The following is a 72,089-nucleotide window of genomic DNA, read 5'->3' as shown; positions in this document are numbered from 1 at the left end:
AATATGAGCAACCAGCACCATCCCTGAGACAAATGCAAAAAGCAACCTAACTGCTATCATGAATTATATTTCAGACACATGGATATGAGGATCATGTTTGTAGACTACACGGCAGAGTTATCCTGAAAAGTCAAATCCATTCTCGGGTAATTTGAACAGCAATTTGGGCCAACATTTCCTCAATCTGGAGCTGCAGCTGAAATAAATCATTTGTTCGCTTTTATCAAGAAATTCAAGTACAGCAGGTTACAGGGGGACGAGACTGCTTTAGCCAGGTCTGAAATAGCAAGTTGTTTCATATGTCACCCAACAAAAGAAGTGAATTGATGCACCTTGTTCTGATTTAGTCTGAGGGTATCAGTTGCTGCCCCTAAGGTGAGAACTGAGCTCTCTCTGGTGGATGGACCTGTTCCTGGGTCAAGATTCTCCAACTGCTTACAGGTGTAATTTAAAACTCCTTCGGAATGAGGGTTAATTATTTTCAAAGGCACCTTCTTAAAATCAAAGGTCAGAAGTGAAGATGTTCACCAATCTGATGGTTACACACAGTTTAGCAACATTTGTGACTCCTCAGATACCGAAGCAGACCATATCCAAATGCAACAATATCCAGGCTTGGCCTGAAAAGTGGCAAGTAACATTTGCATTTCACACATGTCAGACAATGACCATCTTCAATAACCACAACACCTTTGACATTCATGGGTATTACCATCACTGAATCCCCCACCATCAATATCCTCGGGGTTACCCTTGGCAGAATCTAAACTAGATTCACCATATAAATACAGTAGGTCAGACCCTAGAAATACTGCAGTGAGTAACTGACCTCCTGACTCCCCAAAGCCTGTCCACCATCTACGAGGCACATGTGAGGAGTTTGATGGAATACTCTCACTTGCCTCCAAGAAACCTGATACCATCCATGACAATGCAGTCCCCTTCAGTGATATCACATCCACAAGCATCCACTCCCTCCACTACTGATGTTCCATAGCAGCAGTATGTACTAGCGACAAGATGCACTGTAGAAATTCACCAATGAGCCTTAGGTAGAATGTTCCAATCCTACAGCCGGTACCATAGAGAAGAACAAGGGCAGCTGATATAAGGGAACAATGCCACCTGCGAGTGACCTTCCAAGCCACTCACCATCCTGACTTAAAAATATATCACCACTCCATCGATGTCACTGCATTAGAATCCCTTCCTAGCAGCATGATGGGTCTACAGCAGTTCAAGAGGGCAGCTCACCACCATCTTCTCAAGAGCAACTAGGCATGGGCAATAAATACTGGCCAGTCATAAGTGAATAAAAAAACAAAATTCTATTCTCACTATGATCAACTCTGATTAATTTTCTCTACCTTCCTCTCCTGACAGCTCACCGAAGCTGAAACATTCTCACTGCACTCTTCTGCCTGGTAAAAGGCTCCTTAAAATTTACCTCTTTGATGGAGACTTCTGTTACCACTCCTCAACTCTTGTTCTGTCACCGTTTGTTGCCAAATTCTGTTTGTTTCTATGAAGCACTTTGAGACGTTTTACTAGTTTACAGTGCAAGTTGTTCTCCTCCACTGAGAATCACACAGCAGTGCCAATTCACGAGCTCAGCGTGGCTTCGTGAAACCTTTTCCCAAGTAGATAACAAATGTCTAGCAGTAGCAGAACCACCAGCATGCACAAATGTCAGTATATAGTCATAGTCCATGAGATTCAAACTGCACCTACTGTCACAAAACAAAACATACATGATGTGATTGAATCAGTCAATGACCTGCAAGGACATGACTTTGAAGTGAGACATAAGCCAGGAACCAAGACAATTATATCGACATTCTGAGCAGCTTACCCAACACACACAAAGATCAAGATATTCCTCTCAATCTATGCAATGTTGCTTGAGGCCACGGAGTCGAAGATATTCAAGGTCGATCAAAGACAGAGGAGAACGAAAGAGAATACACAGCAACCAGCAAGCAGAGTATGGCCAAACTGCACAGTGGGCAGAGAGTGTGAGTTCGAAGGTCAAATGCTTGGATATCAGCAAAAGTTTCTCAAATATGCAAATAATCCACACCGTATGAAGTCATTCCTAATCACAGTGGCACATTGTGAAGGAACAGCCCAGTATAATACACACTGATCATGATTGGACAGCAATGTTGAGTGACAGCAACCAACAGCAAGACAAGCAAATGCCAAACACTTGGAACAGAGAACAATGTGTATTACCCCATAGAAATATGTGCCTTAGAAATATAATGTCTGTACATAATAATTGGAATGGAAACATTAATTGTAATAAATGTCTGTTGGATTTTTCATATCCCAATATGCACACCAAGTTTCTTAAATTATAGGAGTTAACATAAGCATTCCCACATGAGATAGAACAATCTATCGAAGGCAACTTGCATTAGTGATTGTATTTATAGCCTGAGGAAAACTCTTCATTTGTACCCAGAGAATCATTCTGATACATTCAGGAAAGTTCTTTGCAATGCAAGTGCTCAAAGCTACAGAATCCAGAGAGTCACATTCTTGGATAAACATCAATTATTAGCCCATATCAGTGTCAGTGAAAATATCATTCTCTTGTGATTGTTGATATTATGTCACTGCAGGGAAGGTAGAGACATCCTAAATTGAAGTGGTACTGAGAGTTTGCAAGCGTTCCCCAGAAACAGAAATTAAAAAAATTATACTTCTAGAAAGTAACAAAAGCAGTCATTTGGAATATGCAGGCAAACTCTCCTGGAACAGAAAAGACAACATCCCTGGGGCCATTGGTGACTGTTATCAGAGAGTGGGAATGGTGAATAGGGCTTGACAGGTGGTGCATACAGGAAGGGCATTGGAGTGAGGAGCAAGTGATTTTGAAAGCTGGTCTCATTATAAGATGACAGGCTGGGGCTGGCTGGCTGATTGGGTAAGCAGCAGGCCATACAATCACTTCTTTCAGACAAGAGTGATGCACCTTTTATAGAGAGATTGCAGTCACTGAATATAATCCCTGTTTTAATTTCTGGTTGTTGCTGGACATTGGAAATAGTTTAAAGGGGGAAAACAGTTGAACACAATTTTCAGAATCCCCTGTTTAACACTATTATTCTTTGTTCTGGACCCACTCTAAAGAGGAAATAGTAAGTCTCTTTCTGCTTTATCAAATCCTTATATAATTTTAGACATTGCAACTAGATCACCTTGATGTTAAGAAATAAAAAATGATTTACAACTTTCACAATCATAGGAAGCAGTCAATGGAGTCCACTGCGTTCTGTGGCACTGTAGGATATACAACAACCAATCTATACAAAATAAGCTCTCTTATAGCTTTCATGTAGTGACCAGATAATCTGTTTTGTTGTGAACGTTGGCTGTGGAGTAAAATCAACCAGGACATCAGGGATAACTCCACAGCTCTTTTTTGGCAAATCACAATGGGATCTTTATGTCCACTTGAGAAAGCAGCAGGAACTCAAGTTCACCTTTTATCCAAAAGACAGCAGCTCTGTCATCTTGACTTTGGTGTTCAAGCTCACAGCTTCTGACTCAAAGCAAAGTGTTACCAATTGAACAACCCATCTAAGCCTGCAATATTAAAGGAAAACAGTCCACATCCAGTCTATGCAACAGTTGTTCATAACTTAACCATTTTAATTTTGGTTATTTTGATGATTACCGTACTCCCTCCAAGGTTAATATGTCGTTCCCATGTGTGATGTCCAGAGCACATAACTTCAACCTATTCCAGATGTCTTGAGATGAAGGCTACACACACATTGGCTGTTTGTTGATTCACTGATTCTAATTATGATATGCTCTTCTCACCAGTAATCCACTGTTAAACATATCAGCGTGCTTCCCTTCTCATGACTCTTTCCTCAATTCACATTCAAGCCACTTACCTCTTATTCAAAACAGAAAGCCTGAGATCAGAACAATACTGTAGGTCAGATGGGTAGTCACAGCATGAGGTTCAGCAGTCACTCTTTTACAGTGTATAACCTTCCATCGTGCTGCTTTCAGATTCCTGGGCATCTGCCAAAGAGCAAACACAATTGAGAAATATTACAAGTGTGACTGTTAAACAGAAGGCAAACCATATGAAACAGATGCTGCAGGGGAGTAGGATGTGACAAGGATATAAACTCTTGGAAGAATTTCAAGGAACAAGGAGGGTTGTGGCAGCCAAAGTTAATGGGAATGCATCAAAGCAGATTTTGTTTGAAAAATATGGAAGTTCAACAGACAACAAGAAGTTCAGAACAATTTACTTACCTCGAGAAAGTCATTTTGACATAAAGTGTTTTCACAATTAAAGTTTGTTTTTGAATGTAATTTTATGGTAGCTACCAATACTCTAATGCTCATTTAATTCAGTTTCTGTGCAGCTTGCAGTAATCATCTTAGAAAAATGAAAGAAAATATAATTTACAGGATTTGCAATTAATAACATTTCAGTAAGGTTCAATGCTCAAGCTCAATATGAGTGTATTTTTGTCAGTATTCAAATTTGCATTCCCTTCTTTTAAAAATAAGTGTTTCTCTTCATAATTAACACAATTTCCTTGCTGCCTTTTTACAACCGAGAGTCACCAACATATCACAAAGTCTCTACCAGTTTTTTGGATGACTGTCAGGACATGTGCAAGAGTTGTAATGGATATTGCATGATCTCTCTTCCCAAGGGAACGTTTAATTGATACTTCTGAGGATCTGGAGTGCCATTCACATGTTAAAAGAATGACAATTGTGTTTGATAGGTACCTCCATTCTGACACTAAATACAGCTGGACTAATCAATGAGAACATCCTAGGCTTACATATATTGCTTTCAAAACTGAAGATGCAATGTGCACTCATGCCCCTGAGAGAACCTCTGCTCCATGGTTCTCAGTGATTCTCTTATTTTGGTGCACACCTTTGCCATGAATCCCTATTGAGCAGCTGGATATTCACTCACACTTTGTTCTGAAGAACTGTGACAATTCTGCACCCAAAGGTTGATATCCTCCATTTAGAGTCATAGAGTCATAGTTGAGGACATCTGTCCTGAGCTCTCCATGCCAACAGAGGAATAGCAGCAAACAGTACAGGCGCTCACAAACAACCTGTTTCTCTCTTGTGCCTGACCTGGGTGCAACCAAAGCTTTGTGCTACTTCAGTAAAACCAGTTGAAGGACGGTGTTATATGGGGTGCTTGCATTGCTTCATGAATGGAGCTGGGACCATCACCTTCTCTAGGGCAGTTGGGGATGGGAAATTATTGCTGGTCTTGAGGCAATGCTCCACCCCTTGCATGAATTAAAAAGAAGATATATGTATTTGTGAATGCATGAGGATCTTCTATTCCAGCCCACTATTGTGCACAGAGGTTATTCTTTGGGCATATGATTCCATTTTCATCACCGCTCCATAGGCTTCCTGTCACAGTGGCAATTAGCAGATGGGTGATCTGCATCAGGAGTCACAGGAAACAGATGCGGACAATGATGTTTTCTTTGTATGAAAAAAACGTTTAATTTGGCACAGTTGGAACAGCATCAAATGGCATTCTATACAGTCTGTCTGGCTGAGTAGTCAGATTCGATGTCAACTTTATCTTATGTTACTTATCTGCAACAGAAAATATGTGTCCATGGTAGTGTGAGGACCCTCAGGGTACCTCCTTTAGTGGATGCAGTAGCTGTTATTCTGGATGTTCTAATGGGGAAATTGGTATATTCTGTAAGGTGTGAAAAACTAGCTAGAAATACTTGGATGAAGGTAGAAGACTGAGGATGCTACGAGCGTGAATTATAAATGGATAATGCTGGACATTCTCAACAGGCTTCTGGCAGTAGTTGTGAAGAGAACACCAAATTAATGTTGCAGGTCTGTGACCTTTCACATTAGGCATTTGAATAAGGGAAGGCTGAGAAGAACAACAAAGGGTCTGTGATAAGGCAAGAGACTGGAAGCTGAAGGCCAGATTTACTCACTATGTTCAGTATCCAATATAGAGAAGATCCCAGTGTGAGCAGTGAAACAGTATATCAAATGGAAAGAAGTAAAATTAAATGTCTGTTTTACCTCGAAGGTGTGCTCGGATGATTAGAAAGTTGCATTTCCTATACTTTGCACAGAAAGGTGTTGCAGCTGAATGTGTTTTTCCTTCTATTAATGCAAACATTTCAGGACCATAGAAACTGCACGAAAAATTCTGGCATCTATTAACATAATGATCTTCCAAATACCCTGTAACCACTGTTAACTTACAGTTCAGGTTTGACAAAACGTTTAGATGGTTGCATATTAATGCTGTGACAAATAGCTTAACTCGTGAAAACGAACAAAAGATTCTGGAAAGCACACAGATCAAAATTGTTGAAAAGTCACGGGTACAAAAGAATTTTTTTTGCAAAAATATACTTTATTCATTGGAGGAAATCTTTACGTCCATAGACACAGCTAATGAAGCCATTCAGATCTATACTGTCTTTACTTACAGAGAAGAAAACAAACATTGGGGTTTGGCTTCTCTGCATTTACAATTAAACCCTTGGCATTTAGCTGAGGTATCGGGAAGGTCTGATTACTGAATTGACCACCGTTATTCTTTGGCAGAAGGACCTTACATGGTGGTCTTCCCCCACTGCGCTTTGGCAGTGGCTGCCCCAAGCTTTAGTGTGTCCCTTGGCACATAGTCCTGGACCTTGGAATGCGCCAGTCTGCAACACTTAGTCAGGGTCAACTCCTACAATTTAAAGACCAGCAGGTTTCAGGCAGACCATACAGCATCTTAGATCAAGTTGATGGTTCCCAAGATGCCGTCAATGTTTGTCTTGGTGTGCGTCCTGGGGAAAAGACCGTAGAGCACGGAGTCCGCATAATAGAATTGATGACCCTTGACAAAAACCATTGCATTCCTCTCCAGACGTCCTTGGGCATAGGCAAATTCCAGAAGGAGGTGTATGACAGTCTTGTCCCCTGCACAGCCGCTTCGAGGGCAGAGTGTGGTGCGGCAGAGAGTCCGGGAATGCATAAGGACCTCACAGACCCCTTCTCACCATCAGCCAAGCGATGTCCTGGTGCTTTTTTGAAAGTCCTGGTGTTGAAGCATTCTGCTAAATGACTTTGGGAGCCTGCCCAGGGAACTGGTCGACAGGATCCGCCCTCTCCTTTTCCCAAGGGATCTTGAGGGCGCTACGTACTGACCACTTCCTGATGGACTTGTGGTCAAAGGTGCTTTCGTTCACAAATTTTTTCCACGAAGGACAGGTGATATGGAACAGTCCAACTACTTGGAGCGTTCTGTGGCAGCGAATGTAGGCCCATCCTTCACAACACCGGCGATAGAGAGAACCTTAGTATGTAGTGACACTTAGTGCTTGCGTACTGAGGGTTCGTGCACAACTTGATGTAGCCACACACAAAGGTAAAGAATAATACTGAAGATGCTGAAAATAAGCTATGTTAGGAACACTCAGCATCTTTGAAGGGAAACAGAATTAATCTTTCAGGTTACGTGATCTTTTACCAGAGCAGAAATAAAAGAGATTTCAAGCCTGTGGGAGGGGGAGGGTGTGGAACAATGAAAGTGAAGCTCTATTGTGGGTTGGAGAACAGTAAAGATTAAATAATAAAAGATTTCATGATAAACAGCCAGAGAGAATGGGGATGGGAGAAGTAAAGTAACAAGGGTTTTGTCCAAATGAAGCCTGAATAGTAAAACAGTAATATAAAAACATCGAACTGAAAGATCAGACCAAAACATGAAAACATGACGAGAAAAATAAACACAGAACAAGATAGAGGTGACGATTACGATATCGATTTGTTGCACTTGATGTTAATTCCAGAAAGCTGGACAATGTCAAGTTGAAGGTTAAGGTGTTGTTCCACAAACATCACTGGAACAGTGCAGCAGGACATGCACAAAGGTCAGCATGGGAGCAAGGTGGCGAATTAAAATGAGCAGATGGAATGGTTAGAGTGGGCTCAAAGACTGAGTGGTATTCTACTCCTAATGTTTGCATGCCAAGAAGCTAAGAGTTATGCTTGCAGACTTAATGAAGGTGTTATGTAAGATGCTGGAAATGTGTTGCTGGAAAAGCGCAGCAGGTCAGGCAGCATCCAGGGAACAGGAGAATCGACGTTTTGGGCATAAGTTATGTAAGATGGCCACCCCCCATGTCTGCATTTGCTTTCCCCAGTGTAGAGGAGACCATATTGTGAGCGGCAAATACAATACATTAAATTCAAAGAAGTACAAGTAAAGGAGTATTTGGATCTTTGGACACTGAAAAGGAAAAATCACCACAGTCCTACCAGACCATAGGGCTGCTCTCTGTTTACAGAGAATCAACTGGTGGTAGCTTAACCTGAAGGTCACCACATCTCAGCAAGTGGAGAGGTTGAGAAGAAAAAGCCTTCATGGTGACCTCAGCCTTTGTGGTTTAGACACTGAGAAGGGAGGTGGGGGGTGAAAGAATGATTCTGCTTGACTCAATTACATATTTCCAAATTCTTTGCTCATACATGATTCATAATGAGTTCTAATATGTTCCCAATAACTGATGTTAATGTAACTAGCCAGATAGCTGCCCTCTAATGCTGCCGTATATTTTTGCTTTGTAAGTGAAGCAACTCCAAAATGGCCGATATCCCAACACCAAGCCAGCCCTTTATTTACATGTGGAGAATCCTTGACACTGATCATGCTCCCTCAGAGCCAGTTCGCAGAGTGAACAGAACCTCTGAGACTTCTGTTCATATCAGTCAGCCAGGGCTGACCTCATTACAATCACTATAGTAAGTCCACATTCTCCTCTCCCAAATCCTGCTTCCTCACAATTCGTTCATAGCTCTCTCTGCAGCTATAGTCATTTGATTTGGCTTCAGCTTGGTTCATGTGAGGCCCATTCTACCAGAACAACCCAAGTACTGATACCTGTGCCTAACGAACTGAAACCCATTCCATCAACACCAATCTTTGAGCCATGCACTTAACTCCTTGACTCTATTAACTCTCTGCCTGTTTGTCCATGGCTCAGGGTGTCATTGAGATTATTACCTTGGAGGTTCTACTTTCTAATTTATCTCTTAACTGTTTGACTTCTTTCTCAGCAGAGTGTCCTTTCAAGTCTTATCACTGTCGGTTGTGTAAATGTGTATAAACCAATTCAAATCAGAAGATTAAAGCCTGTGTCAGGAGTTATACCAGTAATAGCTCTGTAGAGATGCTGCATGGTTTGTTGTCACTAGATGGGGATGTTGCAATGCCTACAACTGCTGCTTTCAGTGTATGAAAACCAAAGTGACAGCACAGCTAATCTAATTCCATGTTTAAAGTATCTTATGACTAAATTGCAAAAGACTTTATATTGTGTTTTGTCAAAAGAAATATCATAATTATTTTAATACAGCAAACACAGATCCTTCCACAAACTAAAGAAAAACACAGGACAATGCCACCCATCTTGGTTTAATGGGTGTTGACATCATCATATGAAAAGAAATGAAAGTTCTGTATAGAGCAGCCACTGACTGCTAACAGGTAATAAGAACCTATGTCTGAAACTACAGAGATTCTCTACTGATGCCGTTATGATTGCCGTAGAGCCAGAATGTTTGAAAAAAAAGTTTAAACTTTGAGTGAAAAGCAGAAAGGGATGACATGACAAAAGATTTTCATTGTAACAAATAATTCAAAGCACTATTCTGGTGAGCAACTTATACTTCAACGACAGAAATTAATACTCCCCTTCTTAGATTTACTGAGAAATACATTTCACAGGTAAACTGTACATGATCCTTAATGTAGACATCGGCTTACATACTGGAGTCTGTGGCAGATTTTCTTCCCAACCAATGGCATGGTCATTTCTTCAGAGATCTTTCTGTAATCTGCGTGTAACAATGGTTTCTTTTGTGTTCTTCCTTGGCCATGTGAGTCACAGGTGTCACATGTGTATCTCAGTAGAAATGCTAATTAGCTATCCTTGAGAGTCCTCTCTCTTTCATTTAAAATTAAATCGACAGTTTGAGATATGACTGTTTACATTCATTCTCACACTTCTCTGAGGTGGTGGAGACTCATACTCTCCACTGTTCATTCACAGGCTACTGGCATTGTCTTGAAACACAAATATCTTCCTCTCAATAAATCATACTGAGCTTCCTTAATCTCCAACAATCAAACCACTCAAGTTTACTACCAGGCAGACTTCAGACTTAATCAAATGACCCCTTTGTTTTATTTCTTTTCAAAGTTAATCACAGTCTCAAAACAGAATTACATAAACCTCATAACTGTGACAATACCATTGATGAAAGGCTTTAGTTATGAGTTATCACTGGAGGAACTGCAGTGAAAATCTTATTACAGTTGGCCTGCACACTGTGGGGAAGTGTATAATAGGCCAGTTTATTTTAACTACTCGTTCTTTTGACCTCTACCTTTTTGCATCTCCCAGCCACTCCAGATAGTAGCTTTCTGGTAAGCAGCCTTTATGAGGAGCAAAGTGTGTGAATGCAATAGTTGGCTGATAGCTCGTTGACTGCTGGATTATATTGGGAGATAACCTCATGCACTCAGATCACATCCAGTGTGCCTGAATGAGTCTGTCATATATTCCTTGTATATATATGCCGATGCAGGCACCATGGCCATACCTGGCTCCTCCTCCACTTCCTCAATAAAGAATGCCAGTGGATCTGCACCTTTCCCTTGCTGTATTGCACTCCTCTCTATGACATGATGTTATGAAGGTCAGTGTTTTAGGGACCCCATGAGGTACAGAGAGGAGCACCTCAGGATTAGTTAAGGCACAGATTGAGGTGTTAAGGCACCTGAAGTATATCTGAAGGAATCTCATTGTTTGTTCTACTCCTTACCTTTTGATGATGTGCATCATATTGCAACTCTCCTTTCGATCACTACTTGGTTTCCTTACAAGAGTCATCAGCGTGACTCTCACAGGAGGCCATTTGTCCCATCAAGTCCATATGAGCTCTCTGTACAGCAATCCAATCACTTGTGCTCTCCCCTCTACCTCTTCAGGTTTATTTGTCTCAAGTAAGCCATAGCTCTTCCTGACAGTCAGCACAGGGAGTGCAATGGTCAAAAGGCTCCTTCTATGGTTTCTGATTCATTAAATTGATGATAAAGCAATAAAATAAATGCTTTTCTTTTAATCAAGCCTTCTTCCATATGACCAAAACTAAAGCAATAAAGAATGAATCAGTACCCCACCATGTTGAACACATTCTGGGTAAGGGTCTTGAGTGTACACCATCAAGAGTTAAAAATCACACAACACCAGGTTATAGTCCAACAGGTTTAATTGGAAGCACTAGCTTTCGGAACACCGCTCCTTCATCAGGTGGTTGTGGAGGACACAATTGTAAGACACAGAATTTATAGCAAAAGTTTACAGTGTGGTGTAACTAAAATTATACATTGAAAAATACCTTGTTTGTTTGTTGAGTCTTTCATCTGTTCGAATACCATGATAGTTTCACTTCTTTCGTGTTTTTAAAAGTTGCATTCTCAGGTTAACTGTAACAATTAGTGTTAGCTAGACAATATGTTGAAGATGTTAGCCCCCTGTGTTCTCTGTCTGTGCCATAATGTTTAGACTGATTCTAATGTGTTGCAGGTCACGAAGAACATGGCGCAGTTTTTCAGCTCCTGGGAAGTACTGGAAGGTTACCCTTCATTATCCAGTACTTCCCAGGGGCTGAAAAACTACGCCATGTTCTTCGTGACCTGCAATGCACTATCAATGAGGATGAGCACCTCGCCAAGACCTTCCCCACACCTCCACTGCTTGCCTTTAAACAACCGCCAAACCTCAAACAGATCATTGTTCGTAGCAAGCTGCCCGGCTTTCAGGACAACTCCATAAAACCCTGTCACGGTAGGTGCTGCAAAACGTGTCAGAATGTGGACATGGATACCACCATTACACGTGGGGACACCTCCCACCATGTACGTGGCAGGTACTCATGTAACTCAGCCAACGTTGTCTATCTTATAAGCTGCAGGCAAGGCTGCACTGAGGCATGGTACATTGGGGAAACCGAGCAAAGGCTACGGCAATGGATGAATGGGCACCGCACAACAATCAACAGACAGGAGGGTTCCCTCCCAGTTGGGGAACACTTTGGCGGTCCAGGACATTCGACTTCCAACCTTTGGGTGACCATCCTCCAAGGCAGACTTCGGGACAGGCAGCAGCGAAAAGTGGCCGAGCAGAAGATGGTAGCTAAGTTCCGTACCCACAGGGAGGGCCACAACCGGGACCTTGGGTTCATGTCACACTACAGGTGACCACCATTGCAGTATATACATACACACACACACACAGGCACTCCTATACATACACATACACACAGACACACGTATATACAGACATGCACACAGATACTCACATACACCCTTACAGACACACACACACCCACACTCACACATGCACCCCCTCACAGACTTAAGATACTCTACACTCACATAGACACACATATATACTCTCTCTCACAGACACTCACAACTCCCCAACCCAGACAGACAGACCCACATGCACACATATACATATACGTTTGTGGGGTGAATTTGTACTTGCAGAGTTACAGTGTACTTTGCTCAAAAACTGCAGGAATTCATGTAAGACTCTTTTATCTCACTTTTTAGATTAGAATCAGTCTAAACATTATGGCACAGACAGAGAACACAGGGGGCTAACACCTTCAACATATTGTCTAGCTAACACCAATTGTTGCAGTTAACCTGAGAATGCAACTTTTAAAAAATGTTTTGTGATTTACACATTAAAGAAGTGAAATTATCATGGTATTCGAACAGATGAAAAACTCAACAAACAATCAAGGTATTTTTCAATGTATAATTTCAATTACACCACACTGTAAACTTTTGCTATAAATTCTGTGTCTTACAATTGTGTCCTCCACAACCACCTGATGAAGGAGTGGTGCTCCGAAAGCTAGTGCTTCCAATTTAACCTGTTGGATTATAATCTGGTGTTGTGTGATTTTTAATTTTGTACACCCCAGTGCAAAAGAACAACTAGAGTGGGAAGTGGGCCTCTTAAAGATCAATAAGATCATCTATATGTTGAACCTCAGGTGAAGGGAAAGATACTAACTGAACATTTCACATCGGTTTTTACAGTGGAGAAAGAAATGGAGGCTAGAGAACTCGGGGAAATAAATATTGATGTTTTGAAACTGTTCACATTACAGAAGAAGTGCTGGAGGCCTTTGAAAACATCAATGTGGATAAATATCCAGGACCTGGTCAAGTTCATCCCATAAAGTTTTGGTAAGTCAGGGAAGATATTGTAGGACCCCTAGCATAAATATTTGTATCATCTATAACCACAGGTGAGGTGCCAGTGGCCAATGTTGTGGCATTTATTTAAGAAAGGCTATAAGGAGAAGCCTGAGAACAATAGACTGTGAGCCTGACATCGGTGCTGGGTTTGTTGTTGGAAATAATTCTGAAAGATAGGATTTACTGTACATGCACTTGGAGAGGCAAGGACTGATAATGGATAATTAGCATGGTTTTGTGCAAGGGAAATTAGGTCTCGCAAACATGATTCAGTTTGTTGAGGAAATAACCAAAAAGATTGATGAGAGCAGAGTGATGGACATTGTTTACATGGACTTTAGTAAAACCTTTGATAAGGTTCTGCATCGTAGACTAATTAGTAAATTTAGATCACATGGGATTCAGGGTGAGCTGCCAACTGGATACAAAATTGGCTTGACAGTAGAAGATAGAGGGTACTGGTGGAGAGTTGTTTTTCAGACTGGAGGCCTGTGACCAGGTTGTTCCACAGGGATCAGTGTTGGATCCACTACTGTTTATCATTTATAGAAACAATTTGGGTGAAACTATAGGAGGCATGGTTAGTAAGTTTGTGGATGACACCAAAATTGGTGCTAAGAGTGGACAGTGAAGAAGATTATCTACGATTGCAAAGAGATCTTGATCAATTGGGTCAATTGGCTGATGAGTGGCAGATGGAGTTTAATTTGGATAAATACAAGGTTTTGCTTTTTGGTAAAACAAACAGGGAAGTATAGACTAGTGAGGCTGACATCAGTGGTGGGCAAGTTGTTGGAGGGAATCCTGAGGGACAGGATGTACATGTACATGTATTCCTGAAGAAGGGCTTATGCCCGAAACGTCGATTCTCCTGTTCCTTGGATGCTGCCTGACCTGCTGCGCTTTTCCAGCAACACATTTTCAGCTCTGATCTCCAGCATCTTCAGCCCTCACTTTCTCCATGTATTTGGAAAGGCAAGGACTGATTAGGGATAGTCAACATGGCTTTGTGCATGGGAAATCATGTCTCACAAACTTGAATGAGTTTTTTGAAAAAGTAACAAAGATAATTGATGAGGGCAGAGCGGTGGACATGATGTTTATGGACTTCAGTAAGGTGTTCGACAAGGATCCCCATGGAAGAATAGTTAGCAAGGTTAGATTTGACGGAATACAGGGAGAACTCGCCATTTGGATACAGAACTGGCTCAAAGGTAGAAGACAGAGGGTGGTGGTGGAGGGTTGTTTTTCAGAACTGGAGGCCTGTGATCAGCGGAGTGCCAGAAGGATCGGTGCTGGGTCCTCTACTTTTCGTCATTTACATAAATGATTTGGATGTGAGCATGAGCTATAGTTAGTAAGTTTGCAGATGACATCAAATTTGGAGGTGTAGTGGACAGTTAAGAAGATTACCTCAGATTACAATGGGATCTTGATTAGATGGGCCCATTGGCTGAGGAGTGGCAGATGAAGTTTAACTTAGATAAATGCGAGGTGCTACATTTTGGGAAAGCAAATCAGAGGAGGACTTATATACTTAGTGGTAAGGTACTGGAGAGTGTCGCTGGACAAAGAGACCTTGGAGTACAGGTTCACATCTCCTTGAAAGTGGAGTCGCAGGTAGATAGGATAGTAAAGAAGGTATTTGGTATGCTTTCCTTTATTGGTCAGAGTATTGAGTACAGGAGTTGGGAGGTTATGTTGCAGCTGTACAGGCTTTGGTTATGTCATTTTTGGAATATTGTGTGTAATTCTGGTCTCCTTCCTATCGGAAGGATGTTGTGAAACTTGAAAGGGTTCAGAAAAGATTTACAAGGATGTTGCCGGATTGGAGGATTTGAGCTATAGGGAGAGGCTGAATAGGCTGGGGCTGTTTTCCCTCAAGTGCCAAAGGCTGAGGGGTGACCTTTTGGAGGTTTATAAAATCATGAGGGACATGGATAGGATAAATAGACAAAGTCTTTTCCCTGGGGGTGGGGGAGTCCAGAAATAGAGGACATAGGTTTTGGGTGAGAGTGGAAAGATGTAAAAGAGACCTAAATGCCAACTTTTTCATGCAGAGCATAATACATGTATGGAATGAGCTGCCAGAGGAAGTGGTGAAGGCCAGTACAACTGGAACATTTAAAAGGCATCTGGATGGGTATATGAATAGGAAGGGTTTGGAAGGATATGGGCTGGGTGCTGGCAAGTGGGACTAGAGTGGGTTGGGATATCTGGTCGACATGGATGGGTTGGACTGAAGGGTCTGCTTCCGTGCCATACATCTCTATGACTCTATGACATGAGGGGCAACTGTTTTACACAGATGCGATTCGTGTGTGAATTGAACTGCCAGAGGAAGTGATGGATGCAGGTACTGTTACAATATTTAAAAGACTTTTGGATAAATACATGAATAGGAAAGGTTTGGAGGATTATGGGCCAAATGCAGGCAGGTGGGATTAGTTTACTTTGGGAACATGGTCAGTGTGAACTGGTTGGACCGAAAGGTCTGTTTCCATGCTGTATGATTCTATGGCTCACTGTGTAAATGGGATAAATATTGAACATATCCAACACCTCAAAGTCGGCATCCATGAGGATCTGTGTGCTGTTAGCAGCAGCAGAATTGCATTCAACCACAACCTGTAACCACACAGCATGACGTGGCTCATACTTTATCATTACCATCAAGTTCATACCATCAAGAGAGATCAACTCTGGTTTGATGAAGGGTGTAAGAGGTAAACCTGAAAACAACATATCAAACGACTACAACACAGGAGATTACTTGTGTGCCGAACAATGCAAGCAACATGTGGTAGCTAAGGCCAAACAATTCCACAAGCATGAATCTGTTCGAAGTTCAGGCATATTGAGGACTGCTGATGCTGGAACGTCAGGGTTAATAAAGTGTGGAGCTGGAAAGGGCACAGCGGATCAAGCGCATCAGAGGAGCAGGGGAGTCAACATTTCAGATCTGGACCTTTCACCAGGACTGGGGAGGGGGAAGGGTACTGAGAAATAAATAAAGGGAGAGGGGTAGGTCTGGGGGAAAGGTGGGTTGAATGGCGATTGGTGGGTGCAGGTAGGAGATGGTTGTGATTGGTCGTTGGGAAGGGTGGAGTGGATAGGAGGCAAAGAAGATAGACAGGTAGGACAGGTTGAAGGGGTGGGGTGGAGAGGGATGGCTTGCCCTGGGATGAGGTGGGAGGATGGCGAGATTTGAAAGCTAGTGAATCCAAAGCTCTGCAATCCTATCATGTCCAGTCATAAATTAAGGTAAACAATTAAACAATTGACAGATTATCAGGTTTCACAAATGTCCTCACCCTCAACAATGCAGAAGCCCAGCACATCAATTCAAAGACAAGGCTGAAGCATTCACAGCCATCTTCAGCCAGAAATCCAAGTGGATGATTTATCTCAGCCTCATCCTCATGTTCCCAGCATCACAGATGCCAGTCTTCAGTCGATTTGATTCACTCCAGGTGATAGAAAAATGATTGGAGGCACTGGATACTGCAATGGCTGTGGGCACTTGCAATATTCCAATATTAGAATTGAAGATGTGCTCCAGAACTAGCTGCTCCCCTAACCAAGCTGTTACAGTAGAACTACAACATTAGCATCCAATCAGCATTGTGGAAACCTGCCCTGGGTATATCCTGTCCAAAAAAGAGGACAAATCCAACACAGCCAATTACTAGTCTATCAGTCAAACTTCTATTAGCATTGATGTACTCAGTGACAGTCAGTTTGTGTTCTGTCAGGGCCATTTGACAGCTTATCTCATTACAGTTTGGGCTCAAACATATCAAACAAACAGAGCTTGGGTTGGAGGTTCACAGTTCCTTGAAGGTGGAGTCACAGGTAGACATTGTAGTGAAGAAGGCATTTGGTATGCGTGCCTTTATTGATCAGTCATGATATGGAGATGCCAGTGTTGTACTGGGGTGTACAAAGTTAAAAATCACACAACACCAGGTTATAGTCCAACAGGTTTATTTGGAAGCACTAGCTTTCAGAGCACAACCACCTGATGAAGGAGCAACGCTTTTTAACTGTGTGATTTTTAACTTTATTGATCAGTGCATTGGGTATAGGAGTCAGGGTGTTATGTTGCGTCTGTACAGGACATTGGTTATGCCACTTTAGAAATACTTCATTCAATTGTAGTCTCCCTGCTATAAGAAAGATGTTGTGAAACTTGAAACAGTACAGACAAGGATGTTGCCAGAATTGGAGGGCCTGAGCTATAGGGAGAGGCTGAAAAGGCTGGGGCTACTGCCCCTGGAGTGTTGGAGGCTTAGGGGTGACCTTACAGAGGTTTATAAAATCATGAAGGGCAATGTTAGGGTAAATAGACAAGGTCTTTTCCTGGGCTGGGAGAGTCCAAAACTAGAGGGCATAGGTTTAAGGTGAAAGGGGAAAGATTTAAAAGGGACCTGAGGGGCAACATTTTCATGCAGATGGTGATGCGTGTATGGAATGAGCTGCCAGAGGAAGTGATAGAGACTGGTAGAATTACAGTATTTAAAAGGCAACTGGATGGCTATATGACTAGGAGGGGTTTAGAGGGATTTGGGCCAAATGCCATCAACTGGCACTAGATCAGTTTAGGATATCTGGTCAGCATGGATGAGTTGGACTGAAGGTACTGTTTGTGTGCTGTACATCTCTATCTCTATGACTCTATATAATTTATCCATTACCATTTTAAAAGGTGTGCAGCATACACTGCAAGTGTCCCTTCCCCAAGAGAATGAACATCTTCATCGTCAGTGTTTTTAAGGATGTCGCACAGTACAGTCCAGGGCTTGAGTTAAATTTAACAAATGTTAACCAGGTTTTCCAGAGCATGGAAAATCAGCAGTGAAATGGAGGCTGAAGAAGGCTCTAGAAATGAACTTTTTCTTTAGAAAGAAAAGGCAGGAGAACTGTCCTTTGACCTTTCAGCAACCCCTTTGCACTCCAATACAGAAACCAGAAACCTCAGTCCCTGACCGGCCTTTATGTGTAGCTCCATTCTCCTGATTATAGTTCATTCACTCCCCATCTCTAAACCCCAGTCCATAGCTTCTCTCCATTTCCACAAAAACCCAATTTCTAAGCTGACGCATGTGGTGAATATCGTGGGCCTGGCAAATCTTTCTGGAGGACATCTTTTTGCACCTTCCTCCAGACTCTACAAATCCTAACCACCATCATGAGTCGTTTATGCGACATAATATTAACTGCCTAACTTCTAAAACAGACTTTCTTGTTATTATCACATTGCTCTACATGGGATCTTGCTGCGCACATATTGGCTGCAGCACTTCCTACGTTTCATGAGACAATGCTTCAAAAGGTATTTCACTCTTTTACATTGATTTAGGGCATAATGATTGCAAAAGGCACTATATAAATGTATCGGCCATGTTATTTCTGACTCGAGAACATTGTCTGATTCTAGATAATTGAAATGGCATCCTTCCATTCCTTTGTGTTAAATATTATTGCTTGAATGATCAGCACCAATACTACACTTTAGCATTTCAACAATCTTATATTATTGAAATACTTTGCTAATTATTAAAGTAACAGATTAGGACTGTAACACATTTTATGTTTGATTGCTTACATGATGCATGCAAATCCAATGTACTGAAACATTTCACGCTACCCCTTTATGAACACCATAGCCATTTAAAGTAATGACATTTTGAATGCAGTGAACAGCAGCAGGTCTGTACTGGGCATGAAATAATTATTGAGTTGACTGTGAAAATCCATCAACAAACCACAGCTTTTTGATGCATTCAAGAACTTTCAGCATGTGTCCCATTAAAAACCTAACCTGACAAGACCTTTTGCACAAAGCCAAAATTATTCAAAATTCAAATGACAACACAGGCTTAGGCTGACAACATAAACGATTCACCGTTAAACTTCCAATGACTGTTCTCTGGTTATTCACATTTTAAAAAAATCATTCATGAGGTGTAGGCATCAGTGGCAAGGACCCCTTCCCAACTGCCTTTGAGAAAGTGACAATGAGCCGCTTTCTTGAACTGCTGCAGTCTGTGTAGTGAGGGTACTGTAACAACGCTTTTAAACAAGGAGTTCCAAAATTCTTTTTAAAATTATTTTTATAGAAAAATAGATTTTTAAAATATTACAACAAATACAAAACAATTCAAAACAATACAAAAGAAAGAACATCAAAAAAAATGTAAAAATCCCAAACTGCCCTCATGTACAAATACATATGAAAAAATATTTTAAAACCCCAACTAACTACTTAACTAAATAATTAATAACTAACAACAAATTAATAAATAATAATAGTACAGCTCAGTGAAACAAATCACTAACTCTCGAATATAGAGAGCATTAATTTTCACCGATTCATACGTCCACAGTTCCCCCTCTCTGGATACTGGACTCATAAAGCACACAATTGTTACAGCTATATAAAAGTCCTTATTAGTGTGGCAGATAAATCTGTGTCCAGGTATTCCAAAAAGGGCTGCCATGTCTTAAAGAAATTCTCAGTTTTGTGGTGTACCATACTTGTAAGAAAATCCAAGGGAATATGCTCTGTAACAATTTTACACCAACCCCCGACAGGCCTGGGGGATTTTCGGATACTCAACCTAATAAGATATTCTTTCCTGCGCAGAAAGTGAGGTTGTTGAAAAGGTTTTTTTAATGCACATTTACAGGGAACACACTGGGCAGGCCAAGAAAAGGAGAGATCGGGTCCTTCTCCACCCTTACACCCAAAATCCTCTCCATTGCATCTACCACAGCGCTCCAGCATATTTGAAGCTTACCACAGGACCAGAGGCAATAGGTAAAAGTACTCATACCAACCCTGCACTTGGGACCTGTTGAAGATACCCCTGGTTTAAATTTTGACAAATGGTCTGGAGCCAAGTGGACCTTGTAAAGCATGGATCCTATTGCAAATTGATATCTTTCTTGTGTTTTCCCAAATATCTTCCCATGCCTCTGAGGAGACCTCAACATCTAGCTCTCTCTCCCACACCCTGCAAAGTCGATCAAACGCATCTGAGGGGCCGCGCCCCCCCCCTCCCGATTGATGATATAAAGTGCTGACAGAAAGTGTGCTTTTACCACTGAGCACCCTCCTCTCTATGTCAGATTTGTAGGATCAGTCAAAAGTGTGGTCTTTTTTTGAATAAATCCCTACCTTGAAAAAAATAAAGAAGTTCCTGCTAGATAGCTCATATTTCTGTGCTAACTGATCAAATGACATCATTGTGTCTCCTTCAAATAAATCACCCATGCAAGACACACCCCTAGCTGCCCAATGTTTGAATCCTGAACCCATCATTCCTGGTTGAAAACCCACCTACGGAACCACTCTCACTGAAAACCCACCATACCCACTATAGGTGTAAGAAAAGATGTTTTGCCAATATTGCCTTCCCTCTGCTGAATTGCCCTCCATGCTTTCACAGTATTGATAACTATTGGGTTATGGCAATATTCCTTAGCTGTCCTCATTTTGTCCAAAAACAGCAAACTAGTAAGGGAGGATTTTGCCTGAGAGGTTTCAATATCTAACCATATTGAACGAGGGTCCCCACAAGCCCAATCCCTCATTTAAAAGTGAGCTTAGTTGATCGTTTTTAATGTCTGGGAGAATCACTCCTCCCAATCTATGAGGTAATTGCAGTTTAGCTAATTTAATAAAGAGCTGCTTATGATGCCAAATAAAAGAGCTGAACCAGCTATTCAATCTCCTGAATGTTTGCTTATTGAAAATTGGGGAGCATTCGTATAGGGTATAACAAACGGGGGAGAATAATCATCTTCATAAGCGCTATCCAACCTAACCATGACCTCCCATTTTGGAAGGCCTTGTTTGATTTTGTTAAATAATTGAACAAAATTAGCTTTAAACAACCAATCAAGAACTGGAGTGAGGAATATGCCCAAATACATAAACTCCTCGATTCCAATTTAAGTGGTCACAGAGATTCGCCCTTAAGACCTTGCACCTTCGTAAGACCACACATAGGCATAGCCTCTGATTTTGCAAAATTAATCTTTTACCCTTAAAAAGTGCCAAACGAGCTGCTGTATTATATTAGGCGGAGCACCAAAACTGCTGGATTTGACAAAAAAAATCCACGTACAACGAAATCTTATGTAATTTTGACCCTACTTCTGGAGCTGATGTATTGGGATGCCTACAAGTGGCCTCCACCCATGGTTCAATCACCAACATAAAAAGCAATGCCGGCTGCCCCTAAAAATGTTAAAATTGCTGGATCGCACCCCATCGGTGATGACTGGAGCGAGAGGGTCACTGTAGAGAACCTTTACCTAGCTTATAAAGGCTTCGCCCAAGCCAAACCAAAGGTACGGCCATTCACCTCGGTCAAATGCCTTCTCTGCATCTAGAGAAATCACCAATGCCTGTATTGACTGCTGTTGACATGCTTGAAATACATTAAGCAGCCTCCTAACATTATTGGAGGATCGGTGGCCCTTTATGAAGCCCGTCTTTATGAAGGTCCTCTTTAACAATAGAAGGTAACACAGTCTTAAACCTTAACGCAAGAGTCTTAGAGAGGATTTTAAAGTCCACATTGAAGAGTGAAATGGACCTGTACGAAGCACAGTTCTCTGGGACCTCTACTTTTTAAGTATAAGCAAAATATTGGCCTCTCTTTAGAGATGACAGGACACCACCATGACTTTGAGTCATTGAGCATGTTGAGTATCGGGCCTGACAATATGCTTATAAACTTCTTACAGAATTTACTGGGACGTCCATCAGGACCAGACGCCTTTCCACTCTGAAGCTGTTTTACAGCCTCCTGCACCTCTTGCTCTGATAAGGGGGCATTGTTAGGGGGGTCACACAGGGGAGCTCCAGATCCTTGAAAAAAGCCCACCCCTCCTCACAACCCTCAGACTGATATAATTCAGAGTAAAATCTCTGGAATGCTGCATTAATCTTTTTGGAATCACGTTAGGTTCCCAGACCCTTTCCTAATTGAGGAGCACTCCTTTTTCTGGCAAGATATGCTAGGTACTTGCGCGGCTGGTCATCATGCTCATATAACCTTTGTTTTGAGTAAGTAAGGTCTTTCATTGTTGTCTGTGTGAGTATGTTCAGTATAGGCTGCACCACCATAATCCTCTGTTTCTTGGCCAACGAGGGCCTGTCAAAGTAAGCCTTCTCAGCTGCTTTCAACCATGCTTTGAGGAGACGTTGCTGCTCATCTTTCTGCCACTTCCAACTGGCAGAAGAGAAAATAACTAATCCCCGGCATAGGCTTTGGCAGTTTCCTAAAGTACGGACAGGCTAGTAATCGAGCCTGAATTAATGTCTAGGAACACCCAAAATTTCTTAGAGAAGTACTCCATAAATTTATTATCCTTAAGGATAAAGGGAACCATTCACCAGTGCCTCCAGCCCACTATGGCATCCTTAATCTTTACCAACAGGTAAACTGGAGCATGATCGGAGATGGTAATAATACCAATCGTACAAGATGCCACCAAGTCCAGGGTTGCCGTTAGGGTCAAAAAAAGATCAATCCGGGTGTGATATCTGTGTGAATTGGAAAAAAACGTATAATTCCTGCCTGTAAGGTGGAGACACCTCCAGATGTCCACCAACTCTAACTCCACATACAGATCCACCAATTGTTTACTTTGCACAGAGGGTATCGGGGGGCCTTTGGGCAGCTTGTCTACCGCTGGATCTGTAAGACAATTAAAACCTCCCCCTACAATGATATGCAGGGACTCGAGTGATCAATTTAGAAAATGCATCTACCAGTAATTTGAGGGGATGGGCCGGAGAGCAATATACATTTAAAACACCATATTCTCCCCATTTATCAGAGTTTTGAGAATTACAAACCTCCCATGTGTGTTCTTAACACACTCTAGTAATTTAAATGTGAGATTCCTCCTAACCAATACAGCCACTCCCCTACTTCTGGTATTAAAAGATGAAAAGTAAACCCAATCAAAGCCATTCTGCTGTAGTTTCAAATGTTCCCTATCTTCCAAGTCTGTCTCCTGTAATAAAGTAATATTCACCTTTCCCTTTCTAAGACTCGAGAGTACCTTATTCGTCTTAATTGGTGAGTGACTTTCCTTGGTGTTCCAAGTACACCATTTAATCAAGTCATTAGCCATAACCTTCTGCAGTAACATTTAAATTTCAAGGAGAAGGAACTCGAACCACAAATCACCGAGCCTTAGTGTTGCATGATCCATCGAACATAAAAACTACAGAAACTAAACCCACTACAGTTAACAAAGCTATCAAAAACTACATACAACAAAAACCAAATAAAACAACATATAAAGTGCCAATGGCACTGAATAAGGGAATTCATCCCCTGCCCAAAGGGGGAAACTACCCATCTCAAAACCCAAGTTCCCATCCCGCTGCCAATACTGCAGCCAGGGCATTCAAATACGTGAACCGGGTATAAACTGCCTGTAAGTAGGCATCTAGCCATCCCAACCATTTTCCCTCCTCCGAGCTAGAGCCACACCACAAACACAAGCAGAAAAGAAAGAAAATACACCATGGAATAGAATATGAACAAAGACATTTTGAAAAAAAAGGTAAGTACCCCACCCATCTTTTGGTATAACTTAAATTAGAAATTGAAAGTACACATCCCAATCGCCCCTGAACATAGTTTAGGCCAGACTATTACCAATAAAAAAGAAAGGAAAGCCCTGACTGAACTTCTTTTTTTTTTAAAAAAAATGTAGAGATGTACTCAAACAACTCTACTATTTGTAATACTAAATTGATCAGATTAAGTTAATTTGTCCACAAAGTCGCTTGCCTTCTCCGATTGTCAAAGAGATGTACAGAGCCATCTAAGGTGATTGGAAGCACAGCCGGAAATCTCAGAGTACTGGATCCCAAACTGCCTCAGCCTTCTCTTGACATCATCACAGGATTTTCTTTTCCGCTGCTGAGAACTCCTGGAAGAACATGATCTTAGTGTCCTCGTAAACCAGGGTCCTCGGATCCTTCCCCTCTGGAAGCTTCCACAATTCTCTCCTTATCTCTATACTGATGAAACTGCGCCGAGAGAGGACGAGGATGTTGGCCTAGATCTGACCTCCGCACCGTGACCCGGTGAGCCCTCTCAATCTTCAAGCCTCTCATTCCAGTCTCCAAGTTAAGAATTTCAGCAACCTGTCCTCAATAAATTCCACCGGCCGTTCACCTTCCTTCCCCTCCAGCAGACCGTTGATCTGAGTATTTTTTCTCCTGCCCCTGTTCGAGGTCATCAACCTGGTCAAGCAAATTACAGACCTGTGTCTCCAGCGCTTGGATTCCTATCCTTGGAGGAACTGGTATCAGCTTTCACTGTGACTCTGTGTTCTACCTCATCCGTCCTTTTCTCCAGGTCTTCCAGCTGCTGTTCATGCTTCTGCAGCATGATAGAGATTGGGACCAGCTTCTCCTCTATCTGCCTACCCAACATCTCGCGAGATTTCGCAAGCTCCTTCACCAGGCCTGGTAGATAATCGAGTCAGAGGATCCTGCAGGCTGGGCCGTGGGCCTGGCCTCAGAAGTACCTCCTCCATTCTTCGGCATCCCTGGATGGTGAAAATCTTTTCAGAGTCCCTGGATATTGTGGTGGGCCGGATAGGGTGGATTAAGACTTCGTCCCACTTGCGATATGGTGCGAAGCTCTGCAATGTGTTCTTCCCAGATCTCTGCCATCTTGGAACCCCCTCCAAAATTTTAATCCACCAACAAGAAGGACTGATGTTCCATTTCCATGTCAGGATGGTATGAGACTTGCATAACAACTCATTTTTAATTGTATTTGATGATATGAAGACCTGAGGATAAAAAAAGTTATACCTACACTTTATTAAGACAGATCCTTCATTTAGTGACAGGATGTTTTATTTAATGTTTTACAGTACACTATTACACAAAGTTAAGAACTACACTATTCATCACATAACTGCAATGGCTTATTAACGGTATAAAAGCAGGACTGCAGTTTGTGCCTGGAATCTTGATAGGCATGATTATGTTTTCAATCGGCTACAAGATGGAAGATGATGCCCAATGCAAAGATGAGGAATCACCATGAGAACTTTTCAATCCTCTTTTTGTCAAGTTTTAATGGAAACTAGCATCCTTTTTTAAAATTCATTCTTAGAATGTGACTATTTATCTTCATCACTATATAAAGTGAGTAATGTTCTTAACAACTCCTATGAAAACTAAAAGGACTGAGCACAGAATATAAGGCACTTGTAAATTTTGACTTTTGGCTGATCAGCTGAGGAAAACAGAAAGCTTAAAATATGAGACATGCAATGTTTTTGCCACTGTCATTTTTAGAATATCATACTGTGTTCTCATGATAGAGAAAACCCAGAATAATTCTGAAAGATAATGTCAGTCAAGAAGACATGATAATCATAAAATGCTTCTTGCTGCAAAGCTGTTCTGTTGTATCCAGCATGTGAATAGCCTTGTTTCACATTTGAATGCATTAACAGCAACCTACTATTGAAAGTAAATTTCTTGCTCTGCGTGAATACACTTGATGCACATTAAAGGGTAAATTGCTGGGAAAAAGCTTTCAACATTTCAACTGTTTCAATCTTTCAAACGTACTTTTTAAAGAAATGCAACAATGGAATTTGAATAATTATGATGGAGCAAGGTTCTAGGAATCATAATCTGAAATACGTTTTAGGAATAACAGGAACTGATTCTACTTAAACAATCAGAATAAATCTATTTTGTAAACAGAATATATAAACTCCACAATTTTCCACAAAGATGTTACATATGTTCTGTAATATTTCCCATGATCCCGGCAAATGGACCTAGATTAATTTAGGATATCTGGTTGTCACGGATGAGTTGGACCAAAGGAGCCAATTCCATGTTGTACATCTCTATGACTCTATGAACACATAATGTCAATTAGGTCAAATTCAATTTGACTTTTCTATTTGCACGTAATCTGCATTCAGTGGTTCCTTCAAATCAAATCGGTATTTGATACTGTAGACATGCAGTGCTGTTCTGAAACCAATTTTCATATCTTTGCAGAATTTACTCCTGATCTTAAAGACGTGGAATTATGTTCATTAATCTGAAGATTTCCAGTCACGTGAGCTATGAAACATCTCAGCAGATGAATCCCAGAATAATTCAAAGAGCTGCAGGAATAAAATGTCACAAATTTTAAAAATAATACTTTAAGTTTTTCAAGAGAATACTGCATTATGCAACCTGTGAAAACTTTGATCTAAAGTTTAACAGAATGGTGTTTAAATTTGAAGTTGCCACTATCAATATATGGATGGCACAGGAATCAACCCACATACTGCTTGCTATGTGAGCTGCCTCATGATTTTAGTCACACACCAAACTCCCCATTTGATCCACAGAGAAAAACTGATTCACAGTCAAATAACCTTCCATGGGAAGCAAATGCAAAATGTACAATACAGAGGAACCTCGATTATCCGAAGGACACGGGTGGGGAGTATTTTGTTCGGTTAATCGAATTCCAGATAATAAAATGCTGGATAACATAGTTTAGCTGAGCATTTTGCAATCTTGCTGGATAATCCGATATTCGGATAATTGAACATTGGATAAGTGAGGTTCCTCTGTACACCTAGCAATAATTACAATAAACTCATTGTCTGGAATACCGGGCTCCTCCACATGGACACTGTGATCCTGACATTCACTTTATTTTATGTTTTTTTTAGGTTAAGAATGGTTTTGTCAGTGATGTCTTGAAGCTCAAATCATCGGTGTCAAACAATCCCCAAACATCTGCATTTGAGCTGGGTGTGACTCCAATCCGGAGAGAGCTTTCCTCCTGATTGCCGTTGATTTAAATTTTGCTATGGCTCTTTGATGCCTCATTTGGTCAAAAGTTGCCTTGATGTCAAGGCCAATCACTCTCACCTCACGTCTGTCTTCAGGTCAGTTCTTGTATTTATTTCTACATGGAGGCTGCAATAAGGTCTGGAGATAAACATTCCTGGCATAACTCAGAAAAATGCTTGCTCCCATGCAGATAGCATGATGAGCAAGGCAAAGAGTTCGTAATTATAAAGAATTTAGTATTCTCTTAAGTTACATGTGGGTGAATATAAACCTGATCAGCTTAAATATAGATTTGGAACCTAGTTGGCTTACAGACATTTATTTCCTAAGAAATCAGCTCAGCATCAATTTTGGGAGAGGGTTTCATGGAGAGTGTCCCTCTGTAAATCCTGGAGACTTTTCTTGTGAAATTTTATGCAGTTCATCTCATTAATAATGCATTCCGCCTCCGTGGTGCTGCTCTCACACTGCCTTGTGCTCAGCTGCAGTGAAGGGCTTGCCCGTTCTGGGACCTTCTGACATTCACATGACAGACATCATATACAAGTCCCGGCTGCATGCACTGGCAGCCAGCTGGGTGGGCACACTGCCCCCAGGATGGAGGAAGGTTAATGGGCTTCTGCACTCTGCAAGAGTAATGCTATCATTTTCTCTTTGCTACCTCTCACTCACTTTTAATTCTGTAACGGCACCCACCTTACTCGCTCCATCCCTCCCCCTTCCTCCAAGCCTTATGGTGCATAACTCTCATCAATGCATGTCATGTTTTCCTTCAACGGCTTTCACCCACAGCCAATTCTTACCCTCTGCATTTCCCACTCACTCATTCGGGAAACCTTCATAATTTTCCAGACTGATAAACAACCAGGCCCTTTGCTGACCATTATCCCCCTTGACTGGTCACTGTTGGCAAACAGGACAAGCTGCCTGACCAGCTATCTGCACTGAAAGGCAAAGCAAAGCTGCAGTGAGCATCCAGGTAGGTACAAAGTGAATGGGTGCTGAGAGAATGACCTAAAGGCTTTGAGCACACTTTTCCAATGTATACTGGGCACTATGTGCAATGAGACCCGGCAGCAGCATTGCAATGAACACTCCAAGGTGCAGTACTGAGGAGCTGAGTTGTATCAGAGGTCAATCTCAAATGCACCAAATGCACCATGGATGGAGGCTTCAGACAGCCACTGCCTATGGAGCACTCTCTGAGCGTTGGGGAAAGCTGGCCAAAGAGAGGCTGCATCCTTCAGATTTTCACATCTGGAGTTGTTCTCTTCCAGTTCATCTCCATGCCTGCGGAATAGCAAACTGCATACAAATGAGGAACTATTAAGGTAATAATGAGATGTAATGCATGCAGATAAGTTCTTTGATTCTCAGTAGTAAAATTCTCATCTAGCCATTAAAACGTTTGAGTGGAAAACTGGAGTATTTTTCTCGAAATTGAGAATCTCATTTTTATGTTCTCCTCATATGTGACTTGCAATTGCCTGTAATACTCCCCATTTGTTTGAATAGGTGCAGCTCCAAGAACATTCATGAAGCTTGACACCATCCAGGATAAAGCAGTCCGCTTGATTGGCACCACATCCACAAGCATCTGCTGCCTTCACCATTGACACTCAGTAACAGTAGTGTGTACCATCTACAAGGGGTACTGCAGAAATTCACCAAAGTTCCTTAGATAGCACCTTCCAAACCCACATACACTTCCAACTAAATGGTCAAGGGTACTGGATACATGGACTATCAAGGCCTGCAAATTCCAAGCCACTCACCATTTTGACTTGGAAATATATCACTATTCTTTCACCGTGGCTGGGTCAAAATTCTGGAACACTCTCATTAATAGTACTGTGTGTCTGCTAACAGCATCCAAACTGCAGCAGTTCTGGAAGATTGCTCACCATTACCTTTTCAAGGCCGAGCCTGCGATGTCCCCATTCCATTCATTTTTTTTTTTTTACAAAGGAAACAGTGAACAACAGAACTAATTTCAGCATCCACAGCTTCTTCCCACTAATTATCTTAACAATTTTTTAAATGGAATTTTAAAGAAATACATTTTTAACATACCTCACGAGGAACGGCTGAGGAAAGCACCCTGACATTTGTTTTTCTATCGCTCCTTGTACTCCTAGAATGATCTTCAGCAGATTGCCTTGCTGAGGCCTGTCAATCTTTGTTAATACAAGCTGGAGTGAACATAACAGAAGAAGGCAATTACTGATTACACTAAGGATGTAATTTACCAGCTCTATCATTATTACTTCACATGATGTGCAAAACAATGTTTTTATGAAGTGGCCCATCAGTTTGCCTACTTTAATGACTTCCTGCACAAGTGTGCAATCTTATTATGCAAGAAAAAAAATCAAATCTGCATTCTTATATTGCTTGCAATCAAAAATCAGAAAGCATATTGACAGCTGGTGTTACGTGTTCAGAATTCTTCAATAAGTATTGTTGTAGAGAGACATGGTAGACTGTCTAATTTTTTTTCCAATGATGCTTAAGTTACAATGGAGCTCTTAATTGAACTACAGAGTAACAAGAAACAATACTTAAATTGTACTCATGTTTAATTTAAAAAAAAAATGCATTAACTTGGATTTGTTTGTATATGTTATAGACTTGTGTACAGAGGAACCTTGATAATCCAAAGGAGACAGGTGGGGAGTATTTCGTTCAGTTAATCGAATGCCAGATAATCAATGCCAGATAACATAGTTAGCTAAGCATTGGGACCTTGCGATCTTGTTTGGATAATCCGAAATTCGGTTAATTGAATGCCGGATAATTGAGGTTCCTCTGTTTGTGAGAGGGAGGTGACAGTGTAGTGGAAATGTCACTGGACTAGTTCATGAACCAAAGCCTAGAGTAATGTTTTGGGGTATTCATCTAAACCCCATTATGCCAGATAGCAAAATCTGAATTCAGTGACAAATCTGAAACAAAAGGTTAGCCAAATGGCAAACTCTCTCCATACATCAATCCTGCCATCCCAGGAATCAGGCTGGTAAACCTTTACTGCATTCCTTCCATAGCCAGAATATCCTTCCTTAAATAAGGAGACCAGTGTGGTCTCACCAAGGCCCTGCAGCAAGACACCCTACTCTTGCACTCAAATTCTCATGCTATGAAGGCAACATACTACTTGCCTACTTACCGCCTGATGCACCAACATGCTTAATTTCACAGTTCATCTTCAAGGACACTCACTGCACTTCACCTTATACAGTCAAACAGTCACATAGGACAGAACCAGACCTTTCTGCCCAACTTGTCCGTACCAACCAGGTTTCCTAAATTGAACTAGTCGCATTTGTCTGCGTTTGACCTTATCCATTTACCTGTCCAAATGCTGTAAATGTACTAGCCTTCACCACTTATTCTATCTTTTTGAATACATTCACTGATTTGACTTCCCTGGCCTTCTGATAGGGAATTTTACAGGTCCACTACACTTTGAATGAAAAAGATTTTCCTCATCTTAGTCTTAAATAGTCTACATTGTATTCTGAGACGTTCATGGATTCTCAGCTCCCCACTGTCCCCAGGGAAAGCGTACTATCTGCATCTAGTCTATCCAGCCCAATTATAATGTTGTACGTTTCAATCAAATCCCACATCATCCTTCTAAACTCTGCTGAGAACAGGCCCAGTTGGACAAATCTCTCCTCTTAGGACACTACTGCCCTCCCTAAGGAACCCTATGGCAAGTATATCTTTCTACGGTATGGAGATCAAAACAAAACTCAAATCCTCCTACAAGGAAAGCCAACGTACCATTTGCCTTTCAAACTGCCTGCTGCACCTGCCGGTCTACTTTTACAGGCCAGTGTACAAGAACACTCAGATTCTTTGTACATCCACACTTCCTAATATATCGCCCTTTAAATAACACTTTACCTTTCCGTTTATCAGTTCAAAATGATTAACTTCACATTTAACCACATTGTGCTGCATTTGCCATGTGTTTGCCCAACATTCAACTTTTCAAAAACACCTTGAGGCCTCCTTGCATCTTCCTCACAACTATCAATCTTGTCCAGTTTTGTGTCGTCAGCAAACTTGGAAATGTTGATTTTCAATTCCCTAATCCAGGTCATTTATATATATCATGAAAACCTGAGGCTCACTGATCTTCATGGTACTCCATTAGTCACTGGGTGCCACTTCATGCATTAGGACAGAAAAACCTTTAGACTTCTCTTTTTAACCATGTTAGTCATCTTAGCTTTATGTTGCACTATGCCCCCATTTTTCCACCCTCGACTTTTCTGCCCTGCATTTCAACTTCATACTTTGTCTTTTGTTGATATCCTTGTTTCTCCCTCTACCTATTTGCTCAGGTTCCGATGAGGACATCAGTCCTGGTTGCAATCAGATGTGACCACCCTGCTTATAACGGTATCAAACTCCAACCATCAAACCACCCCCACCCAGGAGTCCCAGGAAACTGAATCCCTCCTGGCAACACCGTTTCCCCAGCCATGTATTTGTCTGATATATCCTACTAGCATGTGGTTTGGTAGTAGTCCTGAGATTACATTCTGAACAGGAAATAGTGAGAGAAAACCACTTTCATCATTAGCTTAACAGAGAAATGTATGTTTTGCTCGTGACCTATTGAGTATTTTCGTAACTTTAAAAGGGGAACAGACGTCAGTTATATCAGGGACTGTTAGATACAGATTCCCCAGGTTTTCTCAACAAAAACAGTCAAGTTTACACTGAGAATGGGTTCAGCTTGATCAATATGGTTTCAGTGATGGGGTAGGACAGTTGTTTCGACATTATGTTGCCTGAAACTTTGAAGCACATCCATGTTATGTCATGAGGCAAGGCATTGTGAAAAAGCTGCCGTTGTGCTTACACCTGGAACTCCTGTTAGGCCGAATATGTGGATCACATATCTGTGGATCATCGTAATGACCCAGAACATACACATTTCAAATACGGTGATCATGTCCACAACTGGAACATAGCGACTGATTGTATGAACATATGTAACGTGTTGATCCATTGTGTCAAATGCAGCTATGTAGATACCAAGGGTTGAACCTCAAGTTAAACTGAGTTAAACACTGATGGGTTCTTGGCAAACATGCAGAGCCAATCACAATATTACCGCCTTCTCTTGTGGGAGAGAGAGACCCATAGTGAGAACATCAGTCTTGGTTGGATTTAAATGTCCAAAGGTTTCAGGACAGTCTGCCAGCTTATTGTGACAGTCAACTGAGTAACAGCTGCAGCTTATTGTCAGACAGGCCAAATCTATGGCAGGGGATTACAAATGGGAGTTCAGAAAAAGAAGAGGTTTCCTGAAGAGCCAGGTTGCAAAGGAACAATCAACCTGTAGCACTTGCATTCAACTCCAGGCCAACTCAAGCATTGGCAGTGGTCTGCAAACAGGCAGCCCCATGTTCTTGTAATAAGGGAATCCAAAGGGGATAGGAATCATCAGTAAAATTAGGTAACTGGATTTTATTACTTACAACAAATGGAATGCCAAACTCTTCACACATTTCAATTGCTATATGATCTGCTTCCTGGATTCCTATTGATGCATCCAATAGCAAAAATGTTCTCTTTAAACTATGGAAAAAACACAATCAAGTCAATTTTCACATTGTTATAACTATTTTAGGTGCTGAATATTGGAACTGTTTATTTCATATCTGTCATGAGGTGTCAGAAACAAACACTTCGACATGTGGGATAGGTGACCATAAAACCAACAAAAACAAAAAGATGAGAAGGCCATTCAGTTCACGTAAAGTATCCACTAAGAGAGATCTACCATCCACCGCATTGTATCAACTAATTATTAATTAAATTATGTTTATTATTCATTTATGGGATGAGGTCTGGTAATAGTTAGCATTTACTGAACTCCCTTAATTGCTTTGATACTGATCCAGCTCCCTCAGAGCCAGCTCTCAGAGTAAACAAGATGATACGCCTGTTTATAGCTGTCAGCCAGGGCTCCCTGTTTGGATCAGATTAACAGCCCAAATCAGGGAACTTATATTCTACAAAGTACATCTGGCTGACCTTGTTACAACCACTACATCCCTCCCCCACTAAGACCACAGGTATAGGCCTGTACTGGGGCATTTTTGCATCAGGTCCAGTTTCTCCATCTCAGCCTTGGAAAAGGGCGCTGTGTAACAGACAATAACCCACCTCCTGCACCCGGAGTGTCTCAGAAGAAATTCATCCTCTTCTTCAGGTAGTGAAGATGTTGAGGCTGCGACATCCGCTGTGTCCATCTCAGACTCTGAGGTTAAATGGAGTTGGAGAACCATGCCTGGGAGAACCAGGCAGGAACAGGATACTGATTAAGGATGATCAGCCATGATCATATTGAATGGTGGTGCAGACTCGAAGGGCAGAATGGCCTACTCCTGCACCTATTGTCTAATGTCTATTGTCTAACCCATGAGGTCCAACAGCCTTTCCAGCTATTCTAATGGTATGGATATGTTTTGCTCCTTTCCCGTTGCGAGTTTGCAGCTTTCATGTGGTTCATATGCTTGTTCAGGACTGTCTCACCTACCCCATCTTTGTACGACATGGGGCCTGACATTGCGTTGACCATGCCTGCTACCCATACAGGGCCATTTCCGTAGTTTTGGCACCAAACTTCGTCCTCTAATGTAAACTGGTCTCTCTTGCTTAAAGGAATCTTGTTTCGCCCCCACCCCCATGCCCAGTAAGGTCAGATTTAACCTGGTGCAGAGTCTTCTCCCCATCAGTAACTCTGCTGGAGCTATCCCTGTAGCTGCATGAGAGGTGGTCCCACCATCAAATAGGAACCTGGACAGTTTGATATCTTGTGAAGCTATAGGCTGTGTCTTTAAGGCAGTCTTCAAAGACTGGACTGCACTTTCTGCCAGACCATTAAATGAAGAATGATATGGAGCTATCCTTATATGCCAGATGCCATTCAACTTTAGGAAATACTTATATTACCTGCTGGTAAACAATGGCCTGTTATCTGTGACCGACACTTCCTGGAGCTAACGTACTGAAAAAGATGCTCATAAATTTTCTACCATTGTCCCATGTTTGAACAATGGATTCTATGCACATCTAACCACTTTGAGTGGGTACTCACAATGACTAAGAATGTTGAGCCCATGAAAAGCACCTGCATTGTCGATGTGTGACGGTGTCCAGGGTTTACCTAGCCATTTCCATGAATGTGGGGGATCTGCTGGCAGTAAGTTTTATTAAAGACTGTGCCAGTATCAGCCTCCATTACACAGGTGACCATTTAATCAGACGTTTATTTTGATTGGTTCTGATTAGGATATCACTAAGCAATTTAATTGTTCCAAGCCAGATGTAGGTGGGTTTTCCAGGATGTGCACTCTACTGGATTCCAGCCTATGAATTATCTTACTCAGTTCAGACCTAGTGGGACTCTTTTTCAATCTCAAGTCAGCAGACCGGCAGCAACTACAATGGCTTGCCGGCCTGGATCCTGAAGAAAATGTTAACTGTTTAGCACAGGCTTGACTTTGTTTTGGGGTTTTGCTGTGGGCTGACCGAGAGTCCCTATGTTCAGGATAAGCCCTGAATGAGGCCTTCACTAAAGCGATGTCCCCCAAGCTCAGTCGGTCGAGTGAGGGTGTCCACTTCTATTGGAATATGCTGCAACTGATATGCTCCACTTGCCTTATTTTCTAACGATGAAGCCAGTTGTAGTGCCCATTTGGGCTTCAGCTGGTAGAGGCTTTTGCCATGGTTACATCATTAGTGCCACTCTTGTCACCTCTGAAATAACTGCACAGAGGCCAGTATCCTATCACTAAGTCACCCTTTATTTACATGTGCATAGTCCTTGACACAATTATCATCCGTTTTTACAAAATTAAGGGGTAAACAAGTGATCAAAACAGAAACTATGTGGCACTTACTTCTGTCTTGCCTCGAGATATCTTTCTACCATTTCCACAAAATCAGAAGGTGCTCTGTATCCATAGCCAGGCATGTCAACGACAGTAAACGCCTTGCCTACTTTAAAGAAATTCATTTTCTTTGTATGTCCCTAAAATAACAAAAGCAAAAGTTAACTCCTGAATTAAAGAAACCTCCTTTCATGTAATGGTACCTTAGTTCAGGTTTGGTGTTTTTGTTACAGTTTACAAACATAGCCAAGCATCAGTTACAGAGGAAACATGTTTCTGAATAATATTGTCCTATTACAAACATAATGTTATTCTGATGAGCAAAAACAAAAATCATTTCTAGTTCCTAGCACAATGGGAATTGATACATGAAGAAATCTTATACCTAATTATTAGTTAACTTTCGAAATATAATTGGGAGTTTGGATAATCATTCACAAAGCATTAATCACAGGTGAAACCCATAAGCAACCAGTGATGATTCTATCCCTCATTCCTCACAGAACCAACTTGCAGCAGAACATTGCCACTCTGATGATTTCTTGTCCCAGTCTCACAAAGACAAATGTTCCAATGCCCTTAAAACACAATGGATTCCTTTTCTTAAAACAGCAGACGAACTTTCCTCAGCATATTGTCTGGCAACTAACAGGAAAAGCAGCCTTTTCTCTCTGCACACTGCAACAACTGTTGTTCCCTATCTCTCTTGTTCCTTGATCCACTTCTCTGAGACAGAAGATCTTCAATAACAAGAACATCTACCTTTGTTTCTAGGTGTTAAGCCTGGCATGTGCATTTCAATAAAATCTGCCCCAGGTCTGCATGTCTGCTACATTAGGCTTGTTATGCAGAACATATGGCAGATCCACTGACTCTCTTCATTGGAGAAATGGAGAAAATTTGATAGAATTATTCAAAATTGTGAGGGAACTGGACAGAGTAGTGAGGGAGAAACTGTTCCCATTTATGAAAGCATTAAGAACAAGATGGCACAGATTTAAACTCAAAAGAGCAAAAGCCTCCCATTAAGAGAAAAAAAATGTTTCTTGCACGGAGTGGTTAAGATCTAAAATGCACTGGCAGAGAGTGGTGCAGGGAGGATCAATTAAAACAATCAAAAGAGAATAGGACTGTTATCTGAAAATGAAGAATGTGCAAGGTTACTGGGAGAATGACACTAAGTAAACTGTTCATTTGGAAAGTTGGTGCAGATATGATGTGCCATATGACCTCCTTCAATGCTTTAACGATTCTGAGAGTAGGTCATTTTACCTTGAGTTAATGAGACAGTTCAAAATGTAATCACCTTATAAAACCTTGCATTCAGAACATTGTTAGTTCCTCTTTCTTCTCTTGAAGTACTTTTTAAAAACTATGTTAGCAGCATTACAGAGGAGAGAACATTGGATGGATGTCATCTACAAAATCGGAATCCTGAGTAAAGAATTCTGTGAGCGTATCAGATTAACAGAGAATGAGTCGTTGGAAGAAATAAAAGAGGTGGGGAGGTAGAGAAAAGAAGTAAGTAAAGTCAGAGTTAAAATTTTGGGTTGAGTGACCTGAAGAAGGGTCACTCGACCTGAAGTGTTAACTCTGATTTCTTCCAACAGATGCTGCCAGACCTACTGAGCTTTTCCAGCAATTTCTATTTTTATCTCTGATTTACAGCACCGTGGTACTTGTGTTTTTTAGAAAAGTAGTCTTTGGGCGATCAACTTAAGGTTAGCAGGAGTGTTATGGGATTACAAAGGGATTCAGGGGAAAGAAGAGGAGTACCTGAAGAACCTCTAACTTTGGAGTCAGGATGTTCAGGATATCACAGATGATGTCAGTGAAGTATGGTATATATTGATTACCTGAAACAAAATAAATGTGCATTTCACGAAGTACAAAATGTAAATACTCACTGGATTTTTTGAAACTCTAACTTCAATGCCAGGAACCAGGGAAAACAATGCTTTTATCAATGAAGACTTTCCCACATTACTTCTGCCTATAAAACAAACCTGCAAAGGAAACAAAAATACCATTCATATCAAAGATCTCAATTCCATGATATTTTGATTGAGTTGTGTAAGGGCTTCAAACCCTTGGCTTCAAGTTGTATGTATAGATACTGTAACAATTTAGTGGAAACAGCACCAACTGAAAGTTACCTTCTAAGCTACTCACGATCCAATCGTGGAAGCATATTGCCATTCTTTCAGTGTCACTCGGTCAAAATCCTGGAATTTCTTTCCTAAGAGCATTGTGAGTCAACCTGCAGCAGTTCAAAAAGGTGGCTTACCACCTTCTCAAGGCCAATGAATGTTGGCCAGCCAGCAATGCTTATGTTCACAAGAGAAATTAAAATCTCTCCATCCTATGACCATCACTTTCATGGTTTAGTCAAAATTAATTTTATTCCCCAATCCACATTCAATAGTTGAAACTCTTCCGAGAGTTGATATAGTTGGCACCAATTCCAATACCAAAAGGTACAGAATACTGGAGACAGGGAGATTACTGCATTATTCAGTGTACCAGAACTCTGGAACCATAGTCAAAGGGAGAATTGTTCTGTTTTCTCCTTGGGTGAATTATATGTCTTACCAACTTTACAGACTTTAATACAGCTTCCATTTAATATCTTGCTATCTGCTGAGACTGTATTCTTTACTCATTCCCACATCTGGCCTCATTTAAAAAAAATCCTCCTCTGGCAGCTTTCACCTTACTTTGTGCTCCTTTGGTTTCACTTCTTATCATGGAGTCTTATCATTCACTGGATTTGACTCTCAAATGATCTCTTCTTCTATGCCCACTGCACTGCTGATATAAACTTCATCGACACCTTTGTTAATCCCATGCTTAATATCTTCAAATATCTCTTTACTGTAGACTTTGCTACCCGCATCCTATCTTCTGTCTGTCACCAACCACTTCCCCAGGTTTTCCATTACCCAACACATTGACTTCAGATCCTCATTACCCTTACAAGTTGCACTCAGCATTATTTGGTCTGACAGTTTCCACTTTCTCCAACCCAGTGATTCTCACACCCTGACCAGTGTCAACCTGCCTGGTTTGAAATCTAAACAAAGCCTAGTGGTTAACTGACAATCATCTTCAACTGCTACATTCTCCATGGCGATGCCTCTACCAATCAGAATATACTGCTACTCAGCACTATTCCAGTCTTTGCCCCATTATTGTCATTCTTATGGCTTGTCCTGCTGAGTATAAGACAAAGAAAATTGATGAAATGTCTCTAACTTTCAACAACAGAAGTTGTTATTGCTTGTTGTTTTCCTCATTTATATAAATGATTTGGATGTGAACATAGGAGGTATAGTTAGTAAGTTTGTAGATGACACCAAAATTGGAGGTGTAGTGGACAGCGAAGAGGGTTACCTCAGATTACAACAGGATCTTGACCAGATGGGCCAATGAGCTGAGGAGTGGCAGATGAAGTTTACTTCAGATAAATGTGAGGTGCTGCATTTTGGAAAAGCAAATCTTAGAAGGACTTATACACTTAATGGTAAGGTCCTGGGGAGTGTTGCTGAACAAAGAGACCTTGGAGTGCGGGTTCATAGCTCCATGAAAGTGGAGTCGCAGGTAGATAGGATAGTGAAGAAAGCGCTTGGTATGCTTTCCTTTATTGGTCAGAGTATTGAGTACAGGAGTTGGGAGGGCATGGTGCAGCTGTGCAGGGCATTGGGTTAGGCTACTTTTGGAATTTGCGTGCAATTCTGGTCTCCTTCCTATCAGAAGGATGTTGTGAAACTTGAAAGGGTTCAGAAAAGATTTACAAGGATGTTGCCAGGGTTGGAGGATTTGAGTTATGGGGAGAGGCTGAATAGGCAGGTGCTGTTTTCCCTGGAGCGTCGGAGGCTGAGGGGTAACCTTATAGAGGGTTATAAAATTATGAAGGACATGGATAGGATAAAAAGACAAAGTTTTCTCCCTGGGGTGAGGGAGTCCAGAACTAGAGGACATGGGTTTAAGGTGAGAGGAGGAAGATATAAAAGGGACCTAAGGGGCAACATTTTCACGCAGAGGGAAGTACATGTTTGGAATGTGCTGCCAAAGGAAGTGGTGGAGGCTGGCACAATTGCAACATTTAAAAGGCATCTGGATGAGTATATGAATAGGAAGGGTTTAGAGGGATATGGGGCAAATGTTGGCAAATGGAACTAGATTGGGTTGGGATATCTGGTTGGCATGGACAAGTTGGACCGAAGGGTCTGTTTCCATGCTGTACATCTCTATGATTCTATGACTGATACATAATAAGTCATAAATGAACTATGGAGAAAAGTAGCACTAACCTCTGGCTGTGCTGTTGTTGGTGCATGATCAATCCTGACAGCAGAGGTGAAATAATCGATACAGTGCTTATGTGAAGGTGTGAAGAGTTGTTCTGCATTTCCAATATCCTCAAAACTTGGAGCAAACATTTGAAACTTCGTTTTATTTACATTTTTGACCAGGTACCTTTCCAAGTCTTTGAATGGAAAAATAATACTGTTTTGCTTCTTCTCACTAAGTTTGAAGACACTGTGGATAGAAGCTAACTTGTGAGAGTGTCTATGCACCATGCAGACTGAAGTTACCCTCTTGCACACTGGTTTTGCTTTTAACGCGTGTGACAACTGTAGAAAACACGTTCGTATTGTGAGCATTCTTCCAATTTCTTGCTTTACTTAATTGCAGACTAACCTAAAATGGAAAAATGTAAATTAAAAGAGAAAAGCAGCATCAAATAAGCTAAACATTTCAAAGCGAGATTCAGAATATGTCTAAAGTGCTCACCTGAAGTTGGAAACACTTAGTTTTGCTTAACAAAGAACTGCAGAGAATTCAGAGTGGATTCTGGACAGTGGTTGTCTACCTTTCAAGATTTCGTAAGAGAAGGAAACTGTTGAAGAGAAGTTAGTTGAATTATACTCATGAAAGGTAAAGCAACCTGGCTTTTTTGTGTGTGTTTATGTAAAAATACACATCTGCACATTTCTTTCCTTCCTTTTTCCTTTAATACATGATTAGATTAGATTACTTACAGTGTGGAAACAGGCCCTTCGGCCCAACAAGTCCACACTGACCCACCGAAGCACAACCCACCCAGACCCATTCCCCTACATTTACCCCTTCACCTAACACTATGGGCAATTTAGCATGGCCAATTCACCTGACCTGCACATTTTTGGACTGTGGGAAGAAACCGGAGCACCCGGAGGAAACCCACGCAGACACTGGGAGAATGTGCAAACTCCACACAGTTGCCTGAGGCAGAAATTGAACCCGGGTCTCTGGCGCTGTGAGGCAGCAGTGCTAACCACTCAGGTGTCAGAGGTAGTTTCTTTACTCAGAGTAGTAGGGCCATGGAACACCTTGCCTGCAACAGTGGTAGACTCGCCAATGTTAAGGGCATTTAAATGGTCATTGGATAAACATATGGATGAAAATAGAATAGTAGGATAGATAGACTTCAGATTGGTTCCACAGGTTGATGTAACATCGAGGGACGAAGAGCCTATACTGCACTATAATGTTCTATGTTCTAAAGTTAGACCATAAGGCCATAAAACATCCGCCACTCAGCCCAGAGTCTGTTCTGTTATTCAATGAGATCACCGCTGATCTGATAATCCTCAACACTACTTTCCTGCCTTTTTCCAATGGTCCTTGATTTACTTACGATGAGAAATGTCTATTTCTGTCTTGAATATATCTAATGAAGTAGCCTCTACAGCCATCTGCAATAATGAATTCCACAGATGCACTATCTTGGAAGAAATTTCTCATCATCCCTGTCTTAAATGGTGACCTCTTATTCAGAGATTATGCCCCATGATCCTAGATGCTCCCACAAGACAAACCAACCTCTCCACATCTAAACTATGTTTCAATAAGGTCACTTCATTCTTCTAAACTGCAATGGCTACAGGGCTAACCTATTCATAAGAAAGTCCCTCCATACCTCCAAGCCTTCTCTGGTCTGCCTCCAATGCCAGAATGTTTCCTTAGATAAGGGAACCACATCTGTTACCTTCCTCAAAAATGACACCATTCTCGCAATTAACCGACAGAACTATGCCACAAAACTTCACACTTACACACAAAATTCTACTGCTAATTAAATGAAATTAAACAAGTACTATTAATTTAAAACTATAGCATATAAATACCCATGTTATAAACTCAGTTCTTTTTTTTACATCTCGTCAACAGTTTCCTTCTCATATAAAATCTTGAAAGGTAGATCACCACCCTCTGAATTCTCTTCAGCTCTCCATTTATTTGCCAAAGGAGCAAATTTCTGCGTTAAGCGACGCTCAAACTTTCCTTTAAAACCTCATGATTCTAGACGCCACAGATCCAGCATGGACCATCCTGCAACTCCTGTGCAATGACTTAAAATGATGGAGAATACTCCTTGTTTCCAAGAGTTCACTGCTACGATATCAAGCTGATGACTTGCAGGACTCCAAGTGCAACAAAGTTAACTGTATTTTACTGAGGGGAATAACTGGATTTTTTTTCCTTGAAGAAACTTCCAGTCACAGTTTCATCGAGATGTACAGCATGGAAACAGACCCTTTGGTCCAACACGCCCATGCCGACCAGATATCCCAACCCAATCTAGTTCCATTTGCCAGCACTTGGCCCATACCCTCTAAACCCTTCCTATTCATATACCAACACAGGTGCCTTTTAAAAGCTGTAATTGTGCCAGCCTTCACCACTTCCTCTGGCAGTTCATTCCATACACGCAGAACTCTGCGTGAAAATGTTGCCCGTTAGGTTCCTTTTATATCTTTCCCCTCTCACCCTGAACCTATGGCCTTTAGTTCTGGACTCCCCCACTCCTAGGAAAAGACTTTGTCTATTTATCCTATCCAGCCCCTCCAGATTTTATAAACCTCTATAAGGTCCCTTAGCCTCCGATGCTCCAGGGAAAACAACCCCAGCGAATTCAGCTTCTCCCTGTAGCTCAAATCCTCCAACCCTGGCAACATCCTTGTAAATCTTTTCTGAACCCTTTCAACATCCTTCTGATAAAGGAGACGACCAGAATTGCGTGCAATATTCCAAAAGTGGCCTAACCAATGTACAGCCGCAACATGACCTCCCAACTCCTGTACTCAATACTCTGAACAATAAACAAAAGCACACCAAACACTTCTTCAACAGTCATTGTTCATTTTTTTCCCCAGACCAATTTGGTTTAATAGTAAATACCAGCTACCGACCACAGACTGCATCGTAGATCTAGTAGAAACAAATCTAGCACTGACTCTAGTTCCTGTGTAGATCCATCTTGATCTTTTGACTTCTAAGGAGCTATAAGCTAATAAGACCCAAAGCTGGCATGGTTTTGGAACTGCTTTCTAAATACAGAACAGCTTTTCTGTCTTTTGTTTTCATTGACCTATTCAGAAACGTTACTACACACCACTGGAGCAGATGGGAAGAAAAGACAAGACAGTTCTTCCAGAATAGCCAGCACCAACAGCAAGCTGACTGCTGTTTAGGAGTTTGATTTTCTAGCTATTGACCTCTTAAGTTAACACAGTCCCAACCTTTTAAATGCAACAAACTCCAGCTTGTTTGAATTGCATTTATTTCAGTGTTGTTTATCAGTTTCTCAATCAGATGCACCATTTTCTCCTGTTAAAAGGTTAATTCTTAAATCTTCAAAAAAATTAAATTCTAGAACACCACCTCTACACTAGATTTTTGCAACAGGTGCAAAATATATTTTTGCCTGAAATATCAACTCTCATATTTTCTTGACATTTCTATTTTTCTTTCAGGGCTTCAGAAGCCGTAGCTTTATTTTTTGTTCAGGGAAATGTTCACAACATCAACCAATCTAATAGTTACCCGCGGAATGAATAAAAAGGTGGTGAACTGCCACATACCTTGAAAGTGTGATGCTGGAAAAGCACAGCAGGTCAAGAAAAGCACAGCAGGTCAGGCAGCATCCGAGGAGCAGGTCAGTTGATGTTTCGGGCTTCCTGATGAAGGGCTTATGCCCGAGTCATCAACTCTTCTGCTCCTCGGATGCTGCCTGACCTGCTGTGCTTTTCCAGCACTACACTCTCAACTCTAATCTCCAGCACCTGCAGCCCTCACTTTTGCCTAGATACCTCGAAAGGCTCACTGGCCTACTTGTATTCCTGTGTTCCACGGAATTTTAACAGATCTGCTTTCTCTTTTTGGTAAAGCCTTATGCTAGTGACAGCATTGCAGCACATCACTTCAGTTTTACAGTAGGAAGTGAAGGCAGTGGCTCCAGAGCCTATACCAGAGGTAATGTAAAGGCCATAGTCCTCTCCTCATTGGAGAATAGGAAAAGCTACACCTACACTTGGTCATCTCACAACTGGCCTGGTACAGTAATCTGATTAATGAACAGGAATAATTCCAGCCCATCTCACAGTGAAAAAACTCATGGCAATGAGTATTCTAGGAAGCAAGAAGAACATACATCAATGTGTTTTCTATAAAAGACAGTCACAACAAATTCTGGTTGCTAGGATTGATCAGGTTTTACACAAGTTAGAGATTAAACTTTTTACATTGCTCTTGAGCAACCTGGAAGAGAAAGTAAAACGCAAAGAAATCACTGACCAATGAAAAGTTGTCTGTATTTATTATAATACTGAAGTAAAAAAAAACATTCTAAGAACGTATATCCGAGGCATCACATTTTATTGCAGTACTGTCATGCTCAGAGTAACCACATATCAGTTTACCAGCCACATGGAGAGCTGAAAGAGTACTCAACAAAGCTCCAGCAAAGAGGTCAGATGTGTAGGAACCAGAAGGCTTAATATAGCGGTGATAGCTGTCTATAAACAAAAACTTCAACATGTTAGGTGAATTTAATGCTCAATTAAATTGAAAAATTAATCTAAATGTGTCAGAAAGATATGTGGAGTGAATCATGCAAAATCAAAATGGTTGCTGCAGCAATGAACAGACAGCAGCACGGCAGACTGGGAGGGTAATGATGCTGTGAAAGCATTTGGGAAGTTCAAACAAAACTGAAGTCTGATATTCAATAGGTTGCTACAGGCCATAAATGAAGAGGAAGAATTCAGCAACATCATTTTGTGGGCAGGAGAGCAAGGGCTTAATTTATTTAATAGCTGGAAGCCGAGTAAAGCTGACAGCAAAACCCCAGACAACAGTTGTGAAAAATCCATCACACACCTTCCAATCAAAATCAAAACATTGGATCTACCAATACCAATTTCAAAGACAGAAGCAGGAACCAGCTTAGCCTTATGACCATTTCTTCACAAGACTGATAAATGCAGCCCGAAAATAGAAAATCAAGGACAAAAGTGAAAGACAACAAGATCAGCTGATTTTGGGTTTTGTACATCGGAAAGTACAATACCTAAGGTCTAAAGTAATAAGCTCACAATATCACAAACTGCAGACATTATCAGAACACACAAAGCCAGGGGTGGACAGGTAAACATGCTGCCTATCCAAACAGTTAGGTTTCAGTAGCATCGAAGAGTAACTAAGCAGGGTGGATGCAGTGGAACAGCAGCAACATAATGCACAGCTGAGAGAGAAAGATGTGCAAAAGCTGCAGGCAACCATAAGTTCAGTCAGAGGAACTGACACACGTGAATTAAACTGTTGAATCTGTATAACACCAAATCATTGGGAAAACATACAAAGAAAGATGGTATATGAATTATCAGAACATGATGAAGGCTTACAATATGTTATTATTGGGGAACTTGGATTCTAAATTAAAGGTCAAAGGATTTTTGGTTTTAAGTGCTGCAAAGGTCTGCTTTTTCTTAAAAACGAAAAGGTCAGAGAGTCATTTGGAACCATCAGCTAAAGACTGCCTATCTAAGAAATCATGAGAGTTAAGCTCAATGACTTAAGAAGCTACCTGGAGAGATAATTGCTGCTTATTGAGCTTTTACAACTTACAAAAGAGGAAGCCAGGGTCTAAAAGCAGGGTGACAGTTCAAAAGAAAAGATCCACATGAGCAGATATGCTGTTTAACAGTTGAAGAGTAGGCAAAGCCTTGTTTTTTTTGCCTTAGTTCTCAGTGAGAAAGGTCAGTGAATTAACCTGGTGGGTAGGCGCTTTGGGTAGAGACTGTAATTCAGACAATCACATCTGGTGAATGTGCAGAAAGTCATGGAAAGAAAATGCTTATAACCTCATCAGTTCAGTAAGAAATTTTGAAATGAAGATAGCAGTTATACTTCTCTGGGATTAAGAGTCTGTAAAGCATTTTGTTGATGAACAGAATTGAATCTTTCGTTTTGCTATTTATGATAAGATTATTTGAAATTGACCAAATAGATAGCTTTTTAAAATTTTTATTTCATTTGTGTAATTAACCTATGTTATTTAAAAGTACATTTACAGCCTCTTGTGAATATGTTCAGTGACTGTCCAACATGGAATATTGAATTGAAAAACTAAAAATTATTGTCTATCAAGTCAGGTTTCACTCTGGAATCTGGCTAGTCTAATATTCCCATCAGCTGTGACTATCGTGAGATACAGCAACATGGTGAATAATAAGGAAAAAGAATCAAAAACACCACACTCTGGAAGGTGATGATAAGATTGAGAACACAATAGGCATAGGATCCACACAACTACATGAGTGGCTGGATGTGACCGTTCCCAAAGAAAATAAATTAATGCATTCAGATCAGGAAAACCATGAGAATTAAGGGCATAGCCATGGAATGAAAACAATTTAAAGCTGAAGCTTGATCCAAGAGAACACAGTAACATTACCCCACTCACTCAGACTATACCTGATGATATTCCCTGAAAACTTAAAAGATGGTGGTTACCAAGGAAACCTTCTTGAAAATCAAGTCAACATCATGCATGGGAACTGAGATTTGACAGCTTGGACCAACCCATGTGATAGAAATGCACACAAAAACAAAAATAAAGTGTTAATTATATGTTATACACCACTGAAACAGATGGCCTTGCTATCCTGAGGCTAAGTATTTGTGGAGAGCAGCAGCCTATCTCATTTAAGGATCTGGTTATAAAGATCCATCACTTAATGAAAGTAACATCACCAAAACTGAATCAAATTAGAGATATGAGTAAGGATGAAAGTTAAAAATGCTCCATCGGCAATTGGTCTAAGCCTAAAAGGAACATCAAGCCCAGACCAATACTGCAATATTGGTGGATATTAGAGATGACCTCTCACTAGGAGAAAGTGTTCTTCTAGCTTGATCTGGAAAAACCATACCTATAACGATGCAGAAAGAAGTTCTCCAGAAGCTAAATGAAGGTCACGTGGGAATCGATCGAGTTAAACTAGCCAAACCAGCTATGTACTGGATAGGCATCTATATACAATGTATGCCAGAAGTACAGAAAGACACAGTAGAAAAAAGAAATTATACCTACTGAAGTACCACTCAGATCAGGAGCCAATTTATTCATACAATCAAGTCCCTCCCAGTTTCAGGCCACTACTCAAATTTCCCTTTTTTCTGGAAGATAAAAGGCTTGACAGCAACCACAATCACCTCAGCAATTAAGTCCTACTCATTTTTTTAAAAAATCACTACAAATATTGTGTCTCAATCTGACTCAGATTACCTCCAGAGAATTTCAGGGGTCCACTCAATGTCATAATGTCATCACTACATGACCAAAGGGGTCATACATTTACAGAAATACATATCAAAATGGTTAGGAGTACTCTTGCAAATGCCAAAACCAGAGTCTCGCCTTATCACTCCAATCTACACCTCTCAATCATCTACAGAGCCATGTAATAGAAGAAACTATGAGACAACACTCCCAAGAAAGACATTCCCTCCCAGTAAGAACCGACTAATGCACAAGCAGAAGGAGGTCAATACTTCAAAAAGCATATTAAATCCCTGACTAAGTTGCTGAAAGTCAAACTATACCTGCATAAGATGGATTCCAACAAAGATCATACATCATTGAACCAAAGCCAATAATGAGAAGTAACAGAGCCCATATTTGGTTTACATGTGAGTTAGAAAAGCAGGAAAGATCTTCAACAGTATCCATTGTGACTAGCCTCAAGAAGTGTCTGGGAAACATCATGAAGGACCAGGGGTGGACCACAAGCCTGCCCACCTCTTTGTCATTCAGTGATATGATTAGTTTAATTGGAAATACATTGAAATTGCTGAGGCAGGACTGCCTGGGAGCAGCCGAAAGTACAGCTGCCTGTACTGCTCTCCCACCTCTGGTGTTGTGTATCTTCTGACCTTGTACAGCCCAGTCCAACAGCGGCACCTCCACATCATGTCTATCATGTGAGCGACTGCTAGCTTGTAGTTCAGGTCCGGGTACACCATTGGGTGTGCTGCTATTCTCATACCATTCACAAGGCTTTTGGCACTAAGCAGCTCCCTTCTGTGAACTGTCATCTGAGCTTGCCTCCAGCTACAGGTTCGATTACAAAGTACAATAATGAGTGTCAAGACGTTCAATGACTTTATGGGAGTGAGGATTGCAGACATCTTATTTCTTATTTTAGCCACATGGTCCTGCAATGTTTTATTCTCAAAGGATGCAATCTCTTTACTTTGGGTAACCCTGATTGATGCTCAGCTATCCAATCATTAACATGGCCAACAGCTTCAGAGCACACAAATTAGAAGAGAAGGCCATTTAACCCCATGTACCTGCTCCACCATTCAATGGGATCATGTCTGTTCTGACTGGAACCTCAACTCCACATTCCCATATAATTCTGATAATCTTTGACTCACTAGTCAAGAATTTGTGTGACTCTTCCAAAAGAAAGGTGATGCAGAAATTAGTCTGTTGACAGATGTGAGTTACTGTCAGAAAGCACTCAAGCCACTTTTAGAATTATAGAATCCCTACAGTGTAAAAGCAGGCAATTCAGCCCATTGAATCCATACCAACCATCCAGAGAACAACTGACCCCAACCCACCCCTACCGTACCCTACCCTACCCCTGTAACCCTACATTTCCCATAGTTAATCCCTCTAGCATGCATATCCCTGGACACTATGAACCAAGTTAGCATGATCAATACACCTAACCTGCACATCTTTGGACTGTGGAAGGAAATCAGAGCATCTGGAGGAAACCTATGCAGACACAGGCAGAACATGCAAACTCCACACAGACAGTAACCCAAGGGTGGAATTGAACCCAGATCCCCTTACGCTGTGAGGAAGCAATGATAACCACTGAGTCACTGTGACGCTTTGTTTGCTCTCAATGTGCCATGATGAGAACAGACCTTACGGGTAGTAGTGGCAGTCCTGGCAACATGTTTGGAATTCTGCTGTATACAACAAAGCGTAAGAAAGGGAGAAACAAACCTGATGTGATGCATAAAAGGTTCCAGTTCAATAACTCAAAACCAGAGGCAGTTTTAAAAAAATAATAAGCATAAAACAAAATCAAACAGTTGTCCAATTACAGAATCCACCATCTGCAACATGCACATAGCCTTGGTTCCATTCATACCCACGTCCTGGTCCTGGTCCTGGTCCTGGTCCTCGTCCTCATCCTCAACCCCCCTCCCAGAACACTTTTCACGCCCCCACGGCCTTGAACGCGCCCTCACCGCCCTGAACACGCCCCCAACGCCATGGACACGCCCCCAACGCCATGGACACGCCCCCAACGCCATGGACACGCCTCCGACAAAATGATCCCCGCGCATCCGTACTGACCCCGCCCCCTCCTGGCACTTGTCTTGACCACGCCCATTCCGCGTTGCCAGCCATAACCGCGCCTTGGTCCGCCCCTTTCGGTGTTGACCACGCCCCTGCAGCGCCGCCAACCGTAGTCCCGCCCACCAGCCCTGATGTCCTTCAATCTTGACCGCGCCCCCTACGGGCATGACCCCGCCCATCCCCTCAGCCCTGGCCCCACCTCCAAACCCCCGGCCCCACACCCTTCTCTCCAACAGCCCGCCCAGTCATCTCCGCCGCCGTCTCCAAGCGGCAGGACTGCGTGGGAGCGAGCCGACATTCCCCAAAGTACAACTGACCTATCCCGCTCTCCGACCTCTGAGGTCACAATCGCAAGGGCTTCCTCCTCTTTGAGGCGCCTCCGCGGTGCCCGAGACCCGAGCGTCCTTCAGTCGGCCTGAGTAACAGCGCCGCCTGGTCCGCGGGACTTTAGTGTCCCCCCAGGAAACAAAGAGCGGGAGTGACTGGACCGGGGGATAACTTCCACAAAGACAGCTCTGGGCATCGCTCAAAACCACAGGGAGGGGGCTGGGCACGCCCTAAATCAGGGAGAAGGCGGAGCTGATGGTGTTGCTTATTGCACGACCAGTTTAACACATTTACAGCAAATCAAATGGTGTGCAGCAGATTTGGCTCCTTTAAAACAAATTTGACATATGAAAGACAGTGCAATGCGCTGTACTCGAAACTTAAAAGTTAAAATATCAACATATTTAAAGCAGCGTGGAATAATTTTCTTTCCTTCTCATCTCATCGTCTTCGGTAGGAGAACAGATCTGGTATATTGACTGTTGTGGGTCAAGCCATTCCCTGGAAAAGAATGGATTAAACTTGCAGAGCCTCTTTGACATTGCCTTGGAGCAGTAACCTTGAACGCTCACTCACTAGAAACATCGCAGAACGAATGATCCTGACCAAATAAGAGAGATTTCACGTTTTGTTAAAGCGTTTATATATTGAAGTCATCAGGACAATTCCCAAGTAATAACAAAACAAGGGAAAACAATATTTATGTTGCCATGTTGGCTGTATTGGACAAGGCATTCCCACGAGAAATTAACCAGAGAATGGATGGGACCCATTTTGTGACTTTGAAACAGGCGCAATGTTTCATAGCATCATACATTGCGGAAGAGACCCTTCTGCCTATCAAGTCTGTTACCATTAAAGCTACACCAAATCTACACTAATTTACACTTTCCAGCATTAGGCCCATAGCCTTCAAAATTATGAGATTTCAAATACTTTTTAAAGGTAGTGGGCGACACAGTGGCACAGTGGTTAGCACTGCTGCCTCACAGTGTCAGTGCCCAGGTTCAATTGCTGCCTCCAGCGACTGTCTGTATGGAGTTTGCACGTTCTCCCTGTGTCTGTGTGGGTTTCCTCCAGGTGCTCCGGTTTCCTCCCACAGTCCAAAGATGTGCAGGTCAGGTGAATTGGCCATGCTAAATTGCCCGTAGTGTTAGGTGTAGGGGTATGGGTGGGTTGCGCTTCGGCGGATCGGTGTGGACTTGTTGGGCTGAAGGACCTGTTTCCACACTAGAAGTAATCTAAGGTTACGCACATCAACCACCCTCCCTTCTATTGCATTCCAGATGGGTGTATTGTTTCCTCAATTTGCTTCCAAATTATATGCATTTCACTTTAAAATTGTGCTCCTTCTCATTGATCCTTTGACTAAGGGGATCAGCTGCTTTCTATTCATTCTGTCCATAATCTTATACACCTTTATCTGGTGGTCCCACCCACACATCCCCTCAACCTTTGCTACACCAAAGAAAATAACCCAACCTTACTCAGCTTCTCTTCATAGATAAAGTGCTCCAACCCACGCAACATCCTGGTGAACATCCTTTGCATATCCTCCAGTGCAATCACATCCTATAGTACGAAGATGAGAACTGCACACAGTACTCCAACAGAGTCATACATTGCTTTTGGAGACAGACCTTTGGCACAAAGTGGTCCATGCCGAACAAAACGTCCAACCAAAATGTCCATCTATGTTAACCATTGCCCTACACTTGGCCCATATCCTTCGAAACCTTTCCCGTCCATGCATTTGTCCAAATGCCTTTCACATGTTGTTAATGTCTCAATCACTTCTGCTGGCAGCTCATTCCATATGAGGGACAACCTTTGTGTAAAAAGGTTGTCCCTCAGATTCCCTTTTATTCTTTCCTCCCTAACCTTAAACTGATACCCTCTAGTCCTCAATTCCCCAACTCTGGGAAAAAGACTGAGTGCATTCGATCAATCCATGCCTCTCATGATCTTATAAACTCCTATAAGATCCTCCCTCAGTCTCCTAAGCTCTGAAGAAAAAAGTCGTAGCTTGTTCAACCTCTCCTAGTAACACAGACTGTTGAGTCCTGGCAACATCCTTGTAAATTTCTTCTGCACTCTTACCAGTTCACTAACATCCTTCCTATAGCAAAGTGACCAAAACTGAACACTACTCCAAGTGTGGCCTCACCAACGTCCTGTACAACTGCAACATAACATCCCAACTTCAATAATCAATGCCCTGACTGATGACGGCCAGTGTGCCAAAAGCCTTCTTCACTGCCCTGTCTATCTGTGAATCCACTTTCAGAGAACCGTGCACCTGAACTCCAAGGTCCCTCTGTTCCACTACACTCCTTAATGCCCTACCATTTACCATGAAACTCCTGCCTTGATTTGGCTTCCCAAAATGCAAGACCTATATTAAACTCCAAGTGCCATTTCTCTGCCCACTTCCCCAGCTAATTAACGTCCTGCTGCAGTTTCTGATAACCTTACTCACTGTCCTCCATACTGCCTATATTAGTGTCATCTGCAAACCTATTAATCATGCCTTGTACATTCTCATCCAAATCATTGATATAAATAACAAATAGCAATGGCTCAGCACCAAGCCCTGAGACACGTCACTAGTCACAGGCCCCCAGTCCAACACGCATCCTTCCACTATAATCCTCTGCTTCCTACCATCAAGCCAATTTTGTATCCAATTTTCCAGCTCCCCGTGGATTCCATGCAATCTAACCTTCCAGAGCATCCTACCATGTGGAACCTTATCAAAGGCCTTACTGAAATCCACATAGATGACATCCACCACCCCGCCCTTGTCAACCTTCCTGGTCACTTCATCAAAGAACTCTAACAAATTTGTGAGGCATGATCTCTCACACACAAAACCATGCTGACTATTCCTAATCAAACCCTGTCTTACCAAATGAATATCTTATCTCTCAGAATCTTCTCAATTAATTTACCTTCAACAGATGTTAGGCTTACTGGTCTATAGTTCCCATGATTTTCTTTGCAAACTTTTTCTAAAAAGAGACAGTGCAAGATAGCAGACGATGACATATCCCTCGCAGATTGTCTCAACGCCTTCTATGCTCGCTTTGAGCAGAATTTCGGTGGACAGGTGACACCTATTCCAACAAATCCTGATGAACCTATCCCAACAGTCACTGCATCAGAGGTCAGACCAGCTTTCCTTCATGTGAATCCAAGGAAAGCAATGGAACCAGACAAAGTACCAGGCAATGCATTCAGAGCATGTGCAGATCAACTGGCAGAGGTCTTCTCTGACATCTTCAACCTCTCCCTGCAGCAGGCCACTGTCCCTGCCTGTTTCAAGAGGCCAACATCATCTCTGTGCCTAAGAAGGCTCATGCAGCATGTCTCAATGACTACTGCCCAGTGGCCCTAACTTCGGTGGTCGTGAAGTGCTTTGAAAGGCTGGTCACGGCATTAATCAACTCCAGCCTCCCCACTACTCTTGACCCAGTCTAATTTGCCAATCGGACCAACAGATCCACATCAGATGCCATATCACTTGCCCTTCATTCTTCCCTAGAACATCTTGACACCAAGAGCAGCTACGTAAGAATCCTACTCATTGACTACAGTTCAGCTTTCAACACTATTATCCCCTCGAGACTGATTCCTAAACTTAGTGATCTCGGACTAAGCCCCACTCTCTGCAACTGGATCCTCAGTTTCCTGACCCACAGGCCACAATTAGTGAAGATTAGGATCGATATTTCGTCGCCACTAATACTCAACACTGGAGTGCCCCAGGAGTGTATACTCAGCCCCCTACTATACTCACTGTATACCCATGACTGTGTTACCAAATTCCACACTAATGCTATTTACAAGTTCACTGATGACACCACCATAGTCGGCCGAATATCAGATGGTGATGAAACAGACTACAGATGGGACTTGGAAAACCTGGAAAAATGGTGCACTGAGAACAACCTAGCTCTCAATGACAGCAAAACCAAGGAACTCATTATTGACTTTCGGTGGGATGTTACTCATGCCCCCCTACACATTAACAGCACAAAGGCGGAGAGTGTCAAGCTCCTGGGAGTGGTTATCCATAACACACTTTCTTGGACTCTTCATGTGGACACACTAGTTACAAAGGCCCAATAACACCTCTTCTTCCTCAGGCAGCTGAGGAAATTTGGTATGATGGCGAATACCCTTGCCAACTTTTATAGATGCGCTATCGAGAGCATTCTGTCTGGATGTATCATAGTCCCACAACCCCGTACCGCCCGTGTCTACCTCCTGCCCAAAATCCACAAACGTGACTGCCCCGGCCGACTCATTGTCTCAAGTCCCTCCTCCCTACCTTTTATCTTAGCCTGCTGGACACACTTTCCTCATTCCTGAAGAAGGGCTTATGCCTGAAACATCGATTCTCCTGTTCCTTGGATGCTGCCTGATCTGCTGCGCTTTTCCAGCAACACATTTTCAGCTGGATGTATCACTACCTGGTATGGCAACTGTACCATTCAAGATCGGAGAAGGTTACAGAGAGTGATGAATTCGGTCCGTACAATCACAAAGGCCAACCTCCCATCCATAGAATCCATCTACCAGGTCTGCTGTCAAGGAAAGGCTGCTAGCATTCTCAAAGATTCATCCCACCCTCTACAACCTCTACTATTGGGGAGTAGGTACATAAGCCTGAACACGCACCAGCCAGTTTCATAACAGTTTCTACCCTACTGTTGTTAGAATATTGAATGGACTCACAAACTCTTAACATTCCTTTGTACCTGTATTTTTGTTTTTGCCGCTGTTTACCTATAATTTACTTATCTGTGCTCCTTAACTCGGTGAGCTGCCTGTATTGCTCGCAAGGCAAAACTTTTCTCTGTGCCTCGGTACATGTGACAATAAATTCAATTCAATCCAATTCAATTCAATTAAATAAGGGCACAACATTTGCTACCCTCCAGTCTTCTAGGATCTCACCTGTGGCTAATGATAATGCAAAAATATCAGCCAGGTGCCCACAATTTCTTCTGTAGTCTCTCGCAGTGTTCTTCAATGTATCTGGTCAGGACCAAGAGATTTAATCACCTTCATACATTCTAATATGTCCAACACCTTCTGTATTGTGATGTGGGTTGTCCCAAAGATATGACCACTAACTTCCCCAAGTTCCCAAAGTCTTCTACTTTCTCCACGGTAAGTACAGAAGAAAAATATTCATTGAGGACCTCGCCTATCTCCTGCAGTTCTACACATACATGTCCACTTTAGTCCTTGAGGAGTCTTATTCTCTCTCAAGTTATTCTTTGTCCTTTAATATATTTACAGTACCTCTTTGGATTCACCCTAATCTTCTCAGCCAAGGCTACCTTGTGCCCCCTTTGTGGCCTACTGGTTTCCTTCTTCAGAAAACTCCTGCATCTCCTTTTTACTTCCAGGAATTCCCTTGATCCAAGCTACCTGTACTTGAACCATACCTCCTTTTTTCTGGTCAAAGCCTCAATATCTCTTGTCATCCAGGGCTCCCTATTCCTGCCACCCTTGCCCTTCACCGTCAGGAACATAGAGACCTTGAACTCTAGCTGTCTTACTTTTAAAGGCTTCCCACTTGCCAGAGGTCCCTTTGCTTGCAAAAAATCTACTCCAGTCAACCCCTGCAAGTTTCTGTCTATTTCCTTCAAAATTCACCTTTCCTCAATTTAGAACTTGAACCTGTGGACCAGTTTTGTCCCTCTCCATAACTGTCTTAAACTTAATCGGATATTAATCTAATCAAAGTCTTGGACAGATCCAACATAACCTTCCTGCTCTTATATTAGAGATAATATCTATTTCCTTCAAAATTCACCTTTCCTCAGTTTAGAACTTGAACCTGTGGACCAGTTTTGTCCCTCTCCATAACTGTCTTAAACTTAATCGGACATTAATCTAATCAAAGTCTCGGACAGATCCAACATAACCTTCCTGCTCTGATATTAGAGATAATATGCCTTCTTAACCGCCATATTATCCTGCTGTGTTCATCTTCTTTTTGTTTACAATCCTTTCTGTGGACTCTTTTTCTGGTTGTTTGCAACAATTAACGTGCTGTCCATACCCAGTATTCCCTCGGAGGTGCAATGGCTGCACACACATGTATGGAACTGCTCCGAGGTGGATCATGGGTGTGAAGTGCATATGCCCTCTGCTAACGTATCATGGGTGTCCAATGGAGGTTTGAATGAGCAAGTGCCATGCTGGAATCACCCAAGCATTTACTCTTACTTTCATATCAGAAATTCCCAGCAACTAGTTTTGATTGGGTCTGGGAAAACGTGAGCCTGCATAATAATGAGGTTTAATTAATTAGTTTTGAGTGTTATAATGAGCAATAATCCGTGTTAATAGGCCTTATGTCATGACATCCGGGACCTGGTGGAAAATATGACTTCTTTGTCTCCATGACCTTGCTCGACATCTCACCTGATTTCCCCAAATTTCTCAGTTTAGCCCACATTGTTCAGTACTTGGGAAGATTCCATCCATAAAGTTTGAAAAGGAGAATTTCAAAGCAGCAACTGAGATTCTAGTAAAGACTGATATTGGTATGATTAGTCTGAGCCTGTCCACAGTAAGCTGGGCAAGTTTTTTCTTGGAAAAACATCGTGAGATCAATGGGAATTCCTTAAAACGAAATACCAGGGCCCGAACAATGGTGGAGAGGGCAGGAAGGGTTAGTAGTTTGAGGTAGGTGAGGTATTGAGTGGACATAGTGCATGGAATAGTGAGAGTTGTCATCCATGAGCTATAATGAGAGGTGGGCTCAATGGCAGAGTCAGTATGTGCAAGATCCCTGTGAGTGTGAAGTAGCAGGGAGAAGATGAGGGCACTTACCTTTACAGAGCATAGAAGATCACTGACCTTGGTCCTGCACTGCTGAGCATCTCTCAGGGTACAATACAGACCTGGGCTACAATTTGCGACTGGGTTGCCTTGGTCTAATGGTGTGGACTCCTGTGGCATGTGGGTGGAAAACTGACTCTTCCCTCCTTTCCATCTCCCCATCAATTAATGCCCCCAGGTCCTTCCCAATGAAGCGGGGAGTGAGCCTTCCTTCCCTCCAGGCTTTGTCCTGAATCTGGAGGCTCAAGAACCACAGTGTGAGGAGTTGTTCCTGGCTTGAAGCATCTGAAGTAGTCGGCAGCTGGACGTTAAATATGGTGCCAGAGGCTTGAAAGCTGGAAGGCCTCAGAATAGCCTCTGACGCTGCAAGAAAGGCACACAAAAGCCCAGTTGTAGATAATGAGGTGCACAGTGAAAAGTTGTCTGAGGAAAGTCACTCTGAGCCATGGCAGACACAGGCACCATGTATCCTATTCAACAGAGCATTTCAGCTGAGAATGGGAAAGTTCATTTTGCTGAGACAACATCTTCATAAGCTTTCGAAACGAGAAGGTTTTATCGAGTCATAAGCTTAATATCCATAATCCAAGTATTTTTATGTGTGGAATTAAGGTGCTTTGGTCCAATTTAGATCATTTCCAGCAGCATGTTTTTGTCAATTTAAAAATAAAGAGAATTTATTATCATACACATGCCTCAGACATTTTAATGAAATGCCTCATACACTATCATCACACGAAAATTAGGTGCAGAGGAGGAAAAATGCACAATTACAAGCTGTGTTGATTTCAATCTCTTTCATTGCAGGCTTTAGCTGATGTAATGTTTTAGTTGAGGTGAGGTCTGGAAACACAGATAATTCTCAGTTAGCTGTAAGTTTTCTTGTACTTGAATTGCCAAGAGGTTAATACTTAGGGTGAATTTGTTTCAAAGTCTTCCTTCCAAATGAGGTAGTAGGTTGGTCTTTCACTTTTTATGTTGATTCTTTCACACTTTTGGAGACAGCAAAGTTCGCTATGGGTTTGAGATGAGGAGCCATCACAATACAATATAGGTACATGATACACTGTGACTTATTTCATAATTGTCTCACACCCAGTGAGCTTCGATTTCACTATTGTCCTTGGTGAAGTGAGATGGCTGGAGTATTGTAATCCTGCTTATTTACAGTTCATCCTTAACAAAAAGACTTGCGAGTTTCACAAGTGGCTGGGATTGCTCATTATTAATGAAATCTTTTCTTGACTTTCAGGTCTCGGATGGACCTGATGCTGCCAAAGCCACATGCTATATGGGCAGCCATTGTAAAAGCTGTTGTGTCCATTTTAAAAATAGTTTTAAAAAGATGTAACACTTCATGCCTGCACTGGACATGGCATTATAAATATACAAATGATGAGAGATCATAGAAATATGACATTGTTTGTTTCCCAATCGGCAGCCTTGCCTCTCTGTCATTTCTGCCTAGCTGCAACTACTTGATATGTTAGATTGATGGATTTTGTCAGACTTGTCGCCATTTACAGCCTGGGTCATGACAACAAAGAGGAGATGCAACGAGTCTCATGTCACCCAGAATTACTGTTGTTCCCACCACAGGCACCATCCTTTTTCTGGATTATTTGTTCATTTTACTATGGGGAGGACTTAAATATGATTATTTCCATCATAGGTAGCAGTTTCTAAGATTAGTTGTAGAATGAGCTGTGAATTCAAAATCATTTGCAAAATGGTCAGTATCTGAACAGGAGGCTGTTATCCATGAGTACACTAAGCAATTCAGTAGCTTGATTTTGAAAGAATCTTGCAACCATTATGTTGGTTTAATCTTTTCCTGATCATGAACAGTCTGAAATGATATGGAATTATATGAATATAAATTTTAAAAATAATCTGATTATGAAAAACGTATCCATTAGGGAACAAAGTGAAAGAAATAACTCAAATTTATAAGATGTATTTTACAATTCCAGGATATCTCAATGCATTACAGCATTGCAGTTGATATATACCTCTGTTTTAATATAGAAAACAAGACAACTATCTAGTGCACACTGAGTAGGAGCAAATCACTGCAGATGCTGGGATCTTTCCTGAAAACTATAAATACTGGAGATCGCAGTGGGTCAGACAGCGTCCATGGAAAGAGAACAAGCCAATATTTTGAGTCTAGATGACAAAGATGAAGCTCTGATGAAGAGTTATCCAGACTTGAAATGCTGTCTGACCCGCTGTGATCTCCAGCATTTATTGTTTTCCATGCGCGTTGAGGTTCCACACACAACATTCAGTGCTGTTGGCTGAAGAAGAAGATATTGGAGAAAGCTCCCTTGTTCTTCTTTTAGACAGTTCTATGGGCCTTGGTTTAAGAGCTTTGGTTTAAAGTCCCATCCAAAATTCAGCGGCTTCTTCAGTTCAGGAGCTGCACAGTACACAGCCATGAATCGGATTAGATAGGGAGCTCAGGTTTGTTGAGTTAGACTTGAACCCACCTTCTTCCGACACAAATATACAGCAGAAGTTCCTAAGTGCTACAAGAAGATTAATAAAGGACAAGAGATTGTAAAGGCAAAGGATCTGCTCTTGGCTAAAAGGCTGGAAAGTGTAATATTATTCTGTTTAAGCATGATGACTAATTGGTGCATGGATGTGTTGTTTTATTTTTATTTTGCATTGTTACACAAATATAAACCAATTTAACAAAGTGATTTCAGCCATACTCATTTCTGGAGGCCAAGGGTAGAAATTTCAGACATCCAAAGTCCCTCATGTGCATTGCTAAACATGCAGTGCACCAAAGCTGGACCTCAAGACTCAGACAATGGGGCTATCACTATAAATAAACTGCAAATATACTGTCATATTACCATTAGTTCATGATCTGCAGTATGAGGATGACTGTGTAGTTAACACCACTCTCCACCAGACTTGCAAGCTACTTTCAACCTCTTCATGTGTGCATAGGAGAGACTTGGCCTGTTCCTGAAGGTTGCCAAAACACAACTTGTAGATCAACCCTGGTCAAGCAAATGATTCCCCTACCCCAACCATACAATTTGGAGATATATGGAATATGTTCCCATATCTTGGCTGCTACTTGTCTCAAAAAGCCAGTACTGATGAGGAGGTCTGACACTAAATCAGCTCTGCCAGCTCAACTTTCTACAAAATGAATATTTTTACAACAAAGACCACAAATCAACAAGAGTCCCAGTGTACAACCAGTTGCTGTCACCACATTCCTATGTAGCTGTGAGACCTGCACTATGTAGTACATAAGACTGATTTACAGATTCCAAAAATGATGCCTCCATTGCATTCTCCTAAGTTAACAGGAGGTCCATCAAACAAAAGACCGTGTACATCTTGAAAGCAGCTCTGTAAGGCAGGTGAAAGCAACATAACAACCCTGGCAGAAACAAACAATCCTGATTAGAAATCATCCTTGAATTAAAAAATGACTGAAGGCCACCAAATGACCCAAATCGATATTCTACATTCTTGGATCACTTGGACTTAGAGGCATTCTGGCATTTAGATGTTAATTTCAATTTGACTTTCACCCAAAAATATATACTTCTTCCAAAGTGATAGTTGCATCTGTTTTAAGGATTAGTTTATGGTGTGGTTTGTCTATATAAAGATCTTTTAATGCCATGCTATGAAAACTGTAACTTGTATTTATATGTTACCTTTACCACGATAAACATTCCAAAACACTTTACAGTAGCATTATCATATGAAATCTGATATCGAGCCAAAGAAGGCAATACATTTGTGATTAAAAGCTTCTTTGATAAATTGAGGTTTAAAGAGTAGAGAGAGTTGGAGACTTTGTGATGTTTAAGGAGAAAGTTCCAAGTTTGGCGCTGAGGCTGCTGAAAATCACAAGTAACAAGGTAAAAGATACAGAGACCAGGACTGAGGGGACACAGAGAACTTACAACGCAAGAGGACGTTACAGAGTTGGAATGGTAGGAGGCCACACGGAAATTTGAACAAAGTTGAGATTTTTAAATTTGAAGAATTGCCAGACCAAGGGTTTATGTGGTTAGTGAGCCCAGGAATCGGTCTGAACAATAAACTAGCGAGATGAGCATATCCCCGGGAAGGTGTGCAGCAACAAGACGGGCATATTGTGTGCCCTATGGAGAAACAGCTGATCTCAAAATTCTCTACTGATACTATGGAATAGCTGATAGCTTTGTGTAGTGGATGTGGCAAAGGAAAATAGTTTACGATAGGTACACGGCACTAAGTGTGTGCGGTTCATTTAACATTGGCAGCTGGTCAAAATAATGGTGTGTTGCAATAGTTGCTGATGGTTGTCCGAAACATGCAAGTCGTTCCACAATGCGCCCTGTATTTGTTATTGACTAGATCTCCAATCTTCACCAACCCTTAATCCTCATTCACTTTATTCACCACCTGTCAACTCAGACTGAAAATGCAGATGTATATATATAATGAAACATCAGGGATCCTGTCTTCGGTTTGGGTAACTGTGATTGCTCAAAACATTCTTAGTCAGGTGTGAAACAAAAAAGGAAAACTTTCTAGAATAACTCATTTTGAATAAGAGAGATTTGATGATACCACTGTGGCGTCCCTGATAAGACCTGGTTCAACGGAGTTTGACCCATACACATTTGACCCTTCCACTCAAAGGGCAAATACAGTACTAACATGGAAAAAACAGCCTCTGCCTACCAGGCGCTATTTTTAGTTGAAACAACTGTCAGCCACGTCAGGAATCCTTTCACAATCTGCCTCCAAACTAAACTGATGCACAACCCTAGCGATCTTCTTCGGTCGACTTTCTGTCTAGCTCCCCCCACCCCAAAAAAAATCTTAGACATTTCAACCCTCAACGACCCCACTCCCGGCAGAAAGTAACATCCCGCCGGTTGGTTGGAGTTTAATAAACAGCAAAGAGTGAGCCAGCAACTGCCCCAAAGGTGTTCTCCGGGTTCCAGGTAAGGCTGGCGAAAGTTTCTCCTGGGGTTTTCTGATGGAGTGGCCGAGAGTCGCGGGAGCTGGTCAGAGAAGCCAACCTGATCATTCCGTAGTTTTGTTGGGAGAGAGACAGAGACAGGAAAAGGGGGGAGCTTGATACCAGCCCAAGGAGAAAATGACCTGACATGGGACGGTAGGCCCTTTCTGATTGGGGAGCTGTTTTTGGAAAGGTGACCCTTTCCTGCCTCGCGTTGTCGCTCCTCCTGGCCTTGTGTGTGCGAGTTGGACCGGTTTAACCTCTCGGAGTTGGATAGTAGCCTCTCCTCATGGTGACAGAGCCACAGAGTCCAGCTCCAGTCCTATGACTGTGACGCGCCTCGCCGAAGAAAGTGACATTGACCTTTCAGTTCCACTGTCCCGCTTTTGAAGCTGCCAGGCGATCGTAACTTTGAGGCGGTGACTCATCCCCATGCTATCCACTCTCGCCTCCAATGCTTATTCTTAGGAGATGATTCTCCTGCCTGTTAATACCGCAAGCGGGGAACCAGTCTGGTCCCTCCGCTCCGCGTTTGTTAGCACACATTGAACTCCTTTTTAAAGAGTTAACATACACAGAAAACGCTGGAGAAACTCTACGGAGTGAGGGAGAGACAGAGTTAACGTTTCGAGTCCAGTGTGACTTCTTCAGGACGAGAAGTTTAGTGAACGGTCTTCAAGTGAAACTTATTTGGAATTGTTGGTTTCTCTATTTCGTGCCGTGTTTTCAATAAATGCAGAGAGTTAAAAATCACCCAACACCAGCTTCTAGTCCAACAGGTTTATTTGGAAGTACAAGCTTTCGGAGCACTGCTCCTTCATCAGGTAGTTCCACATCATGGCTTCAATAACTGCTATAACATCCCTAAGTTCTGACTGAGATTTGAGTAACTGTCACAGAATTTTGATCCCTCTCGGTTTAGTCATTTCTACTTTGACATTTCTGGCATATCTGTAGAATCAACGCGCGGATTCAAATCCACTGAAAGTGTGCCTTGGATTCTGGTTTTAACGAAGGGAAGGTATTCTTTCAAATGTTCTCAGGCAGCGCTGGGAATATCATTTCAGTGTCTATTAAAGATTCACTCAGACCTGAGCGAACAGAGGCTCGAGTGTTTCTGCTCGATGTCCCTGTGAGGGGTATCCAGGCAACATTGAAATGGACACTGAAAGATTATCTTTGGCGGGGCCAGTGTTCCAGCGAGAGAGACAGAGAGAGAGAGAGAGAGTTCTAGCTCTCCACGGTGACAGCGCCCGCATTCTGGATGTTTGGATTTAACTGTCTTTTCTCGTTTCCAGCGGGAAACCCAGCTTCCCTCTACGCAATGTCCAAGCGAAGCTCCAATGTCAAATCTATCCAGGTGAGAGGAAAACCCCTCAGAAGTTGCCTGTGGGTCTACCACCGGATATTGTGAGTGCGAGAAGTGACTCCACTGACTGTCACCAGCCTGTCTTGGGCCGACGGTCTCCAGCGACGCTAACACTTGGTTTTATTTGATCCATTTTGCAGGCCAACATCAATATCCCCATGGGCGCCTTCCGGCCCGGCGCTGGACATCCCAGCAAAAGAAAAGAGTGTACCTCACAACCTGATGAGGTGAGTGAGCAACTGGACAGATGTAAGTCAAGGTACAGCCCGGCCAGACCACACCGCTGCTCTCTCACTACAGACAGAGAGGACGGGTAATGGGCTAGGTCTCAGGCCGATGGAGAGGTTGAGAGGAGTGTCTATTCCTCTGCTGGGACGGGAATTGAACCCATCGTCCTTCGCAAAAACCAGCCGTCCAGCCAACTGAGCTGACTGACCCCGGCCCCTCCCCAAAACACACATTAGTCATAAAAGGAAGAAACACATCAGACTCCAAACCTTAACCTTCTCCCTCTACAGATGCTGCCAGGTTGAGTTTCTCCAGCACTTTCTGCTTTTATTTCAGATTTCCTGTTGCATTTTGGTGCCAAATAAAGGAACAGTTTGTGTTCATTTAGCACCTTTCAATGACTTAAGGATGTTCCAAAGTGTTTAACATCTAAATAAGTATTTGTTTTTGCAGTGTTATAGGTAACTCCACAACCAATTTATAAGCATCACCGTCCGTCAAACAGCAAAGTGATAGTGATCAAGTGATCTGTTTTCGTCGATGTTGGTAAAGAGACCGTTATTCCTGGCTGTGAGCGATTGCACCTCCTTTTATTTGAAATTTAATGATTTGAAACATCTTTTGTGTTTTTGGCTGGGTGTCAGCCCTACATCCCTGACCATTTTTCACCCGGGTGTGAAGGGGAATGGACAAATTGAAGGACTTCCTCCTGGGTCCGTTCCTGGGCCAGGATGGCCTTAAACAGGTCCAGGTGGCTGGCTGTGGAGGGTGTGTCCCAACTGTCTGACACTCTTCCACTGTTACCTTCGTGCCCAAGTATTGTTGGAGAGAGGGTACATGGTACCCATCAATGTTCTTGATGCCTTTAGAGACAAGTGGGCACTGTGGGAGCATACAGTGCTTTATTTCCCCCTCCAATTCCATTTGATGGCTTGTATTGCCCATGACAGGCATTGCATGTAAATATCTAATTGGCTGCACTGCTGACTTACTGGTAGTGCTCAGTGTTTAAAAAGGGAAGCAACAAACAAAAAAAAAACGAATCATAGTGACTTTGGGAGAGGAAAGGTCACTCAGTTGAGTGTGATAGCAGTTCTGGTTATAAAACAAAACATTATTGCTGGGCAGATCTGTTCTTGGCTTCCTCCAGTGGAGAGCTTTAACACCCAACAAGGAACAGACAAAGCCTCACTTTAATATCTCACCCCAATGACAGCATATCTGACAGTGCAGCACTCCCTCAGTATTGCTGTGAAATGTTAGCCTATACTGTATGCTCAACATCTCAACTCACAGCCTTCTAACTCAAAGACTATGAGTGAGTTATACTGACAACTAAATACTGGTTATGGAACTATATCAACAACTGGAAAACAGTGAAAGATTGGTGTGGTGTGTTTTGGAATCAGACACAACTGCTCATACAATGCCAAGAAAAGATTATTAAGGCAGATTTTACATCATTCTATTATTAACCAGTGTTAAAAAAAACAGAACCATGCCCCTGTCTCCACAGTGGGATTGTGTGGAGTTAACTTTTAAATTAATAATTGTAATGTTGCATCTTCACTAGGCTCTTTGATAAATACTGTCTTGTGTAATTTTGAATAAGATCACGCTACACTTCACAGAATTAAGCATCATGTCAGGACAAAATAATTATGCATCAGTGCAGATTTGCATCTAAAGAGCACCATCCATAGACTCACATTTATCAACCAATAGAAAATTTTTAAAGTGTAATCACTACTGTAGCACTGAAAACATGGCAAGCTATTTGCTCACAGTAATGTTTCTACAAACATAAATCAAATCACCTATTTTAACAACAAGAACTTCTACCAATATAAGATCCTTAATGTAATAAAATCAAATTACTATTTAACTTCACAGGAGCATGAAAAAATATAACTTGACACTGAGTCACATGAAGAGATACTGGAACTGACTGTCAAAACTCATGGTAAAGATATAGGTTTTAAGGAGAGTTTCTTGGAAGAAGGAAATGCACAACTTTAGAGAGCGAATTGCAGAGTTTAAGTCCCTGATGGCATATTGCCACCAATGATGCAACAATTAAAATGTGGGATATTCAAGGGGGCAGGTTTCACTGGGAAAATAGATATCTAGAGGAGAATACAAAGCAGGAGAGTACAGAGATGGAAGCATTGATGGCTGAGGAAACAACTTCTGGAGGAGAATTTTAAAACTAAGATGATGTTTAACTAGTAGACAATGATAGATGAACAGGACTTGGTGCAAATTAGGTTATAGGCAGCAGCACATAGGATGACTTTAATTTAGCAGAACAGAATATGGGAAATCAATCAGTGAAGCATTAGAATGGTCAAACTGTAGACCTAACAAAGGTAAAAATAAGGGTTGAAACACTAGGGGAGCTGAGCTGGGAGTTGTGTGGAGCAGTGTTACAGAGATGGAAATGGGTGGTCAATGAAGGCATGGATATATATTTGGAAGCTCATCTTAGGGTTAAATATGAAACCAAGGTTGTGAACAGTTTGGCTGAGCTTCAGACAGTTGCCAAGGAGACGTTTGGAAATGTGACTAGAGATTGAAGTTTACTGGGCAAAAGTGAGGACTGCAGATGCTGGAAACCAGAGTTTAGATTAGAGTGGAGTTGGAAAAGCACAGCAGGTCAGGCAGCATCCGAGGTTGCAGGAAAATAGAAGTTTACTGCACAGACCAAAAACAGTTGGTAGAAATTTACGGCCATCTTGTACTAGACGTTTGAAAGACAATCAGATCATTTAGAGACAGCGAAGTGGTCAAGAGAGCTAATGATGAGGTAGAGCTGGGTGTCAGTAGGGGATATGCTTGATATTGTGTTTTTAGATGATCATAAGGATCAATAAATATTCCTTAGGAGACACTGACATATTGGTATGGGCATTGGAAGAAAAGCCAAAATAGGTCATTCTCTGGCTATGAATAAAAAGATTTAAACCAGGAAAGCAGAGTCCCATTCAAATTAACAATAGTGAGAAGATGTTGAAAGACATTAATGTGGTCAAAAGCTGCAGGCAGCATAATGAAGGATAATATAACTTTAGCACAGCCACATTCAACATGAAAATGACTTCATTTTTATATCGTGAAAGGGGATAAAATGATTAGAGGGATCCGGGTTATGTAGTTTTGGGAAACAAGTGTGGGGATTTAGAAAGCAAACACTTGTTTCAAGGGCTTTGAAGAGGTAAGGGACATCAAAGATGGGGCTGACATTTGCAAGGATATAGGGGGTCAAGGGATTTTTTTTGGAAGCAGGTTAATGATAGCAGATTAGAAGGAGATGGAGACAATACCTGAATTGAGAGAATTATGAACAATACCTAATATGGCAGCCAGGAAGAGACAATTGTTTGATCATCAGGTGAGTGAAAACAAGGTCGAGAGAAGAGAAGGTGGGTGTTATGGACAAGACCTGATATGAGAGGTGATAGAAGAGAACCTAGAGAAGAGGGTAAGTTCAGGCCAGAGACTTCAAGAAAATTGAGCTCAATAAGTTAGTGAGGAGAAAGGACATGGCATGAACAGTTGATTGGATGATCTTAATTTCAATGGCCAAGAAGTCTTTGAATCTGCACTTTTTCCAGTTGAGAGAAAAGGGAACTGGGAGAGAATGTTTAAGGACACAGATATGGCTGGAGGCAAAGCAACCAAGTGTTCTCTTTATATTCCAAAATGATCCTGGAACAGAGAATAGTTTTAGCAGGTGAGAGTACAATTCAATGATGCTTTATATGATCCAGCTAGATCCAGGGCTGGAAAGTTAAAACAGATTCATTAGATGGAAACTGCCAGAACACAGAGGAAAATTCTCCATGGGTCCTTTGAAACAATGCAATGAGACAGTAGGAGAGAAGAAGGCTCAGAGACTTATATCTAAAAGAGCAGGGTAGAGGAGAAAAGGGCAGCCTTTATCACGGTGGTTTGCTTCCCCTCCTAGAACCAGCTCAAGGATGTCACAGAATGTTCTTCTGGAGGATGTTGTGGTCTTACAAAATTGTAAAGTAGGGAGTTAGATAGAGAATTAGCAAGTAATAATCTCAGATTACTCCCTGTGCTATTTTAAAATGTACTATTGTAAAGAGTACAGACAGACCTGGAGGTGTATGTGCACAAGTCATTCAAGGTGGCAGGACAGGTAGAGAGACCTGATAATAAAGCATAAACTATTTGAGCCTTTATTAATAAGGACATAGAGAACAAGAGCAGAGTGATTACAATGAATTTATATCAGAAATTGGTTAGACGTCAGAAGGAGTGTTGTGCATAGCTATTGGTGCCACACTATAGGAAGGATATGAATGCATTGGAGACAATGCAGAGAGATTTAGAAGATTTGTTCTGAGGATGAGATACTTCAGTTATGAAGATAGATCAGAAAAGTTGGGATTGCTTTCCTTAGAGAAAAGATGACAAGAGGAGATTTGATAATGGTTTTCAAAATAATAGTGGGTCTGGGCAGAGGGGAGAGGTAAAAACTTATTTCCACTTATAAATGGATCAAAATCAGACAATACAGTTTTAAAGTGATTTACACAAGAAGGAAAAATGAGGTGAAAAAAAACTGTTTTTAGATAGTGACTATTTCGGGTATGGAATGCACTGCTTAGAAATGTGGTGAAAACAGATTCAATGGAAGCAGTGAGATGGCTGTTGCATAATTAGCTAAGTGGAAACAAAGTGCAAAAATGCAGAAGACTGGGACAAAATTAAAATGCACAGAGAGCCAGTACAGACATGATGGGCTGAGTAACTTTTGTCTGCACTGTAATGATTCTTTGATTCTGTGATCTCACCTCATATGAAAAATGCACATCGGAAAATTGAGAACTATCACCACTGAGGACTGAGATTTAGCTGAGGTTTTGTGCTCAGTGGTGTGTGTCTCTGGAGAGGCAGACTTGCTCCGACCCAGAGGCAAGAGTGCTACCACAGAACACAGGTTTAAACTGTTCCAGTGAAAAGACTTGATTGGATTCACAACCTTCTGACCCAGTGATGAGAATGCTATCACTGCCAAAGTAGGACTCTGAGTACAATTCTCAGATTGACACTTAGACCAAGAAAGAGCAAGGTGAGAACTAAGGCAATTCTGTATACTTTTATGTGGTTTAGTAATGATTTCATCTGATACAGGGGACATGCATTAAATCAGAGGATAAAAAAGAACTGCCTGGAGCAGTGAAGTTACCAGGACCAGCCGTCAACCTCAAGCAGCTTCAGAATGCCAAGAGTGAGCTGAAATTTGTCCCCAAGTTTGAGTAAAAGTGAGTTGGGTTCAGATTCAGAAATGTCTATATCACTGACTTTCACTTTGAGCCATCTCTGCTCCTGCAGAATAGCAATGGGCATCTCCTATGGCCCAACAATTTATACAAGTCTACCGGCATTGTTAGAATAAATGAACCAATTGTATAATGGTTGTATAATGAACCTTTGCTACTGATACTTCTGTTACTGTAAAATCAATATTTGCCTGCCAATTGTACTGTTTTCTGAAAAATGTAAGTATAAAATATTGTATTATAAAGCAACTGAAATGTATTAAACCATAAATCTTATAAATTCAAAGCTTCACTGTTGGATAAATCACGTATTATTAGAACGCATGGTGTTAAATAAGTGAATGTTTTAATTAAAGATGTTGAAAAATTACATTGTCTCGCCTAATGTAGTTCCAAGAACACATTGTCAGCTGTACACTGATTCTTGGTGCACTATTGGTTTTACTGTTGCAAATCTGCTGAATAATGCCACAGCAAAGCCCAATGCTTGCACTCAAAGGTCGACTCCTAGTTACATTTCCGCTTGTTTGTTGTTCAACGTGATGTGTGTAGACACAGTTCACATTACAAGACAGCCTGGCCCTTCAGACTGAACCATTCATCATCACCAATGTGCTTGTTGATGACTGTAACATTTAAGGGCATGAAATGTTCCACTGACTGCAAAATAAACATCCAGACTATTAGTATAAAGTTACCAAACTACATGAGAGACCATAGGGCTAATTTTAATTCAGCTTGCAAAGCAAATAGGTGGGCAGTGGCAGCGTTAGAATAGTGAGATGGCACTATCCTCTTCCTCTGCACCTATTTATTGGGGCCTTCGCTGGACAGTCTTAGCAAATCATGGGATCCTGATGCAAACTTGAGGGACAACTAGACAGAGTGTGGGTCATGCACATTCCCAGAATTGTGCCAGTTTAAAAGACTGTGGCTCAATAGACAGTAAGTGAGAGAATTTTGTAGAAGTTGGAGAAACTGGGTCGGGTGTATGCTGAGTGGCTGTTCTGCTAATTCTGAGATTGAACTTTAACCTCAGCACATAATAAACGTAGCCTATATTTTGTGGCATTTTGTTGATTATTCTCTAATTTTTATATAGCACAAGCCATAGTGTCACTTTCATAATGGGAGAGGGCAATACTTTCAAAAGGCATTGTAATGTGACGGGTGTTGTAGTTTTCAGGAAACAGGTCCAGATGGAACAGTATCCTTCCTTTATGCTTTACTTTTGCACCCCGTCAATTAATATGCAAAATACATGAAAATCATAGCTTATGCTAACATTTCATGTAGCGCTTATAACAGAAAATCAAACAAATGCAGCAACATTGTTACGAGAAGTTTGTCTGCCAGCACAAAGGGTTGAAAGTTTGGGTGTATTAAATAATTTAAATTCATGTTTATTTGATGACAGCAAGCTAGGGAAGAATAAAGTCATCTTTAAAAAATCTTGAAATAGAAAACGTTTCTTATAGGCTACTTTCCAGAATGCTGATAAGGAACTGAAGAATTGTCTTGTCCTCTCTGAAACAGCATCTGTTTGATGGTCAGCTTTTCTCAGTAAGAGAATGTATGTATAGGTAATTTTTTATGTTTGGGGACATCTACCCCTTAGATATAAACAGAAAACATTTCAAACTTTATTGCAATTGAAATAAAGATAAAAAAACAATTTTGCTTTCATACATGCCTTTTGCAACCTCCTTACAGCTCAGAGAGCTATACAATCACTGAACTATTTTTGTAATGATGTAATGTAGGGAGTCATTTCAGACAATCCAGTACCATGATTCCGATATGATTTGCCAGATCCATTTAAACTGTTTAAATGTTTCTTTGCTTTCACACACAACGTATCACAAACACATCTGAAGATATTAAACTTGAATTATTAACCCTGTTTTGCAATCCACAGATGCTACCAAACTTGCCTTCATTGCTCAGACCTTTGAGTATAGGAGTTGGGACATCATGTTGAGGTTGTACAAGATGTTGGTGAGGTCACTTTTGGAGTACTGTGTACTGTTCTGATCACCCTGCTACAGGAAGGATATCATTAAACTGGAGAGTGGGTTCAGAAAAGATTTACCAGGATGTTGCCAGGAATAGAGGGCTTGAATTACGAAAATAGGGTGGATAGGCTGAGAAATTGTTCACTGGTGTATAGGAGAGATCTTATAGAGGTTTACAAAATCATGAGGGACATAGATAAGGTGTAGATAAGGGGAGGGGAGTTTAAACCTAGGGGGTATATTTTTATGGTGAGAGGAGAAAGTTTTAAAAAGAATATGAGGGGCAACATTTTTACACAGAGTATGGTTCACGTGTGGAATGAACTGTCGGAGGAAGCGGTGAATGATGGTACAGTTATAACATTTAAGACATGTTTGGATAAATAGATGAATAGGAGACCTTTGGGGGTACATGGGCCAAACACAGGCAGGTGGGATGAGTTTAATTTGGGAACATTGTCAGCATGAACTTCTGCAAGGCGTTCAACAAGATTCCGCATGGTACATTGGTTAGCAAGGTTAGATGACACGGAATCCAGGGAGAACTTGCCATTTGGATACAAAATTGGCTTGAAGATAGGAGAGAGAGGGTGGTGCTTTTTGGACTGGAAGCCTGTGACCAGTGATGCATCACAAGGTTCAGTTCTAGGTCCACTGATTTTGTTATTTATTTAAATGATTTGAACATGGATATAGGAGGTACAGTTAGTACGTGTGCAGATGATACCAACATTGGTGGTGTTGTGGACAGTGAAGAAAGTTTTCTCAGAGTACAACAGGACCTTGATCAGATGGGCTATTAGACTGTTTAGTGGAAGATGGAGTTTAATTTTGATAATTATGAAGTGTTGCATTTTGGAAAGACAAGTAAGGGCAGGACTTATACACTTAAAGGTAGGGCCCAAAGGAGTGTTGCCAAGCAAATAGACATCGGGGTGTGGGTTCATAGCTCCTCGAAGGTAGAATCACAAGAAAACAGGGTAGTGAAGAAGGTGTTTGGTACACATGCCTTTATTGGTCAGTGCATTGAGTAGAGAAGTTGGGAGTCATGTTGCAACTGCACAGAACATTGGTTAGGCCACTTTTAGAGTACTACATTCAGTTCTGGTCTCCCTGCTATAGGAAAGGTTGTAGTTAAACTTGAAAGGGTGCAGAAAAGATTTAAAATGATGTTGCTTGGATTGGAAGGCTTGAATAAGCTGAGGTTATTTCCCCTGGAGCTGAGGGCTGACCTTATACAGGTTCATAAAATCATGAAGGGTATGGATAGGGTGAATAGCCAAGGTCTTTTTCCCAGGGTATGGGAGTCCAGGTTTAGAGGACACAGGTTTAAGGTGCTATGAAGATGTGGGTGAACTATACCTTTTAAGAGAGTTAAAAGCTAGCAGTGACAGCACCAAGTATTTTCAATAAGACACAATGCAACATGTGCTCCAGCTACTGGGGTAGCTGATTGTCTGGAAATGACAAAAAAACAGATTTGAATTAGGCCAATCAGTTTAGATTATACACGAAAAATACGAAATTCCAATCAAGTCTGAATTGAGTATATTGATAATCTTAAAAGCCAATGACACAATCTGATGTTCTGGGGTATAAGACCAGGGGAAAATTGAACAGTTGGGAGGAGAACTACCAAGCTCCAGTATGTAAAAGACTGCCTGAAAAAAACCCTCTTAAATGTACCTTTACTGATCAGTAACCTGTGAAACAGAATCCCTAAGAAGAAGAAAAGAAGATACAGGAAGATCCGAATAGAAGAACCAAAACCTGCCTGGTTTAGAGATAAAAAGTTTTGTTTTGTAAATCTTAATTGGGAGTTTTATCGGACTAGTATTATAGAAGGGAAAGTAACAGATAGGTTAGAGTAATGATTTGTAATTAGTTGTTACTTAATTATTCTCTGTTATACTTTAAGAAATAAAGTTGTTAATTTTTGTTTTAAATAGTTCTTGACCACTTGAATTTTTACAGATTACTGCATGGGATAAATCTTTTCTGTGTTGCTGGTTCTAAGTTAAGCAGGAGGGTTTGGGGCTTGAGTCCGTGATTTGAACTGGTTTAGACAGATTTGAATAGATTTGGGGGTATGAAAAGTCCCAGTAGATTTCAACATTTGCAGATTAGTGCCCT

General features: G+C 41.5%; 2 protein-coding genes across 7 annotated transcripts; one reads left to right on the top strand and one right to left on the bottom strand.

Annotated features, from left to right (window-relative positions):
• Positions 1–25,213: 25,213 nt before the first annotated feature.
• Positions 25,214–49,900, bottom strand: gtpbp8 (GTP binding protein 8 (putative)). Of its 5 annotated transcripts, none has more exons than XM_043700620.1 (8): positions 49,166–49,900; positions 39,929–40,034; positions 39,445–39,835; positions 37,039–37,137; positions 35,141–35,271; positions 32,711–32,810; positions 29,286–29,404; positions 25,214–26,527 (listed from the first exon to the last, which is right to left on the bottom strand). In XM_043700620.1, the coding sequence occupies exons 3-8, from the start codon at positions 39,796–39,798 to the stop codon at positions 26,404–26,406; spliced, it is 927 nt and encodes a 308-aa protein (XP_043556555.1). In that variant the 5' UTR covers positions 39,799–39,835; positions 39,929–40,034; positions 49,166–49,900; the 3' UTR covers positions 25,214–26,403. The 5 variants fall into 5 exon arrangements, with proteins under 5 accessions (XP_043556555.1, XP_043556557.1, XP_043556556.1 ...); XM_043700622.1 differs by lacking the exon at positions 49,166–49,900 and adding an exon at positions 48,489–48,652; XM_043700621.1 differs by lacking the exon at positions 49,166–49,900 and adding an exon at positions 43,879–43,974.
• Positions 49,901–60,793: 10,893 nt separating this feature from the next.
• Positions 60,794–68,309, top strand: smpx (small muscle protein X-linked). 2 transcript variants are annotated; one of them, XM_043700619.1, is made up of 4 exons: positions 60,794–61,015; positions 62,331–62,392; positions 62,542–62,628; positions 67,793–68,309. In XM_043700619.1, exons 2-4 carry the CDS (start codon positions 62,357–62,359, stop codon positions 67,919–67,921), a joined length of 252 nt encoding a protein of 83 aa, XP_043556554.1. In that variant the 5' UTR covers positions 60,794–61,015; positions 62,331–62,356; the 3' UTR covers positions 67,922–68,309. The 2 variants fall into 2 exon arrangements, with proteins under 2 accessions (XP_043556554.1, XP_043556553.1); XM_043700618.1 differs by lacking the exon at positions 60,794–61,015 and adding an exon at positions 61,045–61,856.
• The last annotated feature ends 3,780 nt before the right edge of the window (positions 68,310–72,089 follow it).

This window comes from Chiloscyllium plagiosum, chromosome 12 (assembly GCF_004010195.1).
Source record: "Chiloscyllium plagiosum isolate BGI_BamShark_2017 chromosome 12, ASM401019v2, whole genome shotgun sequence".
NCBI lineage: Eukaryota > Metazoa > Chordata > Chondrichthyes > Orectolobiformes > Hemiscylliidae > Chiloscyllium > Chiloscyllium plagiosum.
Note: the sequence above shows the minus strand (reverse complement) of the source record. Positions and strands in the feature narration are given on the sequence as shown.

Coding starts and splice junctions, on each gene's coding strand:
- gtpbp8 (XM_043700620.1), bottom strand. CDS start 39,798: ATGCTCACAATACGAACGTGTTTTCTACAGTTGTCACACGCGTTAAAA. Junction 35,272..37,038: donor TTAGAGTTTCAAAAAATCCA/GTGAGTATTTAC, acceptor TTGTTATTTTAG/GGACATACAAAGAAAATGAA. Junction 32,811..35,140: donor TATCTCGAGGCAAGACAGAA/GTAAGTGCCACA, acceptor TTTTTTCCATAG/TTTAAAGAGAACATTTTTGC.
- smpx (XM_043700618.1), top strand. CDS start 61,766: ATGCAGAGAGTTAAAAATCACCCAACACCAGCTTCTAGTCCAACAGGT. Junction 61,857..62,330: donor GAGCACTGCTCCTTCATCAG/GTAGTTCCACAT, acceptor TCTCGTTTCCAG/CGGGAAACCCAGCTTCCCTC. Junction 62,393..62,541: donor CCAATGTCAAATCTATCCAG/GTGAGAGGAAAA, acceptor TCCATTTTGCAG/GCCAACATCAATATCCCCAT.